We start from the raw sequence: 72,089 nt of genomic DNA, 5'->3' as shown, positions 1-72,089 counted from the left end.
CATACATTATACTTTTCATATATATACTCAGCACTACGAGCTGTGAAATATGATATTTTTCGTTTTCCTGTTGATCCGTAAATTCGCTGTGAGTGTTGGGGCAAGAATCTGGAGACCACTGATCTTGCTATTTTCTCTCATTTCTATTTCTTTCTTTTTATTCTTTTAAACTATTCATTCAGATAGTTTTACGTTCAAATTTCTACCATGTTGTGTTTGTGTTTTGTTTATATTCTTCATACGTATGTTATAGGAGGCTGCATCCTACAAGCTTCGCTTTTTAGCAGCCTCCTCCGTTTCCGACCTGTTATCTTGAGTATTATACATAATAAGTTTCTTTGTTTTATTGATTATAATTATATCAAGATGTATGTAACAAAACTATTGTAAATGTAAATGATTGTTGGAAATGGAAAAAATAAATGAAATGAAATATACTGAGTGCCCCCCCCCCCCCGGGCAAAAACTATCACAATCCTAATTTTAACCCTATGCCCCTCTGGGATGTTACGACCGGAGCAATTGTCGCAGGAGCAAATGTTGTGTCATCGGACGATTCGGGTCCTATGCCTTGTCACTGGCGCTGTTTTGACCTGGTTCTAGCCATGGGTCATCGGCTTCCGTGACCACTCTCCTATAGCAGAACAGGGGATCTTTATCAGCCGAGCAAGTCCAGTTAGATCAGATCTATCGCACCTCTTCATGCCGTACCTGTTAAACAAATTACACCCAAATGGTCCAGGGTTCTGTCGAGCTCTCTTGAGAGATAGAGTCTTCACTGACTGTTGGCCTTGGGTCTGGATCAAAAAGTTCGACCTGGTTCTTTTCTATCGCTATCCAGTCATATCAGCGAAACCGATTCCAAACCGATCGATTGTTTGCTATTCAAAATGACGTCATATCTGTGATCGGTCTTGAATCGGTTTCGTTTGTGTGGCAGTTGGGCCTTACGCTGTTGCTGAAATTTACGGCAATAAAGTTTAAAAAAAAAACGACCCAAACTACCCCCACCCCCTCCAAAAAAAAGGGGGATACGTTTTCGATCAATTGGTATCTTTGTTTGACCGTCGGTCACCATCATCCTAGTTATTTTTTTTCCAAATATAATTATTTTAAAACTTGTAAATGCCTTGTTATTGATTTTCATTTTCCAATTATTTTTATTTCCACAAATCCGCGACATTATAAGACTTTGATTTGATTACGTAACTACGGTAATCTGTAATCAACCTTTGCGTACACAAGATAAATATGAAATATAAAGTGCAACCGCTCTCAATAATTATGTTACATGGATGAAGGACATAAAAACGAAACATGGGGAAATCTCGAGGAAATCTTGAGAATGCTTTAAGATAAGATTCTCTTTAATACAAAACTTGTTTAGTTCATTAATGTGACGAGATACTTGAATAAAATTTCACAAAAGAAAATGACAAAGCTAAATGAACATAGAAGCATAAAGAAATACAACAAAAATATGAAGAAACAAAAGAAAAAAAAAGAATTATTGTGAGTAGCACCCAACCAACAGAAAATATGAAATCCCTGTAAAAAGATACGTGATAGAAAAATTAATTCAAGCATGTACTTGAGTAGAAAACTATAATTCTGTTTAAAAAAAAATTATGAGCTAGTTCATGCAAATTTTATTAGAATATCAGATTTATAACAAATATTCACATTTTTATTTACAAAAAGATATTTATTTTTTGTCAATAGTACCGTTGTTTTCATTACTATTATTATTATTATAATTATTATCATTGATATCATCATCATCATCATCATCATTATTGCTCTTCTTCATATTATTATCATTGTCGTCGTTGTTCTTATTATCGTCATTATTATAATTTATCTTAATATCATCATCACTATTATCATAATTTGCGGGCATAATGTGCGGGCATAGTCATATAATTATGTTTGACCAATCCTGCGAAAGTGGCAAAAAAAAAATTAAAAGCAATTAAAGGAAGAAGAAACTATTGACTTTAACTTCGGACCCTTTCCAGACCAGGTCAAATTCATATCAACAATAATTCCAAGAATTATACAATTAGACTGTAAACAGGTACAGAGGGACAAGTAATTATCACCTTCATAATTACAAAATCAAATCTTTACTAGAGTTTAAAGTGTTCGATTAAAATTGCACAACAAGGAAATGCAAACTTGATAGGATTTAAAAACAAGTAAATAACTAAGCTGAATTTCCCGCCAAAATAGAGATTATTTCACCTCATACCTACTCATCAATGCATAATTATTATTGTGTAATTCTAGAGTGTGCCGTTCGTTATCTGACTTTTTGTTGTGCTGTAAGCCTTGCAAAAAAATGAAATGAGTTTGGACATTTTTTATACGCATGCGATTTCTGTGGGTTAGGATTGGATAGCCAGGGGCGGGGGTTCTGGAAGGGGAGGGGCCAATCATAGATAAATTATACGCAAAGCACGAAGCTGGATGTTGATTGGTCATTCCCATTTTCCTTTGTTTGGCCGTTTGTTTCTTCTTTTGTTGATATATTGGTTTATTTTGTTCTTATGTCTATGACTTTATTTTGGTTTGCGTTTCTGTTTCCTCTTGTTTTCCCCTTTTTTGTTCGTTCATTTCATTTTATTTTCTAGTTTGTTTATTCCTGTCTTTATTTTGTTTTTCATTCTTCTGTTTATTTTATATTTTTCGTTCATTTGGTCATTTTGTTCGTTCGTTTGCTTTTCTATTAATCGAAACAATAATGCATAAATAATGTTCCCCATTTACAAAGATTGATAATGGAAAAGCAGAACCTTTGGAAAAGCCTGATATGGCTTTGCAAACTAAAAGTTCTCACAAAAATATGTATAATTCACATTAATATATTAGAACATAGACAGGCGCGCCGGAACACTTTCAGTTTTGGGGGGGCAAAATCCCGAAGGGGGCACAATATATTTGACAGCGTGAGATACCGAAGCGATCGAGCGGGAGAGGGGGTTGGACCCCCCGTAAGGACTTTGTGTAAAAATGGAGTATAAAAGTTGCGTTTCTAAGAGAATTCAAAAATAAATTTCTTGAGAATTAAATATAGAATTCACTACGAAAGACTATACTCAGAGTTTATGAGAACCTATAAAATCTACGCGCAAAATGTGGTTTTTGTGTCTGATCAATTAAATTACGAAATACGCTTATATTGACTCAAAATACCAGAAATTACATTTTTCATGCATTATCCTTTCAGAAATATTTATTTATGTACAGTTACATACACGGACGACGCGAGAGAGCACAATTATCATAAGTTTCAAGGAGTGTATTAAGCATGAGAAGCGTAACAACAGAAACAACATACATTCTATTGAATGTCTTTTTAAATTCAAAATATCATACAGTTCTGACGTGGCAGACGTCGATAAGCACTTAAATCCCCATTCTATGCAAATCATTTCTGACCTCAGCATTGGAGATAGTCAGTCCTTGATTATCCATGCATAGGCAAAACGTTGGCATATTTTGTAACTGGAGGAAAAAGAATTATGACCTGCTTAATTATTGTCTAACAATTTTAAACTTTTCTGAAAATCTAAAACATTACTCGATTTATGTGTTTCCTTTGGCATGTTTTGTATGGCTGGGAAGCACTTTTGGATGACCCCCTTCAAAATCTTCTTTTTTCTTTACATATTTTCTGGGGGAAATGTGACCATAACTAGAAAATGATGAATATCAAATTCCAGGAAATATTAATTTGTAAATAATCATGAATTAACAAACTACGGCAGTTCATAATGTACATTATGTAACATTATTTAGAAGAAAACAATTACATTCCAATAGCGGATGTGGTTGACGTTACACCATGTGGAGTTTTCGAAAAAGTGGATAGAGGAAGAAGTGAAATTGATAGGAGGAAGTGGACAGTTGATAGTCGAGTATTTTTTTGTTCAAATGAGCGTAGTCCTGATAAAGACAGTAAACCAGAAAAGGTTGGAGACTTGAAGAGGCTTGATTAGTTGATAGATGAGTATCGCCGACTCAAGCTAGCATCTTCTCATTTTTTCCAATAAGCAACTACTCAAACCTCTACAACTCTTTAAACTTTTCGGTTTTACAGCTATTTTCATATTCCATATGTTGCTCGAGTAACTAGCGTTCACGCGCGTTGGTGATATCGGGTCCGGGGAGCATTTCATAAAAGGACTTGTCGGACGTTTTAACCGCCAAGTCCTGTTTTATCCGACAGTTGCTATGGTAACAATGCTTCTCAACCTATCAGAATACAGGAAGTTGTCAGATTTGACAACTTGTCGGACGAAAATATTGATGAAACACCACCCCGGTCCGAGCGTTTTTGTGCGACCGCACGTTTGTTAGCCGACACAGCATTGGTGAACCACTTTCATTCGGTTTTAGTCTGAAATGTATTCATTAAAAGGTTAAACGTTATCACACTGTAATAAGATGGAAAAGGGGCTTGTTGCACCCACAAATGTAATAACGCCCACAAATGTAATAACACTTTACCCACAAATGTAATAATTTTTGATCGCCCACAAATGTAATAATGACTTTACCCACAAATGTAATAAATTTGAAGGGATTTTTGGCGAATCCGTTCTAAACTAAAATCCTATAGTAATGCGTTCATATAGCACAAAAGTGCAAAGTCTTTTTTTCAGACCGGGTTAAGAAAACATCAAAGTACAAGTCCAAAGTCTTTCTTCAAGACCCGGTTGTTTCAAAAATTATGATATAATTCCAAAGTCTTTTTTCCAGACCCGGTTGTTTAAAAAAATATAATAAAAGTCCAGTCTTTTTTTCCAGACCCGGTTGTTTCAAGAATTTTAATAAGTCCAAAGTCTTTTTCCTGACCCAGTTATTAAAAAAAATGATATTCCTGTGGAAAAAATGGGAATCGAGCTTAGTCTTTTCTCCAGACCCACTTAATTAAAACTGGTGGAATTAATATCTTTGTTGTTGTTTCAACTTATACGGTGTATATTGTGAATATATGCACTGAGAGTAAATTGAGAATCAAGCGTAGTCTTTTCTCCAGACCCGGTTACCTGTTATTTAAACATTATGAATAACAGTTTAAAAACAGTATAAAGACCCCATAATCTTATTAATGCTGGATATAGCGTAGTCTTTCAGCCCGACCATTTTTATTCTTAAAAAAAACCGCTAATAGTATAAGAATTTAAAAAAAATCAAAGTCTAAGACCAAACAAACATTCAACCTAAGAACCTGTTTTAAAAGAGGTTTAGAGTGTTGTCTTTATTCCAGACCTAAAACAGTTACGAAAATAAATCTTCTAACATAAGACCTTATATTCTTATTCTCGTGGAATAACACGAGTTTTAAAACGTACTCTTTCCTCCAGACCCGGCTATTAAAAAAGTAACTGAAAAACTTCGAATCTAAGACCAAATTTCCAAAGTTTCACCCAGTAAAAATATGCCTTTTTTAAATAATACTACTACCCCTACAAAACATTGTAATAACGCGTGGGTAAAGCAGACATCCTTTCTCCAGACTTGGTTACTATTTCAAAAATAAAATAGTTTTTACAAATATTGTAAAACGAATACCCAATAATCTAATTACTGTGGAACAACATGAAGACCGATTGTCGAAGATCGACTTTCCTCCAGACACAATTATTTCAGGAATAAAAAATCAATAAAACTCAACCCCCAACAACGAATCTAAGAACAACAATCCTCCAAATTAAGACCATGCATGTAGAAAAGCACATGTTTAGAGCGTTGTCTTTATTCCAGACCCGGTGATTTAAAAATGATTTCAACAATCCTAAAAACAAAAGACTCGTATTCTTATTCTTGTGGAATAACACGAGTATTATGCTTAGTCTTTCGTCTGGACCCGGTTATTTAAAAGATAAAGAAATATTGAAAAAGAATGACAGCTGAGACCAATCTTCAAAATTAAACCCACTTAAAATTCTTGGGCTTAGAGTGTTGTCTTTACCCCTCACCGACGTATATTATAACTTTTGAAACGACCGGGTCTGAAAAAAAGACTTTGGACTTGCATTATAATTTTTGAATTAAATGGGTCTGGAAAAAAGACTTTGGACGTATATTATAATTTTGAAACAACCGGGTCTGGTAAAAAGACTTTGGACGTATATTATGATTTTGAAAAACGGGGTCTGGAAAAAGACTTGGACTTGTACTGTAATATTTCATTAACCGGGTCTGGAAAAAAGACTTTGAACTTTTGTGCTATATGAACGCATTACTATAGGATATTAGTTTAGAACGAATTCGCCAAAAATCACTTCAAATTTAGTACATTTGTAGGTAAAGTCATTATTACATTTGTGGGTAAAGTGCATTATTACATTTGTGGGTAAAGTGTTATTACATTTGTGGGCGTTATTACATTTGTGGGTAAAGTGTTATTACATTTGTGGGCGTTATTACATTTGTGGGTAAAGTGTTATTACATTTGTGGGCGTTATTACATTTGTGGGTAAAGTGTTATTACATTTGTGGGCGTTATTACATTTGTGGGCGATTATTACACTTGTGGGTGTAACAGGGCTTATCAAAGGTATGTTTCACAGAGGGACATATTCGTCAAAAGACGCAAGGCTTACTATGATGTGTAATTTGATTTGATTTGATTTGATTTTATTGTTTACTTCTGCAATTACATCATTCGTATAGAATACATTTTCCATAACATAACAAACATAGTATACTGATAATTTTTTTGGCATGAATCATAACTAAATGTACTAAAATTATCATTACAAACAAAATTGATCTCATACCAAATTAGTTAACATTTACAATTTGCAGGAGAAGGATTGTCATCATAAGCAGATTGCTTGAAAAAATGACAACCCCAGGTTAAAACTCATTGATTAATATAATACATTAATACAGCAGAATCGATATACAGTACATTTTATGAAAAACAGCAGTAATCTAATTTGAGCATTGAAGATGGAGATGATAAGGATGAAGATGACGGTGAAATGGTGAAGATGAAGGTGATGGAGAGGATGATGATGGTGATGATGCTTTAATGACACAACGACACAGAAATTTTACTTCAAATATTCTGATATCAACATGGATTTAACGTTTGCTTTAAATGAGTAAAGGGACGTGGATCTTTTTATAGATTCTGGTAGAGAGTTCCACAAATCAGGACCATGGTGTCTTATGGATCTCTGCGCAATAAGCAATTTGGGGTTGATTAAATGGAAATTAGAAGAGTTCCGCGTAGGGTATGAATGGATAGATGTGTTCATAGTATAAAAATTGTGAAATGAAGGTGGGAGCATGTTATTTACGTATTTGAACATAAGCAGTAAGCTTTGAAATGAATTTATGTCAAAAATAGTAAGAGTCTTTAGTTTATGGAATAATGGATTTGTGTGTGATAAATATTGCGAATTAGTACAAATTCGAATTGCTTTTTTCTGTAATAAATATATTGTATTAATTGCCCCGTCAGGGGCGAAATTTTTTCATTTTTTGACAATGGAAATGACAATTCTTAGGCAGAAAAGTGCCTTCATCGTTTACTTTTGTCCTTAAATAATATAATTTTTCTACTTTTAGGGGGGCACATTGGGGGGGGCAAAATCTCGTTTTGCCCCCCAAAAATTTTCTTTGGGGGGGGGCAAGTGCCCCCCCTGCTCCCCCGCTTCCGGCGCCCTTGAACATAGATCATACATCAACAACAAAACGAGACCAGAAAAAAATACAAAAGAGATAAAAAAGAGGAATATGGGTGGGTGAATCATCATTTATACTGTGAATACAAATGAAATTTTAGCCATTTTTTTTAAAGTTGAATTGAATTTTATTAACCGTAAAGTTAATGGTATCTTGTTCCAAATTATTGGTAGGGTATTTCTTACAGATTTTTTTGATAGGGAGGTTCTTATTTTCCAAAAATGAAATATACTATGAAATAAATTACGTTTTTATTTATTTATGTTTCTGAATTTCTGTAATCATTAAACTGTTGTTAGTTGCTAGTTTGGAATTGATTTTTATATGGATTTCATGCATCTCCGCTTGAATGTATGTAAACATGGTCTGTAACAGTCTGTCCAGACGGACAAAGTGAGTTATGTCCACTTTAATAGAATGCATGCTTATAAGTGGACTGTTTCTGCGATTTGTAAATATTATCAATTTATTATTATTATGTTATAAATTTTGTGCAGATAAACGAAATTTTTAAATGTATTAGCTTTTTACGTCACTTCCGGTTTCGCTCGCAAAATTTAGAGCGTGCTTCATTTTCCCCCGCGGCCCTTGAACTAGGTGCGAAGAGATTTGTTGTCCAATAGCTAACAATAAGACCATAGATACCAGGCTGATCACTGTAAGTGAGAAACCCATCATTAACGATTATTAGATTACTCACCAACTCTTCAAAGAGTCTGCTGTCTGTCATGACAGTCAGACCTGCGAAACCGACTCCAGACCGATCAAAGTTATTACTATTATTTCCAATGACATACCATCGGTCGGTTTGGAGCCGGCTTCCTTGATGTGACTGTAACCATGGTAGCTTTAAAGGACAAGTCCACCCCAACAAAAACTTGGTTTGAATAAAAAGAGAAAAATTCAACAAGCATAACACTGAAATTTTCATCAAAATCGGATGTAAAATAAGAAAGTTATGGCATTTTAAAGTTTCGCTTCATTTCTCAAAACATTTATATGCACATCTCGGTTGGTATATGCAAATGAGGAACTGATGACTTCACTCGATCACTATTTCTTTTGTATTTTATTATATGAAATATGAAATATTTTTATTTTCTCGTCATTGTCATGTGAAAAGAAGTTTCATTCCCCCCTGAACACGTGGAATGCCATTATTTTAACATTTTGTGCTTCAGGAAAGGAGGTCCTAATCGTCAAATTCGTAAAATTGAAATATTGTATAATTCAAACAATAAAAAACAAAAGAAATAGTGATTGAGTGACATCATCGAATCTCTCATTTGGATGTAACTGGCTCGTTCATATAACTATTTTCTTAAAAATAAGCGAAACTTTGAAATGTCATAACTTTCTTATTTTACATCCGCTTTTGATGAAATTTTCAGCATTGTGCTTGTCTGATTTTTCTCTATTGATTCAAATTAACATTTTTCTGAGGTGGACTTGACCTTTAACTTTCGAACTCTTCATCATGAGATCACGGCTACAAAACCTGATTTAAATCGCATGAATCGCATGGTTTCAGATAGTCAAAATCAAGACAAGTTTATGACTGCAAAGAATCCTGTCGTACAATAAGAAGGCGGGTGCGCCAAAGGGGGTAGGTTAGAAAATAAAGAAAGAATACTCAGTCTTAGATGCAGTGGCGGATCAAGAGGGGGGCGCCCCGGGCGCGCGCCCCCCCCCCCCCTATTTTCGCCGGATTTTTTTTTTTTTTGGATGGTTATATTTACTGGATTGGTACAATGTAGTCAATTTCAAGGGCTAGATCTAGTCAAAACTATATTTTAACTTACGCTCATGGCCTTTGTGTTCGCACAAATGCACCTCTGTCATACTGTATTGCAATATGTAAATTCCGGAATTCCAGGGAGCGCAAGTCGATTGGTTGGAAAGTTGCACCACTTGTAATCGGGAGTTGCAGTGACCAGTGTGAAGATGTTGGATTGGATATCATTTTTTCCCGAAATTTTGTTTTTTTTGTAACATGCGTTTGTCCGTCTTTATGGCAAATACATGTAAATTGTAAGTAACAGATCGCGAGAGAAAGTGTCAACGATGCGAATGATAATGTCTATCCCCAAGATTATTCTTCACTCAAAGATGAAGCCCTATATCGGGCGCCACGTGCGCAGCATTATCATTCTGCCTTTATAGGTCAGACATATTTGTATTTAATGTAAACTAACTTTTACACTTTCTGGTAGATTCAGAGGCATATTATCCAGGGCGCCCCAACTAAGTTTCGCCGAAGCAATCATTCCAACGAATTATCAAGGAGCAAATTGTATTAATGATGAGAATCCCCTTAAGAAGCATTTATTACTTTGAGGTTGTGCAGAATGACTGGATTATTGAAGATGATTTGAAAATAATACGAGGGAAAAGGTTGATTACCAGAAGATGATGTCGTTTTTTTTCTGTAGTTTGTAACAATTTGCTGTGCATTTTGGGGAAAAAAGAACCAAATTTTATGCATGTTGCCATACGACTAAACAATTCTCGTTTGAAACACACAATGTAAATACACAAATGACAATAAACAGAATGGATTATTCGGAACTTATCGATTACAAGTCTCAGTTTCGTATCATTTAAATTTGACGTTTCAATCACACGATGCAAGCAAGTGAAGAGCCTTTGCCAAATGTATGTTTTGAATGACCGCTTATACGGTGTGTGACTGGAAACCAGCTCCTAAATGAGTCAGTATGTGTCTTTTATTCATGCTGAAGTTACAGTGATTTAAGTGTGCATTTTTCTTCTAAAGGTGCTCTCAAAATACGACTTTTGGACATGATTTTTTGAAAAAGTCCTTGCCGTGGGAGGGGGGTATCCCCCCTCCCACACCCTCCCCCCGCTCGGTCGCTTCGCTCCCTCGCCGCTGGCGCCCCCCCCCCCTATTTCAAAATCCTGGATCCGCCCCTGAGATGTATTAAGTGAGTGAGCGACGCGACCAAGCTGATCAGAAGGAAGGAATGATAAAAGGATTTCGGTAGCATAACTATGACAACAGACAGTGAAAATCACTGAAAATTTGTTTCATAAATATTGCTCCCCTGATGCGCACTTTGTGTGAGGGATATTACTATAAAATGTTTCTTTTTTTTATACTTGGAAGGGTGCCGCCCCCTGCCCCCTGGGCTCACCAATGTACGACCATATTCAGTTTGTGATGTAGTCAGCTCGCCGTGTTTGGAGCCAACTCCCCCTTTCATCTTTCGGAATTCAGAAAGGTCATGCTCTTCTCTGTTCATGATTTTTTTTCTTGACATAAATGTTCTTCAATCTCCCCCTCTCTTTCTCATTCTTTTTGAACCTAGGAAGGTTAACTGCAGTGTGGTGTCCGGGGAGATATCAACTAAAACGGGAAATGTCACACCAGTCCTGGTGGGTGTTTCATAACTGCTCTTCCTCAGTTGACTACCGACTTTACGGACGACATTGTGATTCTATCTTCTGGTAAATCATATGCACCAAAAATTCATCGGTGTTGATTGTCGTTGGTAAAGTCGCTTGTAACTTACAAACAGTTTTGGCAAGCTAATATAATATTTGGTCCTATTTTCAAATATGAAGTTTTTGACATCAAGTATTGATATTTACTAACAAATCAAAACTATTTCTTCTTATTAAATAATAAATATATTGAATGAAACGACTGTTTCGACTCGGCGTACCACCGCGTCGCCGTAGACCAATGTGACTGCGGTATAATACAAACTATCGGTAAGTTTGAAGTCTGTTTCATTGGTGTAACTGTCTAAAACGTTTTAAGGAGAATTGCAACTTGTTCAGGCTTTCGTGCATGAGTAGATCTCTATTATGAAAGAGGTTCGATCGCTCGAGCTCGTCACAAAAGCATCAGCTCGTCCAGCACGCGTGAAAAAAAAAACAGGGCGCGTAAATGGGCGGAACGTCAGGTGATGACGTCGTCAGTGATCGCAAAAGGGACGTTCCACATACTATCAGAAGTCACGGACAGAATAAGCACAATAACAACAATAAATGTGTATTAACCACTATTTACATGGACTCACAGCAGGCCTTCGGCTCATAAAGAGTATGTTACTGAACGAGTTAACAAGCGTCTTGTCATCTTGCTCGTTGGCGAAGGATTGGTGTAGTTATGGTAATCATTATTTATCAATAGATATTGATTGGATTGAGAATGGACGCGCTAGGAGATAAGATAATCTTCTTCACACTCTTGGCCTTCAAAAGCACTTTGTTATGCAGCTTATTTTTCCAAATCGGTAAGTTTTATCGTTGATTTTTATTCAAGTTTATTTTTCAAGCTCTCTTCCCACGCGATGGTTTATTTTTCTTCTTTGTTTTTAAAACCTTAATGTTAATAGTATATAGTTTAACTATATATATACCTTCAGTCAAGGACGGAGGATTTTTTATGGGGGCAACAGAAAGAAGAAAAAGAAGTTTTCAAGAGTGCGACTGTGTCTTCTAACCACAAATGTGTTTTGATGATGGGGGCCGCGGGGGGGGGGGGTGAAGTCAGTCTCTCGTTGGTTACCTATTAAACCCCTATGAAAATACTTTGAAGCCACCCCTGTTTTCAGTTCTTGTGTACATAGCGTTACAAAATGAGTTAATTCCCAATTCGCTGTCATAGTCAAACGTGAAAATGGACTATTTTACATCGCACCTTTCCACTCAAATAAGTTGTTAAAAGCTCATTGAAATATAAAATACATCGGAGACAACTTTGATCAAGTGGATTATAATCTGCAAAATTATATAATGCTTAATCCAATGTTGTATAAACATTCATAAGCCTTATAGCACTGATTCAATGATTCATAATACCGCTGCATACTATTACATCGGCTTTGTTTCGGCTTCCCTGACCATGCAGATACTCCTCCAAGGAATTCCTTCCTATACGCGGTACCCATTTACTACACCTGGGTGGAGAATAAACCGGGCCATGTTTAAGGGGTTATAATTAAGGAATTCATTCATACATACAGGAAGACACATGATTAGTAGTCGTAGACGAATGCCATGCCAAAGGAGACGAGTACATGCTGCGCGATGGGATTCGAAGACTGAATCTTGATTGTGGCCCGAAATCGGGAGACCACTGAGCTACATTATGATCCACATACCTTATTCACATTTGCTCTTGGGCGGTCGTACGTCGAGTTAAAAACAGCCGTTTTAACGTTTTTTTTTTTGTAATAGCTACATATTTTTATAGGGGGTTTGAATAAAAATGAATATAACGGCTGTTTTCGACTCGCCGTATACGACCGCCGTAGAGCAAATGTGATATGAGGTATAAGACGTCTGTGATCTACATCCCCGGGTTTATACCCTCTGCCTTTTTAACCAGCTGGTTAACAATTTCTGTGGCTTGGAGTATGGGGTCAACGGAAACCGGGTAGAGTCATCTCGTTTTGCCTAGTTATATAGGCCTATTCCATACAACGCACATTTTAGAGGGAGGGGTGCACAGATAGACTATAGGCCAAACACCCCTCCCATCTCCCATTACGCCAGTAAATAATTGATGATGGTGATCAGAGGTTCAAGTAGGCCTAATCATATTTCAATACTCGTTAGAATTTCATGATTGACATCCCATTTCGTGATAACATTTGGAAAATGGCCAAAATAGACCATACGGTATTCGCCAGGGGCCAAGATATGCTTAAATCCGTATCCCTAAATGCAAAAGAGCTAATCTGATCCTTGATCACACTCTTAGAGTCAACCGCGTAGCCAAGAATTTCATTTTGGAGGGGGCGGTGAATGCACGCGAAGCGTGCCAACACTTACAGAGCGCGCGAAGCGCGCTCCCTAGGGGGTTTGTGCAGGGAGGGGGAGTTTCCCCTCCCGCACGAAGCACGAAGCTTTTGGTGTTTCATAAATTAAAATGAAGGGGAGCCATCTCTCTTGTCTCTAGAACCTATATCAGCTCCAATTCATTTGACGATTTTGAACCTTGTTTTCAAAAGTGATTGTGAACGCACAAAAAAATACAATGGAGGAAATCAAAATACTAATAACCACGCGCGAAGCGCGGAAGCTAAAGCGCTTTATCCATGGAAAGGGTCCCGAGAAAAGGGTATTCTCAAAGATATATCTTGGAAAGATCAGAATTGATTACTAGCAATTTAACTCGCAAAACAGAGGAGAAGAAATGTATTTGTCGGGACGAAGATGTATTATATACGAATGATGCAATTGCAGAAGTAAACAATAAAATCAAATAAAAAAAATCAAAGATATTCCTTCCTGCGCAGAGCAATGAAACGCTGAAATTTCAAAGGGCGGACGTTTCATAAAATGCAGATATCTTGTACCCCATCGGCTCTAATTCAATTGATTTTCTAAGATAATTGAACATAATTACAAGGAAAATAGTGCGCAAAAAGTTGAAACTTCTGTTAATTATTGAAAATATATAAAAAAGGATGCCTAATTTCTTTGACTTACCCTGAAGCGCTTCTTTTTTAATCAAAGAAACGTAAGTGTCATTCAAAATTTCAAACTGAGGGCGCAAAACAGGACAGGAGATGAATGTGCAGGGAAATGAATTTGATAAAAAATATTGTACTTTTTTATTCAATACGGCACGAATTTTATACCTTCCTCTTTTAAAATTAGGAACCTGTTTGCCCCAAAATTATAGTTGTTAATACCATGGTCACATTTGTTCTACGGCGGCCGTACGGCGAGTCGAAAACAGCCGTTTTATTCATTTTGACTCAAACCACCTATATGTAGTTAATGTGACAAAAAAATGTTAAAACGACTGTTTTCGACTCGCCGTACGGCCGCCGTAGAACAAATGTGACCATGGTATTAGTAATGAGCTGAAAAGCGGGATAAGTTAACTTCATGGAGGTGACGGCATAAACTGATATAAAGATTTTACCAGCCCGGAACCGACCCGACCAGAAGTTGCGCGATCAATAAAAAGAGGATATCTTCATATACTTCGGCCTAACTTTACTCTAAATCCATGCCCTATATACATTTGAACTTAAGTGACAAGAAACACATACAGCTGAGGTGGAAAAATAGGATTAGAGAAAGGGTGGGGGAAACAATGACGAACTTCAATATTGTCATTTAACCGCTTGCAGCGCGGAAGCAAAATTCATATAAAAATATAGAGCAAGAATGAAGTAGTTTCTCTTTTGAGAAAAAAAAGAATAACAAGGAAAAAAAACACACACAAAGTTACATTTTTTCCCTTTCCTCCCTTCCCTTTTCTCCCTTCCCTTTTCTCCTCTCCTCTCTTTTTTACTTTTTTTCTTTTTTAGGGACTTTTTTGGGGGGCGACCGCCCTCACTGCCCCGCCTGGCTACGCGCCTGCATTTAGAGTGAGACGATCAACTAGTAATTTTGGAGTGACATCTTTTGAGAGTGTATTATAACTTCTTCTGGAGTGAACAGTGTATATATGTATTTTTTTAGACATTTTCACTCCAGAAGGAGTGATAATGCACTTTCAAAGATGTAAATCCCACTCTGAAACAATTGGTTCCTCGTCTCAAATTGAGAGGAATGCGATTAGGGACCTGATTGGCTCTTTTGCGTTTAGAGTTTGAGGCGTATGAACCGGGGGCTTGGGAAAGTTAGCCACTCCCGGTCAAAAATGTGGGGAGTCATTAATGATTTCAAAAAGGGGCTTGCAATATCCCATTTTAAGGTTCGAATGATAAAGAGAATTGCATCTCGCGCTTCAACGCTATGTGAGAAACGTAACCTCTTCATGAATTTTTACGAATAATCCTTGAAATCTCCCCCTTTTTCAGAACGGCATCGATTTACTTTTATAGAAAAATCCTTAGAATATTGTTTTTTTATGGTCACTATATTAATATCGAATATGAGCTCGTGCTACATGATTGCATTATTGTTTGTAAGTTACGTATGGTATCCATGCTTACTATACAAGGTATTAAATGTAGGTTTGCATGGTGGAGTTTATAACGTGGAGAAGGTTTACGGTTCATCATGAGTAATATGAAGAAGGGAAGGAAGTACAGGCAGAAAGATTGAACTGGAAAGACAAGATAAGATGAAAAGAGAAAATTAGAACTATTCTTTTCTTTAAAGTGAGTGAAGTCCTGAAAAGGACTGTAAACCAGATTATAATTATGAGTGAAGAGTGGTCTCTCCTGAAGACGGACAGTCAACCTGCCCGAAACCTCGAGTAACCTCTCTTCACTTCATCCTGCTACTACTCAAACCATCGCTACTCAAGTCATATTCAGCTCAGCTCATCTGGTTTACAGTCCTTTTCAGGACTTCACTCACTTTCAAGAAAAGAATACTTCTAATTTCCTCTTTTCATCCCATCTCGTCTTTCCATTTCAATCTTTTTGCCTGTATTTCCTCCCCTTCTTCATATTACACATGGTGAACCGTAAACCTTCTCCATGTTAATAATATTAAATTTTCTTTTTTCCAGTTAAGTGTAAACACATCATGCACCTCGCGCTTCGCGCTCATGTTCTTTTTGTTTTGGTGAGATATGTGTCATGTTACTGAATTCAAATTATGCTGTATAATTTTCAGGTCAATATAACAAAAAATTTCTGCTCGTTCTTCGGGCTGGCACTATCTGTAAAATGAGACGGAGCTCTGTCCATGCAGTGGTGTATCTGGGACAAACGGCGCCCGGGGCAAGCACTAAGTAAGTTTTCTTTCATTTAGGTGGCTTTCGTTGAGTTACCTTTGACAGGAATCTCACGCGAACATAATATCAAGTCACAAACAAACACCAGTAAACATTGATAAACCCATTATCGATGAAAATCGAGTTGTTGATATTTTAATAAGGAACGTTTAAATCGACCCTTTTGAGGCATTCATACAGATAATATGCATCTCAGTAAATAAATCGACCTAATACGAGGGCGAATTGTGAGTCTTATTTTTTTAGTATGAAGATCTTAAGACTGATTATTCAAGCATTGTTTGTAAACATTAACATGATGTATAAACAATTAATGCGAGCGCGAAGCGCGAGTCTAAAAAAGTATTGACATCTAGACCTGCAATCGGGACTTTTTATGGAGAAGTAACTAAGAAATTAGGTCAAGCGGGAGTGGTGAACTGATTTTTTTTATATATATACTTGAAAGGGGGGAATTTTAAGGACAATTTGTAGGAATTCATGATCAGATACGTATATAATTATGATCGGCGTTAGGCGAGCGGGAACCGCGAGCTGATTATTTTTACATCCTCATCTTAAAAGAGACATTTTCGTGATTGTTCGTAAAGATTGATCAAGAGGATTTGTATCTCCCTTATCAAATAGGCGCGTGATGAAAAACTTTGACAATTAAACCAGAAAAATATGTATGTCAGAACTACAAATACCCAGACGCTTTCTGGAAAGTTGAAAATCTATTGCCAAAAGCCCTTCATGACAAAACAGCATTTGCCGAAAATCGGTGAATCAAAATAGCAGTGTCGTCCCCCAGGGGCCCGTTGCAGAAAGAGTTGCGTTTAAAAGCAAGTCAAAAAATCAAGCGCAAGTTCCAAATGCGCGCTGTTGATTGGTTGAAAATCAAGTTGCGCATGATTAACAAACGACATATTTGCAATTTTTCGTCTGCTCCGAATCTTAGGATGATTTTTCGATCAAGACCTCTAAGCTGTCTATTGGATTTGACTGGCATTTAGAATAGATTTATTATGTCTTATGTCTATTATGTCTTATCGATACCTTACAAAAACTCGCTATCGATATATCACCCAAACTGGAAAACTAATGTGCCGTTTTGGCTTATGTTGGGTAATCTTGATCGCATTTTTTTTTATTTGGGAGAATGCATGCACATTTCAGGGTAGCGCTATTTAAGGTGATTGATTCTTTATTATTTCTATTTCCATCTATCCCAAGTATTTTACCCTAATATTCCAGAGATACATTACAAATAGCGTGTAGAGATATCCTTCAATGTTATTGACGTCATTTATGTGTGTCCGGAATTCTGTGAATCGAGATAAAGACAGTTGACCACACAAAAATCCTCACCTTAAAATTTGTTTACCACTTTAAAGGAAACCAAAACCCAAGAAAAGAAGCAATCTAATTGGAAAGTGAAAAATGAGAGGAACAATTAAAAACAAGTTTCATCAAAATCGGTTATGAAATAAGCAAGTTATGGATGTTTAAAAAGTCTTGTTGAACTTTCTGTGGGGATCCTCAAACGTCGGTAACTTGCTTATTTCATAACCGATTTTGATGAAACTTTTTTTTAATTGTTCCACTTATTTTACTCTTTCTAATAAGATTGTTTCTCTTCTTTGGGTTTGGTTTCCTTTAATCTGAAGCATATTGGAATGCATATTCTGATCAGGGAGTTTTTGTGAAATGATGCTCAAAAATCAACAACTCGGTTTTCATCGAAAATGGGTTTATTAATGTTTACCGATGTGTGTTTTTGACTTGCTATTATGTTCGCGTGAGATTCCTGTCAAAACCAAACCCACCGAAAGGCGCCTAAATGAAAGAGAACTTACTGCCCTATTGTTATGATCGTATACACTGAGTGATTACTGGTTCTCTGCATGAGTTCTTTTTTAAAAACTTTTATATGAATGTTTTGGAATGCGAAATTGATAGAAAAAAAACTGTCATAAAAAATTCCAGCTCATCTCGTTCTATCAATAATAAAAGCAAAAGTGTGAAAAGGCTGTTGAACTCGACATGCTCATTTAATGATGACCCGATTGCAACCACTAACTAAGGTAAAAACCTTGTAAGGTATATATATATGTAAATATATATATATATATATATATATATATATATATATATGTATATATATATATATGTATATATATATATATGTATATATATATATATATATATGTATATATATATATATATATACATATATATATATACAGTGCGTCCCAGAAAAAAACGAAACCGAGATTTAGCGATGATATATCATAACTTAATGGATTTTAAAGACGGCTTGACGATTTAAAATGATTTATTAGCGGGCTAGCAAAATACACATTTTAGTTTGTTTTGATTTTGAAAGGGGGCGTGGTTGCCCGAGAAAGGGCTCGTGACCCGACCCGTAAAGGGCGGGGCAGCGCTTTTTGGCGCCCGCGCCAAAGAATTTGGGCACAATGCCAGACATTTGCCGCGGTTGAGCTATGCGCGGATAAAAGTGCGGGGAATGCTTCATTTTCGTTTTGGCTTTCAATGAAGAGAGATGACGGTGCATGTGTAAAGCGTGCTTACAAAATTTTTTGAAAATTTTCTTTCGGCACTGGCAACTAGGCCTAGGTGGCAGATATTTCGACATTTGTCTAGCTACCTATACCGGATATCTACACAAAGGATTCATACTTTTATTGGATTATACAGACGCTGATTTCAGTTTTTTACTGTCTTCAGACTTCAGCCTCAGGAATTGTTGCCGTAGAACTAAGACTAAGTTAGCTGTGCCGATTTGTGGACCTAAAAGATTCAGTTTGCAACTTCAGGATTGAATTTTTTCTTGGCGGTTCGCTTGATTGAACTTTGGAGGTGATTGCATCCAGGATTCATTGGACTTGGGCTGAGTGACGGAGCTTCGAGTCTAACTCTAGTTTCGCGAGTTGATCATGCCAAAGGTTAAGGCCAAGAAAATAACGACCGCAGGTGCGAGGAAGGGAGATGACACACCGAAGAGGAGGCCGGGTCGGCCGAGAGGTCCACGGGCGACGTCAACCCCCGCAAGTGTGGATCTGGGGCTGGGAGGCGGCAACAACGGGCCAGGAAGGAGCGGTGAGTTAAATCCCTCTCAGTCTCAAGTTGTCGATGTTGATGAAAAAAGTGGTAGGCCTAGGTCTAAAGTTGGTGATAAAATGGCAGAGCTAGATCTAGATCTAGTGGGGCGGGAAGGCCAGGCGCCCGTGGGCAGATCTATTGCTTGGCATGAGATAGTAGCTCAGGAGTCGGATACCGGTAGCTCGGGGCAGGCTCAGCCAGCAGTTTCAGTGCCGGCGCGGTCGGCAGGGGTAGCCGAAGATCTAGGCCTAGATCTAGTGGAGGTCGGTGTTGAGAGATCTGAGCCCCAGGCGCCTAGGCTTTCTGCCGTGTTGGGGGCACCGGAACCATTTATTAGCGCATGCGACCCACTAGGTGTGGAAGTGGCTATCTCACTGAAGGAAAAAATTTGGGCAAGTGAATATATAGATTTGGGAGTGCTCCTTAAGCATAATAATGCACGTGATGAGTTTGGGGCCTTGAGTGTAGGTGACACCACTTTGAGTTTGTGTCAATCGGGATCTGGTCTTGGTTTGCAACTTCAACCTCAATCAAAGGCTAAGAAAATCATGTCGGTAGAGCAGTGGACTTCGGTGTTTCTAGTATTTGCCTCAATTTACGCTGAGAAGCACATTGAAAGGAGCAGGGAGCTCATGAAATATATGGATTTGATAAGGCATGCAGCCCGTGCGTTTGCAGGTTATGGCTGGCGTGACTATGACACTCAGTTTAGGAGCAAGCAGGCGCGTTTACCCGGGCGATCCTGGGCGAGCGTCGACGCCGAGTTGTGGTTGATGCTGGTGGCCTCTAATGGTCCGCGGCAGCGCCACAATTTACCCCATGCCCCTCGCCATCAGTTCTACAGAGGGGAGTACGGCGCGAGAAAATCTTTTCCCTTCGGAGGAAAGGGACCCGGAGCCAATGGCACACCCAGCCGAGGCGTGTGCTTTGCCTTTAATAGAGGCAAGTGCATGCGAGGCAAAGCTTGCATCTATGAGCACAAGTGTTCCCGCTGCCAGGCGACAGGTCATGGGGCTAAGCAGTGTAGCCAAGGGCGGGCCGGTTCCAGTCCCGCTGGCAGTAAATAGGTCTACGGCTAGTGCGGTGTCGTCTATTGCTCCGACCCCTATTAAGTTAGCACGTTTGGTGCCCATGTTAGCTACTTATCCTAATCAGGAGCATGCTCAGTGCTTGTATAATGGTTTTAAGTTTGGTTTTTCATTACATTTTGAAGGGGACAGGGTCCCATTGGTTGTTAAAAACCTGAAATCAGCATTCGAACACATGGATACGTTGAAAAAGAAATTGAGGGATGAAATAGACTTAGGTAGGATAGTTGGGCCTTTTGTTGTTCCTCCCTTCGAGAATATGAGGTGTTCACCAGTGGGGTTGGTGCCCAAAAAGGCCCCAGGGGAGTTCCGTATGATTCAACATTTATCGGCACCCAGGGGAAATTCAGTTAATGATGGCATACCGGAGGGGCAGTGTACAGTAACATATTCGTCCTTTGATTCGGCGGTAGATATTGTGACGCAATTGGGGCGGGGTGCCCTTATGGGAAAGACTGACATTAAGTCAGCTTTCAGGCTCTTGCCTGTTCACCCAAAAGATTTTGAGTTGCTTGGGATGTATATAGATGGTCGTTACTATTTTGATCGTTGTTTGCCGATGGGCTGCGCAGTTTCTTGTTCCACTTTTGAATGTTTTAGTACTTTTTTAGAGTTTTGCGCGAGAAAAGTTGCGAAGTCGCAAAATATTGTCCATTATTTGGATGATTTCTTTTTTGCAGGCGGCCCTGCCTCGGAGGATTGCAGGCGGGCAATGCATTGTTTTGAAGCAATTTGCGAACGATTTGGGGTGCCCATAGCGCGAGAAAAAACGGAAGGCCCGACCACACAGTTGTCATATCTTGGGCTGGTAATAGATAGCGTTTCTCAGCAGGTTCGGGTACCGGAGGACAAAATTGAGAAATTAGTAGGGAAATTAAATTGGGCGGTACAGAAACAAAAAATTTCCCTAAGAGACATTCAGTCGATTGTAGGTAGTCTAAGCTTTGTATGTAAGGCAATTGCTCCAGGGCGAGCATTCATGAGACGGCTCATTGACTTAACTAAGAGCGTTAAGCGTCCTTTTCACATGGTTAGGTTGACGAGAGGGGCTAAGGCTGACTTGCGGGTTTGGTTGGAGTTCTTGGCACATTTTAATGGTCAAGTTTTCTTCCGGGCTCCAGGCTGGTTTGGAAGCGAGGAAATTCAGTTTTTCACTGATGCGGCGGCTGGCATTGGTTTTGGAATTTTCTTTGGAGGCAGGTGGGCTCAATCCAGGTGGCCTGCTGATTTCCAGGCCGGTAGGAGGTCTATAGCTTTTTTAGAGCTATTCCCTATTTGGGTAGGCTTGGAGATTTGGGGCATGGAGCTAAAGGACAAGAATATATTGTTTAATTGTGATAATCAGGCCGTGGTGGCAGTACTTAACAAGCAGTCGGCGCTATGCCCTGATATTATGGTTTTGGTGAGGAAGGTGGTGATTATATGTTTAAGCAATAATATAGTGTTGAGGGCTAGGCATGTACATGGATGTGATAATGGTATAGCTGATGCACTATCTCGATTTCAGATGCCGAGGTTCCATGCGTTAGCACGGGGGCCGCCCGGGAGGGCGTGGAGGTTCCAGTCCGTCTTTGGAAGAGCTGGCTATCGAGAGAAGTCGACTGCTGATGGCTTCTAGGGCAGCTCGAACACACACAACTTACTCTATTGCCTTGGGGGCATACGTGAAATTTTGTAAAGTGTACGGATACGACCCCCAGCTACCCCCTAATGTAGAATGGGTGGCGCAGTTCATTTCTTATTTATCCTTTATGGGATATGCAGGGTCTACTATTCAAACATACATATCTGGGTTGGCATTTTATATGAGTTCATCTGGGCTAAAGGATGTGACCAAGAGTTTTGTGATTACAAGGTTAATTGAAGGGTGTAGGCGAAGTACTTTGAGAAGAGATGCTAGGCATCCAATCACATTGTCTGTGTTAAATAGAATGCTCGCCTACTTGAGGCATGTTTGTGGTAGTCATTACGATGTTTTGATGTACTCTGCTGCTTTTTCAGTGGCATTTTATGGTTTGTTGAGAGTTAGTGAGTTGACAGTAGAGTCCAGGCATAGATGTGAGTCTATTCTGCAGCACACAGATGTTAGGGTCACTGGCGATGCACCGCATCGCAGGGTGGAATTATTCCTAAGGAAGTCAAAGACTGACCAGCGGGGAAATGGGTGCACCATTTCGATACCAGAGTTGGGGACAGTTAGCTGCCCTGTGATGGCGGTTATTCGTTATTTAGAAATCCGCCCAAAGAATGGTGGAGCCTTCTTTTGTTCATATGGTGCTCTCCCGCTAACTAGGCGTGAATTTGGAAACATGATAAAACGATGTTTGACATACGGGGATATGCCGGCGGCAATGTTTTCATCGCATTCCTTTCGTATTGGGGCGGCTACGACCGCTGCCATGGCCGGTTGCTCGGATGAGGAAATCCAACGCATGGGGCGTTGGGTTTCGAGTGCACATCGGAGATATATAAGACTCGACATGGTTAAGTAAAAAAATAAACAAAAAAAAAAAAAAAAAAGAACGAAAATATATATGAAATGATGATTTTAGGTTATTTGACATTTTGACCAAAATCAGGTGTAAGTTATCTTCCAATAATGTCACAACGCGTTTACTTTACACGAGGACATGTGCTTTAATCAAAGCCGTGGCCGATGGGTTGTTGGATATTTGGGTGTATAATTCTCAATATATCTGCTTACATGGTATTGTTTTATTTTATTCAGCCCTATTCAGAAGCAGGGTGGTATGTTCAGTGCCAAGAGGCTTGTTTACAAAGGAGCCCTTGTTACAGTATACATTATACATTATACATTATGCATCATATATTATACATTATACATTATACTTTATTACATTCTTTATACAAAATGAAGAAAGAGATGGTACTATATTGATGGGAATGTGTTTATACGTTATACATTATACATTATACCTTATACATTTTACATTATACATTATACCTTATACATTTTACATTATACATTATACATTATTATAAATTGATTGGAATGTGCTCAGACATTATACATTATACATTATTATATATTGGTTGGAATGTGTTTATACATTATACATTATTACATTATACAAAAGGAAGAAAGGGATAGTACTATATTGATTGGAAGGTGTTTGGAGCATCAGATTGATCATAACGACCCCCCCCCCCCCCCTGTACATGTTGATATCAATATACATGTATCATCAAAATAACTCTGGGCTTAATATTGAATGAGTAAGTGCGGGTTTAATGATATCACACAATTACGAGCATTCTGCTTTTTAGAGAGAATGTTACAACGGTATAATGACGTGTTTAATATCAATGCTTTCAGGATTAAGGGGAGGGGTCAAAAATGTGATTACATACATTGTATCTTGGAGGGGAAAACCCCGTGATGAAGGGGTGGTGAAGGGTAGCAGACCTTTCAGGGGGAAATTTTCATACTTCAAAATTCTGCCCAGCCCTCTTTTCTTGTTTTCTATTACAGGACCTGTGGTGTGGATCATAGGGGACTCGATAGTGTTTTGGGCACATCGCAGGGCGAAGAACACCGGCGAGGCTGACCTTGGACTTGGAACGTCGGTCCGCTGGTTGGGGAAAAGGGGGCTACGAATTGAAGGGGTAAGCGATTGGTTAGATAAGATGGGTCGGAGTGAACCAAAGCCTTCAGTAGTAGTATTGCATGTAGGAACGAATGACATTGAGGCACTGTCCAAGAAGAAGCTGGCTAGTTTGACGTATAGACTTTTTGACGCCAATAAGGACAAATTTCAAATAGTGTGGTCGGACATTTTGGAGAGGGTTTGGTACCCCGCTGGCTGTACAGGAGATCAAGGTAAATTGGACTTAAAGAGAAGGGCGGCCAATAGGTACGCCAAGGCTTTAGCTGCAAGATTTCATGGTAAAGCCATACCGCATCCATCAATATCCCATAATGACATTTCGCTGTACAGAACTGATGGCCTACATCTGGCCGATGAAGGGTTGGGCAGATTTATCAGTGAGTTAAAAGTTGGTCTTTCATATCTTCGTTGAGTATGTATTTATACATTTTACCTTAGTCGCTCCGGCGTGACCGACTCCAGACCGTCCGATCCGATAGTATGAATAAGGGTTTTGGCTGGTCTGGAGCCGGTTTCACCAGTGTGTCTATGCTTTCATAATGTATCATTTGTTGTTATTTAGCTGCTCATGCATTTACGTTCAATGTATGCATGCATTAAATCATGTTGGGGTCAGTTATGGATAACCTAGATATACATTGTAATGGAGGAATGAGCAATGTTCCCTGGTACCCCCCCCCCCCACCTGGTAAAAGCACTAAGGATGATAACGTTGGTGAATACTAGTAGAATGATCCTGTAATGGTTGCTAAGATTTATTGAATATCTTGGTAGATACGAGTAAAATTTTGACGTGTTTGTTGGCGGTCGATCATATATAAATAAATTATATATTCTCGTTTGGCGGTAATTTGGCAATTAGGCCACCTGAAACACGTATTTTCCAAGAATAATTGGGTATTTCTGGTCATGCCAGGGCAGGCATGTGGATTTTAATCAATTATGTTATGTTATTATGTAAGTTGCAGGTCCCCACTCGTTACCTAGGTGAGGGGGACCTATTTGTACATACAAATGTTTGAGAACGCTGTTAAACTGAAATAATTGTGTCATGCTTAAAGTTTAATCTTAGCCTGACCTGATCTTAAAGGCGGGCAGGCTGGTCTATAGTCATGGGCATTCATATATCTCTATATGCTATATTTATGTCATCTGTAATCCACCGATAGCTCATAATTAATAGCTGTGCTGGGATTCCGGTCCGGCTAGCAGGGAACCAGTGGGAAAACAGCCATGAATTTTAAACATTGAAGAACTTACGAGGGGGGCCTTCTAGCCGGGGGTTTAACCCCTCTCCGAGGAGCTTATTAAACAAGGGTATCGGTTGGTTACAGACATTATCGGTATATGTATATGTGATGATATTCATACACTGTACACAAAAAGCAGAATTGGTAAAGATGCACATTCATCTCTATTTTCATTAAAGCCACGACAAATCGCAATTCACTTGTTCTTGTTGTTTTGTTAGCCGTGAATAATGGATTTTAAAGACGGCTTGACGATTTAAAATGATTTATTAGCGGGCTAGCAAAATACACATTTTAGTTTGTTTTGATTTTGAAAGGGGGCGTGGTTGCCCGAGAAAGGGCTCGTGACCCGACCCGTAAAGGGCGGGGCAGCGCTTTTTGGCGCCCGCGCCAAAGAATTTGGGCACAATGCCAGACATTTGCCGCGGTTGAGCTATGCGCGGATAAAAGTGCGGGGAATGCTTCATTTTCGTTTTGGCTTTCAATGAAGAGAGATGACGGTGCATGTGTAAAGCGTGCTTACAAAATTCCCACCTCCTCCCCATTACCATCCTCTAGTTATAATTAAGGGGGATGTTGACATATATATCGTGGGGGGATTCTTGCATATTATGGATATGGTTGTGTATTTATTGTCCTTGTGCATTCTTAATGTTATTTTGTTTATTTAGTTTTTGTTTGCAAGGAAGAAGTCAATTCGAAATTACTATGAAGCAGGTTATGCCTCAAACGTTCATGTGAGTTGTCATAAAAATCCAAGTTATGGATGGTTATAGAAAAAATCTGGGGATTGAAATTATAATTTTCTCAGGTCATTTGAGAAGAAATGTTTATGAATTCATAATTTCTATGTATGTTTTATTTTCCTCTACCATGAGCATTATATATGAAGAAATGTTTGATAAGATTGCATAGGCTTCATTTCAGATAAAGTTATTTCTCGGGTCTGCATCGGACTCCTTAGGAATTAGACGGAAGTATTGTCCCAATTTTTAGGCTTCTTCAAGTTCAGCCGAATGTTCAGGTCTTTAGGCGTAGTATGTTGGTATACTTATGTGAATTTGTATGGTAATTTTGTCATGGTGTATTTATTATTAATACTGCCCACCTTTGGTATAGGAAGCAGCTCACGCATCAGTCAGATTTGAGTTATGGTTTTTAAATATCTGTTGTGTGCTGCCCGTTCAGGCAGAAATTGTGAAGAAATGATCGTTTTGGGGAAAGATATTGAAGAAAATATTATTTAGTTTAATTGCATTGATGTATATGTTAATGACGAACACGCATTGGTCATTTACAACGAGTGATACTTTCGTACCTTGCTTCCCTTTGCCAGAGTATGGCCATATTAGTGAATTTCGTTTGGTGAAACAAATTTCTTTCTGAATTCAATTTCCTTTATTAAAGTTCCTTTAAGGGGCTCAATATTTTCAGTGGGATGAAAATTGGATACCTATAGTTGGCTTGAATACCAGCAGTAGTTGATCTTGGCAAAGTGTGATTAGGGGGGGGGGGGGTACAAGTACTTTTGCATTTATATTTTCCAGGGAAGTTGTATTTGTTGAATCTATATGATACTCTATAATGAATGGTGTATGAAGTAGTTGGAGGGTGATGGTATACTTTTCATGGTTAATTTCAGAATCTAGGCAGAGCCTAGGCTGATAGAAGAGCGTAACACGAATCCAAATTCGAGGGTGTTTGACCTGGTCGCACACCAATCCTAACAACGATCGTCGTGCATAAGTGGGCCGTAAGGGAATTTTATCCTCCTGTCCTATTTTGGCCAGTGGGCAGGCGGGTTTTCGCCCTTACTCGTTTTTGGGAGGAGTGTTGACGCCTTGTGTGTTGTTGAAAAACAAGCAGTTGAAGTTCTGGGGGCATGATTTCAGTAAGAGGCGCATTATTAAAGTACCTCCTTTTTTCCTTTCCATGCCAGGGCAGGCATGTGGATTTTAATCAATTATGTTATGTTATTATGTAAGTTGCAGGTCCCCACTCGTTACCTAGGTGAGGGGGACCTATTTGTACATACAAATGTTTGAGAACGCTGTTAAACTGAAATAATTGTGTCATGCTTAAAGTTTAATCTTAGCCTGACCTGATCTTAAAGGCGGGCAGGCTGGTCTATAGTCATGGGCATTCATATATCTCTATATGCTATATTTATGTCATCTGTAATCCACCGATAGCTCATAATTAATAGCTGTGCTGGGATTCCGGTCCGGCTAGCAGGGAACCAGTGGGAAAACAGCCATGAATTTTAAACATTGAAGAACTTACGAGGGGGGCCTTCTAGCCGGGGGTTTAACCCCTCTCCGAGGAGCTTATTAAACAAGGGTATCGGTTGGTTACAGACATTATCGGTATATGTATATGTGATGATATTCATACACTGTACACAAAAAGCAGAATTGGTAAAGATGCACATTCATCTCTATTTTCATTAAAGCCACGACAAATCGCAATTCACTTGTTCTTGTTGTTTTGTTAGCCGTGAATAATCATAAATAAAATAGACAAATTACCTACCAATGTAAAGCTTAGAATCTCCTTTTTCATCTGGTATTACTTAGATTATTTCTCATTCACGCTTGAGTGAGCAAAAACAATTTGAAAAGGGGATACCAAAAAAGTCACTTGGCGGGCCGTATCTTTGTTTTAAAGAGAAAACCACATTTTTAAATAGTTCAATATCTGCTCTTTAATTTGATACCTCAATTACAGAAAATGGTCAAGAAATAAAGTACTGGTTATTTGAAATAAGGCTTGAATTTTAATAATTTCAGAAAATGAAGAGGTTTTACAGGCTAGCGTTCAAACTCACTCGACACTCCGTTTTGTTGACGATCAGCCATGCATGAAGTCCTTTGTTACCGTGCGATAGCTTCTGTGGGAAACCGGTGAAAACAAGTTTATTTAATGAAATTAGGGAAATACAAGCATTGTTTCGAGGGATCTTAACTTTTTTAATTCTGAACCATTTTCTGTGATTAAGGTATCAAAGAAAAGAGCAGATATTGAACTTTTTAGTCATGTGATTTCTTTTTGAAATTCAGATACTCCCCGCCAAGTGAGTTTTTGGCATCCTCTCTTCGAATTGTTTTTACTCACTCATACGTGAATGAGGAATAATTACGTAATACCAGATGAAAGAGGAGATTCTAAGCTTTACATTGATAGGTCATTTGTCTATTTTATTTATGATTAAGTTATGATAAATCATCGCTAAATCTCGGTTTTGTTTTTTCTGGGACGCACTGTATATATATATATATATATATATATATATATATATATATATATATATATATAGCCTCCTTGTAGGAGCGAAGAAAAATAACGATTCTTAAGTTACTGAAGTTATGTTATTCATTACAAAAGTGAAACGGTCCGAATTTGTAATTAATAATTAAAAATAATACCCACAAACATTGTTAGTCATATATATAAGAAGCTTTAGACACAGTTAAAAATTGATATTTTATGATTTACAACCTGAATACAGATTTTCCTTAATAATTGTCCTAACTTTCAAATTATGAATAGGGATCCGATAGTGGTTTTTGTCGAAAAAGGTCCTTTAAAGTTCCGTTATTCATAAAAAGAAAAAAAAGTCACTCTCAGGATTATAATTTGGAGGTGATATAACTATCAAGATTTTTATTCACAATACAAAATGATAATTGAAAAACGACATAAATAGGGATTCTCATAATAGATAAATACCCTTCGGGTTCCTATGATGTTTCAAATAGATAGGGGAAGGCGGGGTAAGTTGTGACAGTTTTTGCTTTTTCCAAGTTAGAATTGATATGATTAATAATCTTGTCGAAATAAGTACCTTGCCTTGAAATTTAATTCTTCTGAAATATTTTCCACCTATATATAACTTTCTATCCCCACACTGAAAGTCATTGTGACCTTTGAAAAAACCGATGTCAAATGGCTCAACTTTCCCCATATATGGGGCAAGTTTGAGCCACCTTCTGGGGTAAGTTGAGCCACAAAAACTATGTACAAAATGTATGGGGGGAGAACCAGCATGTCAATTTTTTGTTTAAAGTCTTTTCACTTGCTGATTCTCTATAAATACTAACATCCTGTAAAAGGAAAAGAGCAGTCATGTAAATTTGCTCCTTTCAGCCTGCATTTCAATCGATTTTTATGGTTTGTTTGTTTTTTAAGATACATTACCATGGGAATTACCATGGCTCAACTTGCCCCATGCTGTTTGGCTCAACTTACCCCAGTCCGAACTTAGTGTGATAATTTTGTCTCCACACATTTACTATGGATCCATCATATAAAAGACTATGACAAGAATAAAGATTCATACCTGGACTAATAATATTTTTATCATGTCTTTAATATATTTAAAGACGTGTGTGTTTATAAAGCACTTATCTATTTCACACTCTTTTTTACTTTTTTGGCTGAAATTCATATTTTTCCCTCTAAAAACTACTTTTTGTTTCAAAGTTGGAAATAGTGCGGTGGGGTTAGGGGTTATGCTATGGGTCATCAATACATGACACCACCACAATGTCAAACTCATTCATTATTGGCCTGGGGCTGGTGGCTCAACTTGCCCCTATGCTCAACTTACCCCGCCTTCCCCTACCTTAATCCTATATTTCACGACGCCGCAGTTTTAATGGGCAAGTCTATCCCCAACAAAACAATAAAATAAAAATCAGAGGAAAAGTCAAACGAGCCTAACGCCGGAAAATTTCATCAAAATCGAGTGTCACTAATTGTGAGAACCGATAGCGCCACTCTTTCATTTTCCTTTACTTATTGTCAAGTCTAAAAAATAAATTTAAATGAAGTATTTTATATTTGATTCAATACAATACCCCCATAACAAAAGTGAATGAGTTAAACATCGACACTCTCGATGACAAGTCACTGTGTATAATATACACAGTGACTTATATTATATATTATATAACTGATAAAAGCGAAATATTAACATGTCATAACTTTCTTATTTTGCATTCCATTTTGATGAAATTTTCAGAGTTGTGCTTTTTCAAATTGTCTCTTTTTATTCAAATTAACTTTTTGTTGGGAAGGACTTGACCTTTGAAAAAGGACCTGGGACAATGGATGACATAATAATGACAAAGATTACCATGGTAACCGAGTATTTATAACTGTGACTCGTAGTGCGGTTTGGAAATATGGTCACGTTACAATCTTTAAACCAAAACTTAATCATAATTACTTGTGTAAAGATATAGGGGCACCAGGGGGGGGGGGGAGCTGTGTGTGTGTGTGTGTATTTGAGTTTTGTCAGACGTGTATCAATCAGATATGATTATTTACGTCACCATCCGAAAGACGTGATCAGGGCTCGAACCTCTGCATCAATTTGTAACTTCCCCACAGCTTGGATTACAGGCGCACGCCACAACGCCCAGTTGGGGAAGCTATTCCCCTCCCATCCATAGACTAAAGAGGGAGGATGACAAAGGGAAAAGAAAAGGGGTGAAATATGATGCTATTTGTTGAATAATCATTTCAAACTACATGCATGTTGCATATTACAAATATAGTGTCCCAATTAAGTATTCGCTTGTTCCGCTCTTCAATCGCTCACGACTAATTATAAATGTTTACACCATGATACGCGATATTTTGCCCCTCTCCCTCAAAAGTTTTGGGTCATTACACTACTAATAACAACCGACAAACACCTATATTTTCATCTATCTTTGTTGTTTCATCGGAAAGCCTTTAATTCTCGGTAGAACCCCTCCCCCCCCCAAAAAAAAAGTATGTCACTATACCTTATGAATGAGTGTGTCCTATGATGTCGAGAAGGGATGCACCATGGGGCAAGATACATGTAACCTTGAGGTGTGACGTCATCGTTTTTAAGTCAAATCATAGAATTATAATTCAGATACACGACTCAGATCTCTCCTTTGTATATTCTTATTCCTTTAACCTGTTCTCCCTCTTTTGCATATTTTTTTATTTTTGTCTTATCAGTATCCCCCTCTTTTCATTATTTCAAATATAATAGGGGCAGGCCCCTACCCCCGTGGAAAATGTTTTAGAACGGCATATTAGAGGTGTTGTGGCTCAGTGGATAAGTCTCCGGACTGTAAACCATAAGGTCGGAGGTTCAAATCACAGCACTAGCGTCCTTTGGCAAGGCGTTTATCTACATTTGCCACTCTCGACCCAGGTGTAGTAAATGGGTACCCGGTAGGAAGAAATTCCTTGAATGCTCGATGCGCCCGATCAGGGTAGCCGTGCTAAAGCCGGGGTAATAGTATGCAGCGCTTAGAAAGATCTGTATTAAGCGCTATATAAATGTTGCATATTATTATTAGTAGTATTATATTATCTTCAATTTTACCTGGAATTTCATTTATTGGGCGGGATCTCCGTATTTCTTCAGGATTATAAAAGCATTTAGAGGCCATGTATTAGATAATACAAAAAAGTAACCATAATTATACTACTTCTACTAATAATAATGATATTATTATCATAACCCGCCAGTAGAGCAGTTTTATACCCGCAGTGGAAATCCCTTGGTAAATGAAACATTAGTATTGTTATTATCATCTATTAAAATCCTTTTGCATTTTTATTGCAAAATTTATTATGGGAGTTGCAGCTATAAACAAACCTGTTGCCGTTTACATACTCATGCCTCGCAGTGCAATGTCAACTAATTTCTCGATATAGAAATTGTTCCGTTTGTGCAGTTTTACTCTGGTCAATTGATGCATGTAGGTTATGAATTAATCTTACTTTATTACAGAATACTGGTAGTGGAATTCCGTCAAGTCGAACATGATAACAAGTTCGATTATCGAATGCTCACTCTGTATAGGCCTATATATCTGACGTCAACGTGCAATTCATTATCTACTGGTCTTATATTTTTTCCCAATGTTTGAAACTGTTTTTGTTATCTTATTTTTTGTCTTCTTTCTTTCTTTTTTTCTTTCTGCCTTTCTTTTTTTCTTTCTTTCCTTCTCTCTACCTTTCTTTTTTCTTTTTTCTTTCTTTCTTTCTTTCATTCTCTCTTTCTTTTTTATTTCTTTATTTCTTTCTGTCATTATTCAGTTATCTCTTTTTTTCATTTGTCTTTTTTCTTTTTTTTCCTTCTTTCTCTCTCTCTTTCTTCCTTTCACTCTCTCTCCTCTCTCTCCTCCCCTCTCTCTTCTCTTTCTCCGTCTCAATCTCTTTCTTTCTTTCACTCTCTCTCCTCTCTCTCTTCTCTTTCTCCGTCTCAATCTCTCTTTTTTTCTTTCTTTCTTTCTTTCTTTCTTTCATTCATTCTATCTTTCATTATTTCTTTTATTTTTCATTTCTTTCTTTCTTTATCTATTTCTTTCTTTTTGTCTATCTTTCCCTCTCTCTCTCTTCTCTCCGTCTCAATCTCCTTCTATATTTTTTCTTTCTTTCTTTCTTTCTTTCTTTCTTAAATCTACCTATAAATTTGCCAAAATTTCACGATGATTTATTGTCATTGCCCAAAATTAATGTACATGATATCTTCCATATATTTTTTGTTCATCAGATGTGCATAATGACTTTTATCTACTAATACGTGCGCTTCCCTCATGAGTCATGACTAACCATGAATAGTCATAAAAATGTATTGAAAATATGGAATTCTACTTTGTTGAGGTAAATATTTTTTTTGTATTCTACAACATGCATGATATAACTCGACGTCATAGCCGCAAACGATGTCCTTATAATTTTTTTTCAATAAAGCGTTTTAAATAGCTAAACTAAAATCCTTCTTAGTGAATTTACCCAGATCTGTTTCATATTTTGTAAATCATCTTCCAAAGAATTTACAAAAATCAAGAAATATGTATATTTTTTAGATGTTAGGGGAAGTGATAATAATTTTACGGCTTGCATTATTTCATGAGCCCACTCTCACACCCAATGCGCTATACCTAAAACGGTCCTGCACGTTATATATCCAGATTCAGATTTGCTCACTACTGAATTGGAAAATCGTCACATACTGCAGTACGTGTTGCTATGCCAGAATATATGTATTTATCTATTAAATGTCTTAGACTGTGGGATGGTCGCTAAAATTGTGACTTTCCGTGGGGCGGCAAATGCAACCACGGTCCTTGGACATGATAATATGTAAAATATTATGAGTGAATACATGCAACATGTTGCCATCGCTAAATTCTGCTCCTGACCTCAAAATTAAAATAATAATATGCGAAATCGTACCATTGATTCGACTGGAATTCCGCCATTCACCCCATGTGTTAAGGACTCCCGCGAACGCGCGCAAACGTCTACAATGCATGTAACCTCGTTCGCGTTTATTTTTTATTCGTTGTAGAATATACGATGGCGGATAAGATGTCGTCGTCTTCGTCGTGTTTTGACAGCGAAAATGACGATTTACCAATAGCAAATGTATGCTACATGCACGTCTTACCCAAGGAAAGATGGCCAGTAAATTTCTTCAAGTAAAGAGCTAGAACAAATTTAAGCCTTTGCTGGATTCGTTGGTGTAGACTACCTGGGACAAAAATAGCTATTCGTGCAGCAGAGCTGTTTGCGATTGACTTGCATGCAGCTCGACAAGCATTTCAGCAAGATCCGAATGGATCAAAATAAATATAGATGTACCGCGTTACTTTCAAAAGAGGGGGTACACCTCGAGTTGGTTTTTTTTTAAATAAATCACTTTTTCATGACAATCTAACTGTTCTTCTTTCTTTCCTTTTCCAGTTTTCACTTTTTATGTCTTTTCTTAGTTCCCTTCTCCCTTTCCTCTTTTTTCCCTTTCTTTCTCCCCTTTTCTTCTTTTCCCTTTCTTTAATTTCTCGGTGAACTCCGCCAGGGGGCAGCTTGCCCCCCGGCCCCTGTTAAGCCACTGCTCCCTGGGCCGGGCTGCATGAAAGTCAATCGCAAACTTCTCTGCTGCACGAATAACTAGTTTTATTCTGAAGTCCCAGGTAGTCTACACCAACGAATGTAGCAAAGGCTTAAATTTGTTCTAGCTCTTTACTTGAAGAAATTTACTGGCCCTCTTTCCTTGGGTAAGACGTGCATGTAGCATACATTTGCTATTGGTAAATCGTCATTTTCGCTGTCAAAACACGACGAAGACGACGACATCTTATCCGCCATCGTATATTCTACAACGAATAAAAAATAAACGCGAACGAGGTTACATGCATTGTAGACGTTTGCGCGCGTTCGCGGGAGTCCTTAACACATGGGATGAATGGCGGAATTTCCAGTCGAATCAATGGTACGATTTCGCATATTATTATTTTAATTTTGAGGTCAGGAGCAGAATTTAGCGATGGCAACATGTTGCATGTATTCACTCATAATATTTTACATATTATCATGTCCAAGGACCGTGGTTGCATTTGCCGCCCCACGGAAATGAAAAACGAGAGACATTTTCCTTGTCCATCCCACAGTCTATCTGTTGGCATACACCATTTGTGCATGTACAGACTGCATTACATTTGAGAACTCATTTATTGAGGTGCAATTGGAGTGCAGATGCATTTAATAAAGAATATAAAATAAATTTGATGAATGGGATGAACATAATATACAGAGCCGCCGATCCGGGGGTATATAGGGTGGGCAGGGAGCAATCACCCCTGGAAATAATTGGGGCAAACATATCGATTTTTCCGAACCTCAAATAATTTTGACAGCTTGATAACTATTTTAAAAATCAATGCAAATATAATGTTTGAAAAGCATTGGGAAGCACTATAAAACCATCAAACTTGGAATAAAATACGAATTATTTAACACGCAAAATTGTATTTTTCGGCGCACTTCGCACACAAAAAAATACTCGATGAACACAAAAGTAGTTTTGGCCTCGTCGGGTGTCTCTATCATTGAGTCGATTTTTATCAATTCAAGACATAAATTCCTCCTCCCCATTCTCTCTCCCAATAACCATCGAGCAGCAAATTCATATCACGTTTATGTCTACAATAGTACAATAGGCCCTATATAATTTCATTTGTACGTCTATTCAGACTACAGTGTGCCCCCCCAAACAAAATAATAATAATGAATAAAAAACAATGATTCCCATTTTCACTTATTGAATCTTTATTTACACCACCATAATCCCCCTCGAATTAATTTTGATTAATGTGATGCACAATTTTCGTAATAAATGCACGAACGAGTAGAGTCTGATATTTACAATGTCAAAGTCACGTAGCGCAGAATAATGCGAGGATCGTGTGTAAAATAGGTGATGACTCCAAAACCAGTGAGTTCCTGCTTAAACATTTCGTTCATTATTATGATAGTGTTAAAGTGTTTCTTTCAAATGAATACAAATAAGCAAACCGATAATTACAGGCCAGAAATTTTATTGTTCGCTATCTTTACATGCTTCAATGTATGTGATAGTGTGTGTGTGTTTTTTTTTACACAAGTTATAAATCAGATATTATCATATACGTCTGGGACCAACCTTTAACCTCACCATCCGAGGGACGCGAACTAAAGACGTTTCTGGACTTGTCTCGGATGTTTGACCCAACAATATTTGTTTTATCTGAAAGTTTCCATCCTGTAAGCCATACTTCTTAGCCAGTCAAGGAAAGTTGTCAGATCCGACAACTTGTCGGACCAAGTCGTTAAGACACTTTCCAGGACCCTCAAACCTCGAACTTCTGCTTAGATTACATTGATTTAATAATAAACTATTTAATATCAAGTCAAGCCAAATATTTCACTGTACTACTACCTTTAGTTTGAAATAAAAAAAGAATATTGATTTCTTGACCAACATACATTACCACACACAGTGGACAGTATGTTGCCCTACATTTTAAGTGTATATAGTGTATATATATATATATATATATATATATATATATATATATATATATATATATATATATATATATATATATATATATATATATATATATATTTACATATATACTTACCTACATGCCCTATTGCTGTATAATTTGATTTAAAATGATTGATTTACTTGTTTAAAATACAATTTAAAAATTAATTAAGATTGTTAATGGTTTCATGCTAATGGATTAGTAATAAAATATGATGAGACAATTGTTATGTATATTGAACGTGATATTTCTGATGTTAAAATATTAATGAAATTCTTTTGAATTATCAAAAAACAACTTTTTTATCATCACTTTAGATGATACATTATCCTACAACATTCATCGTTCTAATGTAGCTAATAAGATCTCAAAAAATGTTGGATTTAATTTTAAGCTTTGCATTTTTGCCACAGGAGTTATTTATGATATATGATTGTCTTACCCTACCCAATCTTCAATATTGTAATATTACTTGGGCGAATATTGGACAACAAAATTGGAACCCCTTCATAAATTGTAAGACAATTTTAAGAATCTGTACGAACTCCTCTTTTAGAGCTTCTTCGCAACCTTGTTTTTTTTTTAATCTCAATTAACACCATATTATATCTGACAATCATGAATTTCGGATCGCTCCTGTGATTATTCGTACTATTCATAACATAATTCCTTCTTATATATCCCGTATCTTTTTGATAAATAATTCCGTTCATTGTCACAATACTCACTTAAGTAATAATTTTCATTATCCCAAGATTGAAAAAACACAAAGTCTCCTAAATTAATTGTAAAGCATTATGGCCCGCGCATTTGGAATAATCTCCCCGATGAAATTAAGTACGCAACAACAATTACGTAATTTAAATCTAAGTTGAAAAATAATCAATATGCAAAATAATTTGTTTTCTTGCCGGAATCTCATACATTTACCGCCCCACCCTCCCTGTATGTTTGATAGTATTTGTTGGTGCTGTGTGTGCATTTCCATTCAATGTTTTCATTATTATATTCAATCTTATGTAATGTACTGGGAACGACTACTCACAAGTTTTCATAAACTTTTCTGTAGTTTTCAATTCCTCTAATGTTATATATCTTATACCATGGTCACATTTGTTATACGGCGGCCGTACGGCGAGTCGAAAACAGCCGTTTCAACATTTTTTTGTACCAACTACATATAGGTAGTTTGAATTGAAATTAATAAAACGGCTGTTGTCGACTCGCCGTACGGCCGCCGTAGATCAAATGTGACCAAGCTTAAGGTATCATGCTGACAAAATAAAACTAAACAAATTGAATTGAACTGAACTGAATATAAAAACTTCATTCCTAGTGTAAAATATATGTGTTATGCTTAGCATTGTATTCGTTTTTCCAAATTAACTTCATTATGTATGTATTACATGTCTTCATCAAGTTTGGCACTTAACAAAAGCTGTTTGGCGAAGAGGTGAATCCGCTGAAATAAATTATAAATGAAATGGAATTGAGTAAAAGGATATTAAACTGCGCTCTATCGCTGCTTTGAATAAGTAAAGTGAGAAGGATTTTCTAATTGTTACGGGTAGATTATTTCGTAAGTGGTTCATAGGTTCCAATTGACTAATTATGATTTGTGGTCTTTCGAGTGAAAATGTCCTTATGGAGGGGAGCCGTCACACCTAACCGTGTAAGCAATTGTAAACCGACGTTTACAGTGTGACCAGCCGTTTTCTCCTCTTACCCCATTTCTTCTTATCAAGCACTTCATTCTTGATATGAAGAATTACATAATGATAACATCATAAAATATCAAGATTTCAAATCATTTTCTCGAAGAATTCTTTGTATTGTTAACAAAAGGCAATAATTGATTTCAATGAATGGGATTTAAAATCGGTTTGCCATAGCCTACGGATGTCGGCATGCATGTATACGCTGGTTAAAAAAACATTCATATAGGACCGTCCCTTCCCATGCGGGTTATGCATACGCATATAGGCCTCCATGTGTATAATTATACTGACTATAGTACCTAGATAATGAATAGGAGAGGACCTTAAGCCGTCGGTCCTCTGGTTGCTTGCTAACAAACATTCATGCTTTCTTAGCAATCAGGTTTTTTATAAAAATCACTACCAATCACTACCATAAAAGAAGCTGTTATCTTTTTTAATATAAAACATAAATCTACAACCTTACAAAATACAAAATTGGTGACATTCGATGCCGCATTTTTTATTGATGGTTTAAAAAGCAAAACAAAATATGTGAAAATTGCAATCGACTTTAAAGGAGATAATATAAGTCGGTACTGTATTTAACCCCCAAATCTAACCAGTTGACAAGCACAAACACTGCACATTCATTAAGTTGCAATGCCGTGTCTACCAATGTTATTTATTTATTATTTATCACTTATTTCGCAACATAAACGATTTTATAATTTTCCTATATACTAGCTGCAGTCGGTCTGGTTTTTTTAAAAATCAACATGATAATTAACAGTTAAATATTGTCACCTAACTTCCCATCAAAGATTACTTTGGTCTATTTTCAATATATTTTCATCTGTTAACTCCTGGTATTAAAATGTAACTGTAACATAATGTTTACCTGCCTTGCATGAATCAGTAATGTGGTCATGTGCAGTTTCCTCTTTTGTTATGTGTTATTGAATAAATATTATAAAATATATATGTCTTGTTAATTTTCACACTGTTTGTTAATGCCATTCGCTAAAATTTATATATTTCAATTTGATAGTAGATTTTTATAAAAAAATAAGCCCTTATAATCATGGCTGACCTATTATTATTCGCAATAGTCATCTTTCAGCGTGTTCAAAATGACTTTAATATTCCTTAACGTTTAACAAAGGATAATATTGCATATTTTATTGGTGCAAAACTAGCCAACTTAATTAATTGGGTTTTTTTTTTCGATGCAAGAATTTTCACCTCGCATTAAACAATTCTGTTCTAAACAAAGAGTTCGCCTTCGGTCGGCCATGAGGGCAATAGGGCGTGAATAATAATCACTTTGACCACGATCGTTCGATTTATAATTTATTTTTTTCTCCGTTTGTTTTACTCTTTTCGCACTCCTCACCATCATACTCACAGGCCTGGACTGCGGGCCGGAGACGGGGGGGGGGGGTGTTAGCTTTACCTCCAACTTTGTAATAAACATGAACAAAAACGAAATAATTACCTTCTCATGGTGATTTTTTTTTTGGGGGGATAAGGTCACCCCTCACTTAAGACATTGGCATTCAGAGCCAGAGACCCAGGTTCAATATAGGCATTTTTTTCAAACTTTGATTCAGAATTTCACTCGAATGAAGCTACGCATATATTATCCTCTCATTTCCATTTGTTTCATCATATATGTATAATATATATGTATGTATGGTATGTATATATATACATATACTGTATATATAATACCCTTGATGCCACAATACAGTGCGTATAACAAAAAAACGGGACAGCTTTTGAAAAGTCTATAAAATTTTTGTTTCAAATTATGATCTCTATATTTTGGTGTCAATAGGTGCCATTAAAATAATTTAGTTTCATTAATGCTTGAGCGAACACGGAATGTTTTTGTCTGGGGTTAAAAAGGCTTGCGCCAAATGGCATGTGATAAATATGTGATGGTCGGACTTCTTCCTCTTAACTTTTTCATTATCTTTGCCATAATTTCGAATTATGAGGTCAAAATTCATTTTCAAGTCTTCTTATTTGCTTGAATATTTTTGTTGTTGTTCCTTTTTGACATGTTCTCTTTTAGCTTTGAATATTCCTTCTTTAGGCAAGAACAATTCTTTTTTAAACCGAAGTATGAGAGAGAGCGTGTTTTTTTCAAATCCTTTCATATTGTGTGCTACAAAGTTTATGGTGCCTTTGAACAGTGCCATACTGATGGGTGGGGGCTCGGGGTGCCCCCCCCCCTAAATTAAAAAAAATCATGACCAAGAAAAAAATTGGAAAGAAAAATAACATAGAAAGTGAAATATGATATCATTTTCTGAATATTACGTCAAAATCACAAAATTTGATATTTTAATAAAAAAGTGGAATTTTTTGCTTGCTCGCTTCATAACTTTTTAATACATTTTACCCGATCTGCAATATCTTGCTCCTTCAAACTTGGCACAATACGCCATTGCCATTGAAATACATGAATCCTTTCCTGTTTGTCCTGTCAAACACATAATTAAACTTGGTGAAAGATTCAATAACCCCTTGAAAATAGGATTCATGTCTGTTATAAGTACCATTACATGATTTGTTTCACATAATAAAAGGATTTGAATAATTACAAATTCTCCCAATTGATAATGCAAATCTTCTTATTTGGGTTGACAGAAAGTCTTTTTTTCTTACTTATGAAGGAAAATTCAAAGGTAAAAGAAGTTTAAATGAAAACAAAATAATTCAGGTAAATAAATAAATTTGTAAATGAAATTTGACAGCATAATTAGAAAATTATTTCAAAGATGATGAAAAGATTAAGCGAAAGTCTGCTGATTAGCCAAAAGTCTAATCATCAAATTTCTCATTTCTTCCATTTTGGCGCAAGCCTCTTTTTGAACCCCCAACACATACGTCCCGTGTTCGCTCAAGCATGAACAAAATTTTATTTTTTTAAATGACATTTCAAAGATAAGATCTCAGAGCATCTATTGACATCAAAATATAGATATAATATTCTCAAACAAAGTTTTTATATATAGACTTCTCAAAACGGTTTTTTGATACGCACTGTATAGGAGCACTTTCTCTTCGGCTCCATCGTAATTTCAATCCGTTCTGAAGGCCCACCTATTTTCAAATATTGATTTTTTTGGTGTGTTATTCATTTATCTAATATGCCCTGAATATATCGGGTTTTTATGTTTTTCCCCATATTTCTTATTGTTCTACCTGCAGGTAGCTCTGTTCAGTCAAGTCTGGATTGCAACAGTTCTAACGGGACTGTTTTAACATGCCAGTGGTTGCACGATGTATTTAATAACACAGAGGCTCATGTTAAAATTGACAGCATATTTTGGGTTAAATTCACGAATAATAAAGAGTAAGTAAATGATAATTGATATCATGATCATGCATTATTTTTCATCATATTCGTCATCAGATGTTATAAGCTACAAATCTTTTCATCTGATTGGCTATCTTTTAATGAAATGCTCCATTAAGTGCCAGTTTCATGAAGGACCTCGGGGGAAAAAATCCGAACTTTGTATTGTTTTTTATATTGTTCATAATATGGATTTTAAAAATACCCAAGAAAAAAAAAAAGAAATCAAATTCATGCAGATAACCTCAAGGGTGACACGACAGCTCCTGCGACATTTGTTCTGGTTTTCAGAGGACATAGGGTTTGAAAGTTAGGATTGTTATAGTGTTTGGTTCAGAATAACGATGAGGATTTGGGGTTTACACTGATAGAAAATTTATCCTTAAAATCAAAGAAGTTCCTGCAGCAGAGTCTCGAGAACACCTGTAATATTACCGAATTGCGTAATCTTACAGGAAATTGGTATATGGAGTCTTACAAATTTCCTTGAATAAATACAACCTTTCCCCCCTTTTTAAACAGACCTGTTCTTTTAAATTGCATAAAAATTCCTGTTTTATGAATTTACAGAATGATTCTGTTATTGCTTTTTACAAAATCTTCTGTTTCTTTTCTGTAAAATCACCTTTTTAACAGTGTATATAGTTTTGGAGGTTAGGTTTAATGTTTGACTTAACGGGCAGATGATTTTCCATCGGAGCAATTGTCGCCGTAGCAATGGTCATGGAACCACTGTCGGATATCGGTGACTGAAAAGAAAAAAAATCATCATTAAATTTAACTCCTTGGCATCTAATAATCTAATACATGAAGTATAATTATGGAATAGAATTCTGATGGTGTTTCCTGTCAATTTATCTTTAAACTTGTTTTTTTTTTATAAAGAAACTAAATAATGATTTTCGGATAATTTTTTTTTCAGGGCCTCCTTTTTACAACATATCACAGACACATGTGAACAATAGGATCCTGTAGCTTGCATTTTTTTTCAAGTCGAATCCATAATAACCATTCCCGTTAATACTTACTGTAATTCCCGTTATCAAGATTTGCGTCACGATTGGAACGATGTTCTCGTTAAATCGTGGAGTATTAATCGTAGTGATCGCCTCATATCGTATCAGATCAGGGCCCCGTCTTACAAAGAGTTACGATTGATCCAATCAGTCGTAACTCTATGGAAATTCATCAGTGTCATAATTTCTTTCTACAGGAAATGTGCAAATGTTCTTTGTAAACATAGGAGAACACACCGTACTGTCAAGAAATCAATGAACTTATGGATATACTTTCATATCTAGAAAAAAGGAGCAAACATGCATCGTATATGTTGCCTTTGCTGGCTTTTCATAATTGCGATTGATGGGATCAATCGCAACTCTTTGTAAGACGGGCTCCATTAGTGGCAATCGGATCAGTCGTAGAAAGATGTTGAATGTATTTTTAAAAATCACGATCCGTTGCGAAAATCCGATCGTGGGCTTCGTGAAAGATCACGTGACAGAGAGAACGGGGTGTGAGATTAAATGATGAAAGCAATCACAATTAAAGGTCAAGTCCACCTCAGAAAAATATTGATTTGAATCAATAAAAAAAAATCAGACGAGCACAATGCTGAAAATTTTATCAAAATCGGATGTAAAATAATAAAGTTATGACATTTCAAAGTTTCCCTTATTTTTAACAAAATGAACGAGCCAGTCAGTTACATCCAAATGAGAGAGTCGATGATGTCACTCACTCACTATTTCTTTTGTTTTTTTATTGTTTGAATTATATATTATTTCAATTTTTACGAATTTGACGATTGGGACCTCCTTGCCTGAAGCAAATGTTTAAATAATGGAATTCCACATGTTCAGGGAGGAATGAAACTTCATTTCACATGACAATGACGAGAAAATAAAAATATTTCATATTTCATATAATACAATACAAAAGAAATAGTGAGTGAGTGATGTCATCAGTTCCTCATTTGCATACTGACCAGGATGTGCATATAAATGTTTTGTGAAATTAAGTAAACCTTTCAAATGCCATAACTTTCTTATTTTACATCCGATTTTGATGAAATTTTCAGTGTTATGCTTGTTGAATTTTTCTCTTTTTATTCAAATCAAGTTTTTGTTGGGGTGGACTTGTCCTTTAAAAGGGGTAAAAAGAAAATCCAAATGAAGGTTTACGTGCATGGCATTTACCATAGCAGCAAAACTACCAATATAATAAGTCTTTATGACACGGGGCCCAGCAGTAATGTTTCTTTCTGAGGCAAATACACTGTACTAAAAAAAACCTTATTGTTTGAAAACGGCTCCAATAGTATTAAGCTTACAGTCCAAGATGTTATGATAACGCAACTTTATGCTTAAAGGACAAGTCCACCCCCAAAAAGTTGATTTGAATAAAAAGAGAAACATCCAACAAGCACAACAATGAAAATATCATCAAAATCGGATATAAAATAAGAAAGTTATGGCATTTTGAAATTTCGATTAATTTCACAAAACATTGTACATCCAGGTCGGTATGCAAATGACGGAACTAATTATGTCACCATGCACTCACTATTTTTTGTATTTCTTTATATGAAATATTGTATCTTTCTTTTCATTGTCCTGTAAAACATCCGATTTTGATGAAATTTTCAGCATTATGCTCATTTGATTTTTCTCTATTGATTCAAATCAACATAATTAAAAACCACAAACACAACCCTCGTGGAATTTGCCTATTCCTGGAAAGACCCTATAACAGTGTGTAGTTTTAACAGTAAACGATTTGTGCAGTGATGTAATGCCTATGAAAAAAAAGGGATTGTCCACCCCCGATCCATTCCCATTTTTTTTTTTGGGGGGGAGGGGTCAAATTTTTTGGCGACACTTAATCATAATTATCTTGGCTAACGAGAATTGGAAACGAAATTTGTATACCCCCCCCCCTTTTTTTTACTGATGAAATCCTTGAAAACGCCACGGGACCAGTTTGCGGTTGACTCTATTTTGTTCTTTTCTAGACAAGTGAGTGAGTTTTATACAAATTGCTCTACAAATGCTGTGACGAGTTCTGCTTCCTGCACGATCACGGTCCCACGTACTCAGCCCAGATGTCTGAACGGTTTAAAAATCAACTTCTCTGCTGTCTCCCGGGAAGAAAATGTCACCAATATCCTTACGTTTGCACGTTCTCAAGGTAAATCATTTCATAATTGCAAACGCTCCCGGTCATTTTTTTGGGGGGGCGTCTCGCCTGCATAGCAGAGCGAGGCTACTGGCGCCGCTTTTCCGACGGCGGCGTCAACATTAAAATCTTGACCCACTGTAAGGTTAGGTTTTTGAAATGACATCATAAATTTTAAAAATATATGGACATATTAAGGGTAATGAAGTATTACTAAAAATCTTGCCCGTGTTTCAGGTCACATGACCAAGGTCAAAGGTCATTTATGGTCCATTAATTTTGGCCATAATGGGTAATTGTTGAATCACCACCATAACTTTGAAGGTTTATGAATATAGTTCATGAAATGTGGACATATGGATAATCAAGCATGACCAATCCCCCTGCACAAGTCTTAAGTCACACGGTTAAGGTCATGTCATTTCGGGTCAATGAACGTAGTATTATATTATTATGTAAATGGTGTTTTTGTAAATAATTATTTTGTAGTCGTTTTCAAAGTCAGCACTACTGCTGTATTTAATTGCGTAATGCAGGCGAGACTGCCAGAGGCGCTCCACTTGTTAAGAGATGGGGGTACTGTAAAATGAAAACTGCTAGTATTAATATTACGCAATGAGTGCGCCTAATGGCGCGGTAACATTTGCTACGATCATCGTGCGATGTAAAATTCTTTTGTTTTTTTGGTGGCATCGTTAGTTACAGGCTCTTGATTTAGTTTCACATTTATTTACGGCCACCGTTATTTAGTTATGTATTGTAGAGGGTCGAATTCCACGCCGTATACAAGAGGCCAAGGGTATATAGATCGTATGACTCTTACGATGGTACTGCGATGGTTGTACGATTACCGTGCGCTGATCGCCAGATGTCCGTACAACTATCATGTCCTTACGCTGCCACTACATGCTACATTCTAACATTGAGTGATTAAGAACGCGACCCATCGCTAAAGGGGATTGGCTTTTACGTCTGGAAAAGGAATTATCAAAAAGACGTAATCTTCAATGTTTTATCATAACTTCCAAAATATTGTCGAGTAAAGGCGCCGAACGTATAGATAAAATAATCATCGGTTCTTTCCTTATTACGGATATATGTAGATTTCCAATATTTCTTTATTCTTCAACGTTTTATTATTTTCAGTGCTGTGAATGCAACTATGTCGAATTTACTGTGTTTTCCCCCTTTTTCTGCAGCGGTCCTTTCACCTCCGAGTGCGATCAGAGCAGTGGCGATCAATACCCGTGAAATAAAAATTAGTTGGGCGCCACCTTCGGACATTGGTTGTTTTCGCACTTATTTCTGCGTTGAATTGGAGTATATTTCAGGACTGGATAATTGGAGCAAAGATACAGTGAGTTAATTTTATCGTGGTCCTCAACTAACAACCAAAATCATGATTTAAATATATAAAAACTAAAAACAAGCATTTTCATATAGGCGATTTATGATAGAGGGTTTATTCTAGGTCCAAAAGTTCCTCTCCCGTTTTGTAAGACATCATCGGATAGAGGACGTATAACCGAATGAGAATCGCTGACAAAATATAAAAAATATTTGATATTTTATTTTATTTCATTTCATTTTATATATGCCCTAATGATCGAAAAATACAGTTTAACGAGCATTGTAATCGGTATTGCTTATCGACCTAGCCAGGGGCTTTGCCTCCGGAGGCGACTGCCCCCTATGATTTTTCGAAATGTGAAAAAATACTGAAAAATAGGAAAGTTGGGGAGAAACAAGGAAGAAATGTGAATTATATGGACTGTGCAACTCTTTGAAACCCTTGTAATTCAATTGAAAAAAGAAAGAATATGACGTCACATCGAGGTCGTTTTGCCTCCCTTCCCACATCCTTCCCCTCAAAGTTTCCTGGTTACACCCCTTGGGTAATTGTATGCTGAAGATAACATGCAATGTAGAAAACAGAATTTTAATCATTCATGATTTCTCTTTTGAATTCTTCGATACGACTCCTCGGAGGTTCGAACCCACGACCTTGCATTCACGAGGCGGGCCATCTACCAAGTGATGCCTAATCTTGTTTCGTTTGTCCCTTCCTAGGATGCAAGTAGGTGTCATCAGGAGAATCCTTGGCATTTGACGAAGCTTTCCCCTGGCACTCTATATGGGATTCGGATGAGAGCAAAGGTCGACTCTCGTAGGGCGCAGTATGGGCCCTGGTCTCAGAATGTTACGCAACAAACACTGGAAGAAGGTAATTATTATTAATCCTTAACTCCCATTCGAATACATGGGCGTACGTAGAGCGGGGGCACTCTTAACCACCACTCCCTCACGAATGACCCCTAATCTTAATGATTTTTAAGCTATTCTTACACATTGATTACTTTTTTAAAGAGACTTCGGAAATGAGCATTAAAACATATCTAATTTGTACTTAAGTTATGTACTTTGTAATTGAGTTTTCGTAATAATGATATAATGGAATAATGATGATAATGATGATGATGATGATGATGATGATGGGTTCCTGTAAAGCGCCAGTATCAGCTGCGCGCTCATGGCGCTTGCTCAAAAATAGGGAATATCTCACAAATTTCAATGTCTTCAAACAGTGCTTAAGATCATCATTCAGTCCAAGTACTGATAATACTTGATAATTGATTTGTTTTACTAAGGGGTGGCACTGCAAAGCATTTAGAAAAATGGAGGTAGAAGAAATGAGAAGTGAAAATGAGATGATAATGAGAGAGTATAATATAGAAACGAAAAAGCTTTCGTCATGTAACGACCCTCTATCATGTTTATAAAATAAATGAATAAAACTCACCATGAATGAACACTTGATATCAAACAAGAAGAACTGCTTTTGAGTCATCCCCCCACACACACACATATATATATATATATATATATATATATATATATATATATATATATATATATATATATATATATATATATATGCATACATAATATACAACCTCACACAGCTCCTGGATCCGCGCTGACTTCCACCAGGGCTCCACAACACAAATGGCGATCAATCGCTAAGTGGACTGTCCAATCAATATCAATGTCACTCGCGCATTCCGTATAAAACACTGACCAGGAGCCAATCAGAAATGTTCTTTCATATTTACTATCATCGCTAAGCTTTGTGATACGGGGCCCAGGTAAATATTTCTTTCTCCTCTATTTTTACTTTCAAATCCAGCACCAAGCGGACTAGTTGATGATATCATATCGAAAAGCGAGAGGGTGGACAGTGACCCGTACAAAAGGAATGTTCGTTTGAGTTGGAAAGTAAGCAACATTTCTTTCCTGACTTTTTTAAAAATAAATTTCTGGCTTGTAAGATTTTTTTCCTTATCAAATCATTGAATATAATTATGATAAACTGAAGAATCTATTTTATTTTCTTTCTTGTAATGTATTTTATTAAATGTTATGTACATTCATTGTAATTATGATGCATGTATTCACGTTTTATATAAGACCGAATGGAAAAAACAGGGTGATTTTGTGAACACCGCTGATATGGGCCATCTTCCATATTTTTGTGTGATTTATACGATTTGTCAATTTGAACATGTACATATTTTTCTTTTTATATTGAAAAAACAAGCAAGGAAGGATACCATTTCAAAGATTCGATAAGTACAATTTAGGATATCAGAAGCTTATTGTGATCTCTTTGCGTTTTGGTAAGGATTCATGAAACAATGCCATGTCTTTTGATATTGTCGAATGTTCATTCCAGAACAAACTTATTGACATAATTGTTTTTCCCCTGAGAGTGAATCATTCGTTCGTCTGCTTTTCCTTGGGTCTCTGATTTTCTCGAACAGAAAAATGCAGTTCTTTCACGTCATTTCTTTGTAAGACTGTTATGATTCCTAACAGCATGCAATGCGCATCACTGTGTTGAAAAGATTAATCAAGGGGCTTTTTTTCATCAAATGTTCATTTCAAGACGAATATAATTATGGCATGATATTCCCTTTTCTAGGAATAATGGTTGATTCTTAGAAAATGAATATGCTGCCCCTTCCTGCGTATCTGGCATCACCCCTTCCCGAGATTTTCTTATATACGCCATAAATCATGAAAATCACTTGCACTTCCTGTTCGTTTCGTATGCCAGAAGTCATCTGACACTTTCTCTGTAAAATCTTACACACACTGTTCCTCTTGATGGGAGTGTTTATCAAAGATCTGTTATGAAGAACTTTGAACTTATCTTAGTTAGAATCTGATCTGAATAATTGTTTCTGCTCCCATTGATGATCCTATGGATTGAAAATGTATTTTATCACTTCAATTTTAGGCTCTTGGTGTGAATAGCAGTTCCGTTTCATCGCCTTCTTTGAAATACAGTGTTGTCATTCGATCGCTGCAGCGCAACTGGATAACTAATGGTACATCTATAACTATACCAGGTAAAAAATCCGTTCACAGCAACATTGATGGGGTTGCTCGGGACGAAATTGCTTCTTCATGGCTGATTGGCCATCAGGGAGACAATTCACCAAGGCAGTTCAGTCATAGTTGTTTGAAATCAGAGACGATAGCCGATATTCTGGAACGATTAGTATGCTTGTTTAGTAAGGCTTTTAAATTGGTATGCATACTAAATGAATTACCTGTTGCCAAAGGCATGCTAGTTAGTAAGCATACTAAAGTTAACAGCCGATCACTTACTAACGTTTGTTACCCTTCGGGAATACCGGCTAATATCTAGATCTTGGGCCAAAGTTTCATTTATATCATTTCTGTACAACTTAAAACGAATTTATTCTCTTAACAGCACACATATTGTTCTATCAATTTGCCGAACAATAAATGTGTGTCATCTTATCTTTGTTAGATCTGGAAATGTTCTCAAAATATTGCGGATCGATACATGCATTTAACAGTGGTGGCAACGGAGAGAGGGCGACATTTTGCATACCTGATAACAGTTCGGGTAAGTCTAGCCAGCGCTATATTTTGGGGGACAGGGAGGCGAGCGTCCCTACATTTCGATCATCGAGTTATACCTTGAAATAAAAAGAAGAAAATATACAGCGCGTCCCACATAAAATAATTGTTTTCAGACATAGATTTCACAATAATGAAATGTGTTTTGCTATCAATTTGACACTTCTGGTAAAAGTGGAATCTCGTCTTTAATATTGGAGATCAAGTACAGCTTACCAAATCGTGTATGCATGACAGATTACAAACAATAAATATTGAGGTATATCAGAAACAATTTGCGCAGAAACTTACGTGTGAATCTGAATCCACTCCCATTTAAGAGGTCATTGAGAAAGACTTTAAAAGGAATATATCAGACATGCTAATGCGCTAATCGTCGAATAAGCACGGTCGTCATATCACGAAACAATCTTGTCCAAACTTTCTGTACAACCTGATTTGACATTAAAATTTCAAAATCGTCTTGCTCATTATTGCGTGAGGTGTTCGTTTCATATTAGGTATTATAATAGAGGAATAAGATTAGTCAGTTATTTGATGATGTAAGTAAAGTTCATAGCTCATTTGCATTTGAAGAGGAAAGGCATGGAAATTCTGTTTTCTTCTGGGACGCATTGTACAAAAAAGGAGGAATAGAAGAAGAAAAAGGAGTAACGTATCAAAAAGAGAGATTTGATTGTGACCCTATTTTATCCCTGTGTTTCAATTGAACCAAAAGGACGTCACCATTAGTTTGTCTTTACCTTATCAAAATACACTGGCGTCGATCCTGACTGAAAAGATAAAGAGAATAAAGTGCCTGTTAGGGTATAATGCGACGTGAAATTGAATATGTTGCTTAAAGTTTTGTAGTATATGAATAAGGCAAATCGATCGAGATGGGAGATTATCATTACTATGTAGTGTACAAAATATTTCAAATATATTCTGATCACCGAAGTTACCTTTTTTTGAGGCTATAAACCATACCCACCTTCATTATAACCATCAACTCTTGTGACGAACTATAATCGAACTGTACCGGATACTTAGATCATAATAGGTACATTCCCTTTAGATTGGCAACAAATCTACCTTTTCTCCTACATCATAGATACCACAAATAATTTTCCAAAGACAGAAGCAATTTCATTATGCTCCCAAACATGTCCGTTTCTCAGTAAATTATTAGTCGTTTTTATATTTTCAGACTAATTACCCAGTGCGTTAGAGATATGTTTTGAAAACGGTCAATCTTCGAAACGGAAAATTATTTTCTCCCGTATATACTAAAATACCAGTTTCCTTGTATGTCCCTCCATTTGTGAAGGGGTCGTTCATTTTTTAGCTTGTTCTTAAGTGCCATTCTCGACTCGTGGTGACCAATAGAATTTTTTCTCCGTGCTCTTCTATCCTGCGAAAGCATGCTCAGTTATCTCAAATGTTTTCTAGTTTCTTTTGTAATTCCTTCCAGCCATCTCCTCCCCTACCTGTCTCTTATCCTTATGCCTTGTACCTTCCCAAGCATGTTGTCCTGTTCTTTCATACCTTTTGGGGCTGATAGTTTCTTGGCCAAGTTCTCATTACAGACAAAGAATGTTGATTTTTTTCAGTGCCTCGAATTCCATCAGTGAATTTCACATCACATCCCACATCGATACTTGTATCTATATATACGCCTAAACTACCGAATGGTGTCATCCGAAAGTACGAGATCAGATGGAAGGAAGATTGCTCAACCTGTTTGGATTCCTGGTCGAATATCACGTAAGAATTATATATATATATATATATATATTTAAATAAAAATAGTTGCCAAAGCTGTTATACATGAATCATTTTTCAATATCCCACGGCCAATCTCAACAGCAGCATCTTGGGATTAAAAAAAAATACTCAAATAGGTCTTATTTCCTATGAGGCAGTATTTTGATCGTTTGATCGCGTAGCCCCAAGATACTTTGCCCTCTATATGGATGATTTGATGCTACTTCTTTCATACATTTTGCCAAAAATATGTTTATCAATAAAAATCAAATGACCATTATTATTTTCATTAAACAGTATTAATAGCCCCACTCAAACGTTCTTGGTTTTTCATTTTGCAGTTTTAAACTTCATATTATATCATAATCTTTGCTCCCTTTGATTTCAAGTGTAACAAAAACTCATATTTTTGTTCTTCCAGATTGAATGTCACAAGCAAGGATTGGTTAGCCCCTAACTCACTTATTGAGAAAGATATTTCACTCCTCCAGCCAAGTGCGTGGTACATAATCGAGATAGAGGTATTCAACAAAGAAGGAAGTTCCAAATGTTCAAGGAGACTAAAGACTGGCCTTAATGGTTCGTTGAATATCATTATTATAATAAAGAGATTCCGCACCGCAACCCAGAACACTTCTTAGAACATAGAAAATGTATTGCCAAATGTCGTTCATGATAGAGAGTAACCAAGAAGTTTTTGTAGAGAATTGGTGAATTAAAACAGCAATTTCGACCTGGACTATGGACACTTAAAACAAAACTGCTGTTCCGGTTTTCGACAAAGACCTCCCAGCTGTTCTTTGTTATTTAACTGCATTTTCAATACATTCACTGTGTTCTTGAATTCTTTCTCGGCGCGAAAACTCGCTATTTATGTCAATCAATACTAAAGTACCCTTGATGGGTTTGACAGAATTATTTGACATCTGTTTGTTTGTTCAAAAATTATTTTCTCTCCCCCCCCCCAAAAGAGAGAATTTCACATGATTCAAAATTACTCCATGGGATCTTGCATGCTAAATTGAATGATTTTTAATGCTTATTTTTCAAATGAAATCCTATAGCTTGGTTAGAGTTGGTTGTCGCATTATCTTGTATTTGCGGAAGAAACAAGTATAGCCGCCATATTGTCTCGATATACAAATCTAATTTGGTTTGCCGAACTCTCTTGATAAATGGTTGCTTTATAGTCATCGAAGAATGCCGCTGAATTGATTATGTATTGTATCCTAATTCAATAGCACCCTCTGCGCCTCCGCGTAATGTCACGATCACCACGGTCAAAGATGAGCCAGAAGTTGTGGATATTACCTGGACTTCTGATGAAAGTGATGTTATGGTCTCTGGTTATCAAATACTTTATTGTGCTTTGGATGACGCTAACTACGGGCACAACACACATTGCAATGGTAAGAATAGTCAGCGACAACTACACCCTTAGTTCTGAAAGAATTTTTTGAACCAACTACATGGAAAATTATACAATGTAAAGACAAATGTTGCCAGGGTCCCGAGATAAGCATAGCTTGAAACCTTTGTCAGCCGTGACAGTAAATAAATACATACATCATGTACATAAGTACATATAAAATTAAGATAAAGAGGGATTAGCCTTATAGTGATGAAACAAAAAACAAGAGAAATGGGGTAGAGGAGAGGACACTGAGAATAGTGTTTAAAGAGAATGGGAAGAAGTGAGCTATACAAAGACCGTGCATATTCTAAGCATGTCATCTTCAAGATCTGACACTGAAGCTTGTCCAAAATGACTTGCTCAAAGACACAATGTAGGCATGGTGCCGTGTCGGTAATCGAAACCTGGACTATTATGTAGTAACAGTACCTCTACCATTGACTGTTGATCTTGCCTCCCCCGCCGCCCGACTACCATGTCTCCAATTTCTATACTCTACAGATTCTGAGAAGATCATCAGGTTCAACAGGTCAGATGTTGGTGAACAAAATCTAATCCGGATCAGTAGCTTGATCCCATTCACCAGGTATTCGTTCCGACTCCAGCCATTCAACAATGCTGGTCCTGGCCCGATCAGCGCTCCGGTTGTCGTTAGAACGCTTCGAGGAGGTAATTCTTAAAATAAACCTTATGTAATAACGCCATCACGCAGCTGTTATTCTTAACATGCTTAAAGGATGAAGCCATTGGCGCATCCCTGACAACTCCGTTTGCGTGTATTCCTCTATCCTCTGAGGGAGGGCGCTTTCAGTTTGACGTCATATGCGTAAATCTATAAGAATTAATACTAATAAGAATAGCCTTCACAGCATCATTGATAAGCATGATGAGTGATAACTGATGAGAATTCTTCCAAAACATAACAGAAAGAAAAGCCTTTTCGCAAGTATTGGGGAAAATTTAGGTGTATTGACCTTGAAGCAATGACTCCATATTTCAAATTTACGTTTTCCTGATGTTTAAAAAAAAAAAAACAACGCTGTAGTTTGCTGCAGCAAGTAGAGTTTAATATCAAGTAATCGAGAAATTTTATTCTGTCTAACAGCCTGAAAATTTATATCTGATAATTACACATACATTGCAATATAAGAAAATAAAGATATACTTATGGGAAAAATATAATTACAAATACAACTTTTTTGTGTGTTTAACTGAGTGATTAAATTATCGTGTAACATAAAAGATGCAATTAATAATATTGCATAATTGATGAATGCATTTGTAAGTTCGTTCAAATCTTACAGTCGCTTGTAAAATAAAAAAAAATACGTATTTATCATGTTTATGTCAAATGGCCTAGTATACGGTATGACATTAACAAAATAAGGTTGTGTCCTTCTTACCATTGTGTATAGTCCCTTCTCCTCTGGAAGATGTGAACGTTTCACTGACGTCATCCTTCGGGTTTGCTGATTTCACGTGGTCAGAACCTCTACGGCCAAACGGCGTAACCTACTACGAAATCAGCTACAATGGAAACTCGGTCCGAACAAACTCAACTTTCGTTCAGCTTAAGGTCTACGGTGATAGTGTCTATGATGTCGGTGTAAGAGCGTGTAGTACAGAGGGTTTATGTAATGCAGCGATCAAGAAGACATTTAAAACCCCTATTGGTGGTAAGTTACTTAATGATTAGGATATGTGAATTGTATGCCTTCAAACATCGTTTAAATTTTATACATCAGAATAGATATGTTTCAACTTACCATCTTTGGACGAACCTTTATTTTGTTGACCTAAATGATATGTTCTCCGAGAAACTATCCTATGGGTCTTATTTCCAATACTTATTCAAGGTTAGCCTTTGATTAGAAATTCCAAGGATGTCAAATTCTGATAATATCCCCTGCGCCATTATAGAGTCTACTTTAAGCTTTCGGTGATCCCACTTTGTTCTGGATACTATTTTTATTAAGCTACTCGTAAAGGTTAGGCATTACTTAACGATCAACTGGAGCATGTTCTTTTGCTAAATGAGATACTTCCAAGTTTTCCCTCGTGTTTAGCAAAGTTGAATAGAATTTGGTATGACCTTTATCATCTTTTGACAAATTTCTTAAATGATGTTTTGAATTCCTGTTAACAAAAAAATGTAAATCTACAAAGATCATGTTTCATCTTTTAGCTGCTGGGAATAAGAATTATTTAGAGTTTGCTTTAGCACCAAATACATGTTCCAGATAAAGAGTCACTTGCTACGTTATTTCGATCATGGAGTTGCATGTGCCTAGATACTCGAGATATGTAGATAGCCTTCTCGTATCCGCATGAGCTAGTATAGACCGTTTGGAGGAATTTTTTGAACATTTTTTTTTCTACTTTTTACGTTCACCACCTACACAGAAGGCTAGCCATTATGCATCCATTGTGAGGGATGTAGTCCCCATAGGCTATGAATATCACCCCCCCCCCGTGGGGATCTCTAACTGTTCTACATCTAAACCTAAAATTTTGATGATCAGCATCACCGAGATGATTTGAATAGCTTTAAATATTGATATCACACCGGTTCGAATATATAGATCATTTACTATAAACAGAAACGATGGGACTTACATTATACTTCAGGTTTAGCTGTGGTTTAAATTCATGAATCATGCACCTGCACCTGAAACTGCAATGCAATGTGTGCACCAGGGTAAAAAAATAACCTAAATATATAAAAAGTCTTATATTGTAATCAAAATGCCGTTTTGGTTTAAAAAAAAAGATATTAATTTGGTGACACAGACTCCATGTATGCCTACAGAGTGAAAGATATACTTCAGTCTATGGAGGAGGTTTAGTGAAGCAAGACGTATTCCAGCGGAACAACCGAAGAAACAGAGACTGAAGCGTGTTTTGTCAGCTAGAGCAACTAGTACTTCATGTAAGAACTTAGGGTCGCTTTCAAGTATTTCTGGACCCGTAAAATCTCATATAAATTTATCTTTATGATTTATTTTAGCTGTGAGTTCAACCCTCCTTTTATTAACAGGTTCTCCAAACTTTCTTTTCTACATGCAGCACCATCGTCGCCACGTCTCGGGAAGGTCCTGCCAAGTGGACCAACAACGGTCAAGGTCTACTGGGACCCACCGGAGCACCCCAATGGTCCTATCAAAGACTACATCATCAAGACACGTTCGGCATCGATAGCTAACCAGCATAACGTAATTTCCAAAGTCGTAGATGTCGACCGGAGGGAGGACGACGTCCTGGTCGAATGCGGGGATGACGTCGGAGAAGACGAGGAATTTCGAGTCGAAATCTTTGCTCGCACAGTCAATGAACATGGGTTAAAACTGGACGGTGAGAGCGATACTGCGAGAGTTGACATGTGCGGGGCTAAAAAATACGGTGAGTTTTATGTTTTTATTTCAATCAAAGGATTGTGTCAGAAACCATGGTATTTATATACAGTAGTAAGAGGAGTAATAGCTCCATTGGTTGAAGTCCTATATTAGTATTCTGGTTCCACTGGAAATGAAAGAAACTGCATGAAAACCCAATTTGAAATATTGATAGAAGTTGTACCATTCGTTTGTCTCTCTTTTTCACCCTTTTGATGCTACCTTTCCTTCCGCCCTTGCTCTGTATATTTCCTCTCTCTCTCTCTCTCTCCACCCACATTCAAGTTAATTTCTTTTTTTTAACCCCCAGTCATGCCAGTCTCCTTTTAATTTTTGCCTATCCAGTACCAGATATGGTATACGTCCTGCTCATCATTCCAGCACTCATCTTCGTTGTCCTGCTCTTCGCAATCATCTACCGCCAGTGGTTCAAGGAGTCTCGAAAACTGAATATTTACCTCTCAGCCATTGCTAACGTTCGGAAGGTATGCTAATCTCTTAAGTGATTTCTTTCATGAAAAGGCAAAGATTGGTCATTCGTCATTAAATCATTCTTTGTGGGGACTAGCTTTATGCTATTCATCAAAGGCAGGTTGATTTTGTTAAAAATTTTCAAACGTATGAATTAGATTGGATTTGAATACCTTTCAACGTGATGTCTGACTCAGTACTTACTCATCTTGGTTGGTTCAAGAAAGTAAAGTATCCCAGCCAAAATTAATAGTAGATAGAATGATCAGTTCGTAATTCATCGAATAGGGGGAACCTCCAAAATCCTTCATTAATAAAATTATTTCTCATTCGTTTTTTTTTCTCCACAGAGGAGCAGGCGCCTTCAGCAATTACGCATCCCAAAGCCTATGGAGCCCGAACGTGAGACATTCGACGTTATCAACCAATGTCCATCCAATATTTATATCGAAGACAAGCTACACAAAGACAAGGAACTCATTTATCACCTGCTCGTTACAGATGGGACAACCAAGAACGTGCCTTCTTCAGAGGGCTACACATGCATGACAAAGTACAAGTCGTGTTCGGTCTTATCAACACGTCCGGAGTCCCTGCGGCAGGATGTTTGTGACGCCATCAACGGCAAAGGCAGGTCAAGTGACAGTAATGGTTACCTTCCGAATGGAATCGGCGGTAGGATATCGAAGCTCACCGTACCATGTGTCGAATCACTGAGCAAAAAACTACTGTCTGTGCCGGCAAATTCTTACCTGACGCAATCTTTGCCGACGATTGACGTATTGACAAACCCTTCCCCTTATCGAGACAAAAAGGATGTTGGATGGGAACATCAAGGTATGCAGACAATTGACAAACCGAAAGATGTTGCAAAGAATCCCCCAAAACCAATACATAGAACTAAGGATGGGTCCGTGTCTGATTATTGTACTCTTTCAGAGTTGTAAGAAAGACAAATAGCCGTCACAAGTCTATTGACATTCGGTTACTTACAGTACTGTAAGTTACCACTCTGAGTTTATACATGTATGTAGACCATCGTGAAAAATCAGCTGATAAGGTTATCTTTGGAAAGCGGGCTGTGATTCCGAACTTACAAACACAATGAACCAATTATAGATGTGTTACACAAATACGTCAGGAACAATTCTTATGTATGTATTGACTGTATTGACCTGTGACAAGATGCATGATAATGATTCACGACCTTTAAGGAATCCAGTCTTATGTACCAGTCACAATGACAAAAGCATTTTCTTTCTCCAACGATTAAAACCATTACGTTATTTCCAATGACGTACCTTCTGTCGGTATGCTTGGACATGCTTTTGTTGTTGTGACTGCAATACCGAGCTGCAATACTAATAATGATTGGCTACATTTCCATTAATGAAATGAGACCTGTGCTCCAACTGACAAATTTAAAACAATGTCAATAATCATGGAATGGCAGCGATGCCCCGAACTTTGTCACCTAGAACCGACTACGTTCTCACTTTACACAGTCATCGGCAATCGCGCCGCAAGATGCCGCCCTGTTCAGCGCTACACAGTAGCAATATGGGACAGGGACATCCTTGGGACACCTGTCATTCGTTTTTACTAAACTTACATTGTGACCTTTAATTTTTGTAACGCTAAGAAAGATGGCATGGTCGTACCATTCAGCGGACCTTATAATATGGACCTTTCGGGTGAACGTGAGTCCACTAAAGTAACGTAACGCAAGTAGGTGACATAAGTCGACTTTTTGTTCACAGTATACGAATCGATGGAGAGAAGCAACGAGAGACACTGGACAGGCTAAAAATGGCCTCTGGTACCTGACATATCAACTGTTTATGACAACAAAGTGGATTTCCTTCAAACCACATCTTTCGCCAGGATCGTGGACAGGTAGTGTGTGTTTGCGCAGGCTTATAGTGTATCGTTGTGCTTCACTGCGTCTTTGTATGCCGCGTCGTAAACGCATAACAGGCCATTTTACGTACTTTTGGCACATCTATTTTCGACCATTCTCTTTGTTGGCGAAGGCACACTTTGTTCTCGTTCATTACAAATTATGTCATCGCTTGCTTTCCATAGAAATTAATTCAAACCAAAACAGCTGTTTCGACTACAGTTGCAGCGTGTACGAAAAAAAAATAGAGACGAGAATTTGCAGCTAAGACAGGGTACGATATTCAAAGTGCAATATAAATATGAAAATAAAATGTGTACATAATTGAACATTACATTTGTTTACAAGTGATTAATATTCTGGGCAGCGTTTAAGGTGACGTTTTAAAGATTGACCTCTTCGTAGACATTATCAACAATGTCTTGAAAGATGGATTCAAATGCTTCAGTTTTGGATAAGTATATTCTGAGAGACAATTTTTGCATTAATTCAGCAAAGCAAACGAACAAAATATTTGTTTATCTAAAAAAATCAATACTTCCTTTTGTCACAAAGTGGGTAGCTTCTTCTGTATTCATCCGCTTATGATATAAGAACATTGATTATCGGTAGGATATGAAACTGAAAAAAAGGAAGTCCATTCGACCAGCAAAGTACGTGTGTATGATAGTGTAAACAATTTCTATTCAGTGCCTATTAACCTACTGTATCAGTAATTCGTTACTTTCATCTTTTGATAATTATGATGTTAATATCAATAAAAAGTTTTAACGTGCTTTCACACTACCATATGTTTTGTATTATAATTCTAAATCCAATTCTTACCCATTTTTGCTATAGAAGACCCAGACTCTGATTTATATCACTCAGGAATACTTTCACATAAAATTTTGCACCATTTTTTGCCATAATAATAATTTTAAACATTTTATTCATAAATTGTGCGTCTTACATTTTCGTTTTGATTTCTTCAATACCATGTATATATATGTATAATATTCTATTTATATTTTTTGTATGTTACACAATATGCAGTCAAATAAGAAAAAAAAGAACGTATGGGATAAGCTATTAAAGTTAAACTTTTCATCTCATTCTTTGTTTCATGTTGTCTGTAATGATGTACACCTTTTCGCTGAATCAGAATATAATCAGGGGCGATGCCAGTGTATTTGAATAAAGGAAAATTAAAGGTATAATGTGACATTTGTTTATTTCAAAACTTTTTTTTATATTTCACTCTCCGCTTTTCGTAATATTCATAAACAAGTTCTGAGTCCATACAATGTATTGCATTGGTCAGAAAGAACTGTTTTTGTTCTTAAAAAATATATAAAGAAGAGAAGTTTTGCCGAGTGAGCTTTCATTTGATTCATATGTTAGAATTGACATAAAAAATAAAGAGCGCCACCTCGAGACCAAATGACATCAATACCTCCTCATGAATATTCATATCTATCGCCTTCGCTCGAGTCTCGCGTGCCGATCTGTGTGTATAGTTGTATACCGGCTATGTACAGACGGTATACCGATTGAACGGCGGTCTTATGCGACGTTTTCATTCATTTTCCGTAGAAGCATGTACAATCGTGCAGTCCATGAGTCCCTCGAATGCACATACAAATTACTTGGAAACAACCAATTCCAAGGAACTTCTTCAAATGACCATCATGAATATTGGGATGTTATGCACGTTTGTTTTTCAAATCGCGGAGATTGACATCTGGATATCTGGCAGAGTGCCGAAAGACGGCTTTCCTTCCCTTTCCTTGCTTTCATCTTTGCTTCGTTTATCTGTATTTTCTGGAGGGAGGGAGAATTATGGTTGCTTGTGAAAGGGCTATTATTTTTTTCATATTTTCCCCCCTATTTTTGTTTCGTTTCCGATTCACTGAATTGTTATCAATTTCTTCAGGTTCTGTATTTTGATTTGTTCATCATTATCACGTGTTGTGATAAAAATAAGATATAGTACATTTTTTAAAGGAAAGGAAAATCACTTTGTATTGAACTAGCTTGGCCGCCATTTTCTTCATTTTGCTTTCTGCGTACTATACTAGGCCTATAAGATCTATTCCACTAATTATTTGTCAATATACTGCCTCAATGTATTTATCAATAAAAAAGGACAAATACAGCGTGGCCTAGTGTTTTCCCCATTTTTAAACAATATTCTGGGGCGGATCCAGGTTTCATTATAGGGGGGCCGGGGGTGAACAATACTTTCATCCACATTTTCCCCGATCGATCGGCAGCTCAAAGCTAATTTTTGTTGGTATCTATAGTCGTAACAGTACTATAGCCCTACAAAAAATGCAAGCGTGAGGTATTATTTTCGGAAATCGTGTGTTGTGTCCTGAAAATTGATCAGAGAAATATCATTATGATCATTAACAAGATGCACACTGAAGGATCCAGCAGGGACCGGCTGTGCCCCCCCCCTTTCGAGGCACAATCAATATTTTTAATGTAAAAAATACCGTTATAACACGTGTGCCCCCTTTTAAAAGGACCATATTTTCGCTTGTCAAATTTGTCCTAGGAAAAATGTGCCCCCTTGGAAAATCCTAGATCTGCCTCTGAATATATAGAAATGGTAAAACAAAATATTCATAACGGTGTGGCCTACATAGTGCATCGCGAAGCCACTTCAGTTTCGTGTTCCCCAGCGGGCCTTGCTAATATTATTACCCCGGCTTTAGCGTGGCATGTGAATTACATGTAGTAAATGCTTATTTAGTTCCCTTGTTCGTTTTACTGTTAGGGCAAGGCCTTCAACAATATTTCTGTGTTTTCTACTGTTTTGATATGAATTGTACCTTGTTATTGTAACTGTTATATGTTTTTACATACAAGGACCAATTAAGATGAAAAAAGTAATTGATTACTAAAAACTCTGATCTTTTGAACCTGTTTAACTATGACTGAATGAATGAATTAATAAATGAATTGGTATAGATAAATATATATTCCATCGAACAGGCAATGCGAACACAAAGCGCGAGCTAAATTGTTTTTATTATAGTGACATATGATTCCCCCTTCCCAAGTCTGAATTCCCCTCACCTTATTTTATTCATTCTTCCTCCTCTTATATTTGCCCCCCCCCCCTCTGCTTTCGTTTCTATTACTTGTTTCCCTTTCTTTTCCCCTACGTCGCGCCGTCAATATGGGGGTGGGGGGCGTACAATTGGTGTTTATCTTTGTAAGTTTCTCTTTGTAATTTTCTTTTGAACTTGTAATGGTAGTATATAATGAAGAAGTATCATGTGTGACTTTATCCCCCTTTGGGTCATTGCGGGGGTTATTGAAATTGATGATGACGTCTCCTGGGTGCCTCTCCCTCCACCCCACTCCTCCATGGTTCTCTGGGCTTGGAGAATAAAATTACGTACTTATCATGGAGACATATATACTGTAAATACATATTCGAGGACATACAGCAAGTTGGAACTATATGGGGAAGGGTCTTCCATTTCTGTGTGATTCCGAAGTTCCGATGATGGTACAGCGAATGTGCTTCATGCAAAATCTCGTTTTGGCATGACTTCTCAGCGCTGGGCATGTCAACGGACACGCAAACATGTGAGGGAAAGAAATTGTAAAAAATTTGAACCAGTTTGAAGTTAGATAAAATTTGTAACCCTATGTTATATTACAACCAGTGCGGCGAAACCGGGGTTAGATATTTTTTTCCTACTGGGATTTTCTGGGGGGGGGCAAGTGCCCCTGCTCCCCCCAAGGAAATCCTAGTAGGAAAATGTTTTTTTTTATGGAAAGTGCCCTTCTTTCAAAGTGATGTATGTCCCTTTTCAAAATAAAATACTTTTTTGAAGTCAAACAATACATTTTAGGATGGAAATCACAAATTTTTTGGCTCGCGCTTCGCGCTCGCATCATTTATTATTGAGTAAGGCACTCATTCTGTTTTGGTTACATATTGTGCTTACAATGTTCAATATTCAGGTTGGAATGTCACAAATTTTCAGCTCGCATCAAAGGTACACATTATGTTTTTGGTTTCAAACTGCTTAGAAATATCCAGTTTTCAGATTAAAATATCACAAATTCTCGCCCGCCCCCCCCCCCCCAGGTAGGCAAAAGGGGCGCCAAAATAGGGAGAAAAGGAAGGGAAAGAAATAGGGAGGAAAAGGGGGAATGAAGAAAAAGAGAAAGGGGACAAGAAAGAGAGGAGGGGGAAAAAGGAGAGGGAAAGGTAAGCGCCGAATTGATGTTCGACCTAGGGAGGGGGATGGGGAGGGGCCGAATTGATAATCGACCTAGGTTCAACAAAGAAAGGGGAGACGTATAGATGTTCGACATAGGAGGGCGCCGAATCGAAGTTCGACATAGGGGCACCGAGGGGGCGCCGAATCGATATTTTTTCGTAGGGTTGCAAAATTGCTGTTTGACATGGGGGGAGGGAGGTGCGCCAATTTTTTTTTCACCCTAGGGGGTGCTGAAATTATGTTTTGCTTAGGGCGCCGAATCGATGTTCGACCTAGGGGGTGCCAAATTGCTCTTAAATCTAGGGGGAGGGGGCGAATTGATGTTTTACTTCTGGGCGCCGTATGAGGCGCCGAAAAAAATGTTCAACTTAGGGGCTGGGGAGCCGAATCAATGTTTTTCCTCGGGTTGCCGAGTTGATGTTTGACATAGGGGCGCCGAATTGATGTTCAACCTAGGGGTGCCGAATGGATGTTCACCAAGCGCCAATTTGAGTTTTGTCCCGGTGCGCCAAATTCAGGTTCAATTAACCTAGGGAGGGGTGGGGGTGCCAAACTCATGTTTGCTCACATCAATTACCAATCCTGTTCATGATTACCAAAAGTGCCTAGAAAGTCCTAATTTTAGATCAGAATATAAAAAAAAATCATCCTTCTCTTCGCGATTGCATTGTTTAGTAAGGTGGCGATCCTGTTCATGGTCATGCAGATAAGTGCTTATAATGTCTGTCTTTGTATCGAAATTAATATATTTTCAAATGAGCTCGTGCTTCGCGCTCGCATAAATTGTTTTGTTACTGCTCATCCTGTTCATGATAATCGAAAATGCCACTCAAATGTCAGGTAAGAATATGAAAAATTTTCATCTCGCTCTTTGCGGTCGCATCAATGTTGTTTAGTTAGATGACAATCCTGTTCATGATTACCACAATTTTTAAATAGATACCCATCGTTTCCATGGTTACAAAATATGCTTATAAGAATGTCCAGTTTTGGGTCGGAATATCGCGCCTCGCTTTAAATGATTGGTTAGATACACATCCTGTTCATGATTACTAATAATACTTATAATGTGCAAATTTTAGGTCAGAATATCAAAAAATTTGAACTCGCGCTTAGCGGTCGCATTAATTTAATTATTTAGATAAATACTCTATACCCATCCTGTTCATGGTTATAAAAAGTGCTTATGATATCCAGTGTTGGATTAGAAATTCAAAAATTGGTAGCTCGCACTTCGTGATCACATAAAATGTTGATAGGTACCCATTTTGTTCTTGATTACCAAAAGCCAAGTGCTCATAGATTTTTTCCAAATTTGAGGTCAGAATAAAAAAAATGTCAGCTCACGTTTCGCTTTCGCATCAATAATAATTGTTTAAATAATTCATATACATATTATGCTCAGGTTGCAAAAAAATGTAGAATGTTTGATCGGAAAACAGATGCCTGGCTGGGCGGATCGGGGTGTCATTTCCCGAAAAGTTCACAGGGGCGCAAAAATAGTCGCCCCCCCTCCCTCGTAGTGCAAAATCCTGGATACGCGCATGTCTGTTGGGCATCGTTTCCAACATTGTACCTAGCTCTTTATCTATACCGGCGTGACACTATATAAGTGCATGGTTTCCATTTCGTCTGATGCCAAATCGTCAAATTGCCAACTCGCCTACTATCATTTAGTCTATCATTAGTCCATCCATTATCGTCCAGCAACCAGTTGGTCCAATAGCCATTTAGTCCACATACCATTTGGTCTAATTGGACAACGTGCTATTGTGCAAAATGAATGAAAATGAATTGGATACTGGACCAAATAGTTGTTCGAAGAAATATTGATGGACGGAATGGCTATAGACTAAATGAAATTAGACCATGTGGTGAGTGGACGAGTTGGCACTTGGAAGACGACGAATTGGCAATTTACCAATGGAGCTACTAGGCCACTGAATTGAACTTGTCCGAGTGTGCCATAACACCTAACTGCATTCTTCCTCATATCCAATACACCCCCCCCCCCCCATCATCCGCCGCCCCAAGAAAGGGAAGGGGGATCACATGGAGGAGATAAGAAAGGAAGAAAGAACGATCAAACATGTCAAAAGGGAATACGCAATATTATAATACTCTGTTTGAATCGCTTCTCTTTCATGGAATTTATAGTATGAATATCGTTTCAGTCTCTCATTATTTTATTTTCAACCCTCTATTTAACCACATTACTATCAAAAACCTGCGTAGCGAATTACAAACGTCCCATCCTCTTTTCACCACCCATGACATTACGTAAGTATCATTTTATTATTATCATGTAATGAAATTCATGCTGTATTCACACGCTGCATCGTCTGTCAGCGTGACTAAGTATACCTCGTAAATATTTATTTACAAGGTAAAGCTTATTTCCAAGGTAATATCTATTTACAAGTTAAATCCTACAATTCCCATTGGGAATAAGCTTTCGAGCTTTTGTGGGTCATCCTGTGTAAGCCTGTTGTTTTTATGGTGACTTGCCAAAAAATCAATCAATCAATCAATCAATATAATGTTTGACGATATTCAGTTGAAATCAGTGACGTTCAACATAATGGGGAAGGATTGGGGCTATATGGATTCCCAAATTTGTCACGGCCAAGACAAAAAGAAAGCGAGAATTGGGAACTATTATCTGAATATTATGTCAAAATCTATCACCGATAAAAAAAATGATTTGTGTCCGATACGTATATCTAGCCCCTTCATATTTTTACGTTCATTATTTACACCACTGGTTGAAATTATACGTTCATGCATGGTTCCTAACATCTTTCTGCATTTTTCGATGTTTATACAATTCCTAGCCTTGGGTTGCGTGTATTCCTTATGTTCGCGTTTTCAATGTTATTTTTCTCTATATTTCAATATTATTCTCTCAGCTCTCCAACTTTATTATGGTATGACTATTCAAGGAAGTATAATTACTCGTTTGCTTGCATGCCCCATCATGCTATATGGCCGCTTTGCCTTCACTTCAGAATTATAACTGCATCCTCATTGATCCTCCTGGAGTTGTAAAACACCCGTAAAGGCAAAATATTATATTTTTATCGGCAGCATATGTGCATTACATCACCATAAATTAAGTACATCAGAACATAGCGTCCATGACCAGAAAAATCGTATACCAATTAAACCTCTCCAGAATGGGCTTGCCAAAAAATTTCAAAAAAAAAAATTTTGTTTTGTTTCGAAAGTCACATCACCACATAGTTTAACCATTTCAACACTTTCTACGATCAATACGACCGCCTCGACTGATCTGATACGATTAATTATTCCGCGATTATATGGCCCTTGGAACGGGGGGGGGGGGTGCAAAGCACCCCAAGCTCTTACAAGGGGATGCGGCGTGTATTGTTTTCCATATAGGCAGCACCCCTGGAATTCTGGTAGGTGTCGAAATTGATAAATGAAGGAAAATTACCAACATTTGTATTGGAACCATTTTTTTTATATTTTTCTTTTGCTTTCTCAAATTATCTCAGCACCGCCACCAAAAAAAAATCGTGACAGTGTGAACATTGGAACTTCTTTTTCAATCATCAAAAATGATTATTATATCATTTTCCCGCATGAGTTTCGAAATGTTGACACGCCGGGATATCTTTTGTCCCAATATGAAAAATAAATTTCCACTCTATAAAACAACAGTTATCATTCTTTTTTTCCTATAGTTATAAAAGGGAAATGGGAGTTACACTTCCATTGCTAAATAAGTCTAAAATGTTATGGCAATCATGATGCAAGTATAAATGTCTTTGTCCTGCTCATGTACGTCACACGTTCATTCACAGTTTTTCAGTGTGTTCTCTGGAAATGTACACATTTCAATGCAGACGTACTTGAACAATTCCCTTGGACAAGTTGTACATTGCCATGATTGCTGCTTCTCTAAGTTTGCTTAGTCTTCTTTCACATACGTTATTGCACTTTGTCCCACGGTGTGTCTTGTAAAGTTCTGTTGAAAAACTCTTACATGCATGGTCGGCCCTGGAAATCACAACTCTGGATACGTAGAGCGGTTCTAGACCATATAGCACCTCCCCGGGGGGGGGGGGCAATTGACAAGTGGATACCATGCGCGACCAAAAAACACGTAAAAGGATGTCTTTTTTTACGATAGGGCACGTTACGTACGTATCGTTATAAGGGTGTCAAAAACACAAAAATAATGAAAAAAGGGTATCTATTTCGCTAGGAAAATTACGTGTTTAGGGTCGAATTTGCGGGGATGATAAAACAAATTTAAAATGTTTTATAAAGAATGTCCTTTTTGCCCCAACACTTCGTGTGTAGAGTCCGATTTGCGCGAGGTGTAGAAGGTGGGGTCGTACTAAACCAAATAAAGTAAAGCCGACGACCGAAGGACCCGTAACAATGAATATTCTTGTACTTGTTTAGGGTTCATTTCAGGGAATATTTGCCAAGAGTATCGTTTTGTTTCCAATACTTGTTAAGGGTAGGGTTTCACTCGCCAATACTTGTTAAGGGGTGCATTTTCATAATATGGAAATTACGTGTTTAGGGTGCTTTTCGAGACCCCATGGTCGCGCATGGTATCCACTCTGAATGGAAGTGCCCCCCCCCCACCGCGCAATACTCAACTTCTCATTAATTTTACCATATCTCGATGCAAGCTTTCTGTGGCTGCAAAAACAATACTTTTCCAAGAAAACTTGTCCCTGGCGTCATGTCTGCCCCCTCATTTTTTTTTTTTTTGGGGGGGGGCTCATGACGCCTCTACTCTGCTTGCTCGAAATTTGCAACTTGCAATTTGCGTTGGTCACATTCACACTATCACGGTCTACACAATGTAGACTACACGTACGTACTTCGCATCAACAGGTTTCTCAGCTCACCTTTTGACCTCTAAAGTTCAATCTAAACAAACGAAAAGTGGTCAAGTGTTGCATTGGGGTTGCATTTTCGTTTTGTGTTGGTTTTATCATGTAGAGCTTTCTGTAATAGCTCTATGGTTTTACTATAGGCCTCTATGTAACCCCGTGTTAGACAAGCCCTGCTTTATATCGCAGAACCCAACCCGCCCTGAAAATAATCGTTTTTTTCTCTTCGCCCTTTCCCTTTCTTCATGCTTGGCTCTAGACAGAATGGTGGTGGCCGTCTGTTTAGAGTTTTAAAATAGTTTTGTTTTAATTTTTTTTCCAATTTCTCCTCTGTACTTTGTGAGTGGAGACAAATAATATCTGAAACTGACTGAAACATTCAGGAAAGAAAAAAAAACACCAAAATATTATATTAGGAAGCTCCTTGGTTGTGTTCAGATCCCTTTATGATCGCTCTCCTGATTCTCTTTTTACATGGGTGTCGATCGATCGGTATTCTTGGTTGGGGGGGGGGATGATTGACACAAATGTTCTTGTGGATGGGGATCTTTCAACATTGACATTTGGGAGTGGAGATATGCACGGTGTTCTTGGAAATTCCTTCATTGTTGCAGTGTACTGTACTTATTTATTTTTTTGGAAAATTCGATTTGTGTTACAAGTAAGCCTATTTTAAACTCATACGAAAGAAAAATTACAAAAATTGTCTGGGACATTTTGATTGAGCATGATGTATGCAACTCCTATCTGTGAAAAGTTATTTGTACTTTTTCAAGATCTACCCCTCTGGGATTTACGTCCATGGGGTTTTCCTCGTTTATCACCCTTTTACTCCCGTTTATTTTTCACCCTTTTAAATTAATTGATTTATTAAAATTCATTTATTCACCACTAGAGGATGGAACACCTTTTCAACAAAAGTTGTTTTTCGTTGAGGTCCTTTCATGTCATGTGTTAAAATATCATATAGGACCTACATACATTTCATTCTTTTTCATCCTGAACCTCCACCCATCTGTTTAAAAGTCCTGGAAAAGAATGTTTTTATTTAATAACAATACACACAAATTGCGAGAGAAACAAATTGACTGATGGCATACTATAATCATCACTATAATCATCATGATCAAATTTTTCATTTTTTCATCATTATAATTTTTCTACCCTAAATTATTTGGGGGGTGATAATACAGGCCAGTGAGGCCACCCCCTTGAAATATTGGGAAATATATCCCCTCCCGTGATCGACACCCATGCTCTTTTACCAATCCACTTCTTTCTTTCTTCTCTCAGTCTCCTCCTTCCCCTTTCCTTTGGGGAGGGCCAATGAGTCAGTATACAGTAAGCTGCGCTAGCGCCTCGCTCCTAGTTCCCGTATAAAGCACCCCAAGCTATGAAGGGAAAATATGCCTATAAGAGCTACAATCCACATGAATAAAAATCAAACTCGGCCCTAATTGCCCTTCTCTGGGATTCTCGTATCTCTTTTAGTCCTGGAGTACTTTCAGATCCATGACATTATAGATTCCGAAAGTAAGCAGTATTGAGCAATCCTTTGCTTCCTCATTCACGTCAGATAGTCAACGTGTCTGAATCCTTATGATCACGTATACGATACAATCATAGCTCAATGTAATATTCTCGTCCTGTGTGTGCTATCGCTAACAGTGGATTATGTGTGAAACCAAGGCAGAGAGCATGCATATCGCTAGCCGGCTAGCATCGGCTCATTGAGCTTGCACGCACCGTTCGATGTTTGCGTTCTACTCAGCTTCACATACAGTACTGCACTTAGTTGATACGGGGATTTCTTGATACTGCGCATGCGCCATGACGTATTTCATCAATATGCATGAGGTGTTCTTATCTCAATTTATTTTGTAACTCGAGAGGGCGTCAACAATTAAGCTAGGTTAACCGAGACGAGGTATAATTATGTTTCACCCCTCAATATCATGAAAATAGAAAAGTTATGCAAGTTTCTTTTCCGTGATAAAATAGAGTAATAACATAGGTATTTAATGAATGCAATAATTTCAAAATTGATTCATTGCCCTTGTCTGAGATCAACCAATCATACACTATACCTTTAAGACCTAAAAAGTATTTTTCTCAGTTATATAACAGGTTAGTATGACCCATCTCGTTTCAACCCTTTCTTCCAACTTTTCCTCTTTACACTCTCATTTTCTTCCTCATTTCGCTTTTTTATCATTTTAAAATTTGTATCACAATTTTTGATAAAATCGCATGGTCGCCCCTGGTTTCCATGACGATATTGATTATAAAGGTGTTCATTGTGTCAGTTATCCTGGGTCGAAGGGCAAAATTCACTGTTTAGCACGAAAGAGTTGATTTTTTGATACAATTAACACATGTTACCGATTCGCCCACAAATTCATAAATGTCATAGCAGATAATAAAAAAGATATGTTAAACACACACACACACAAATCCAAGATGTCCGTGAATCATACTTTTCATCATTTTTTAAAGAAATGAATTATGAACATATGGCGAATGATAATAATAATAATAGAATGGACAGATATTTTTGTCTATGATTTATTGCTTCTCGCTCATTAAATCTTGATCACAGTGAAGAGATGCTCAAAAGCTTTAAGATTTAATTGTCTTAAATTCTGACCATGCGTCACCGTCATCCTCCTTATTATCATTATTATTCCACGAGTTCACCGGTTCCTTAGCGTTTCCTGAAAGGACTTGCCGGATATTTTATCCGACAAGCAGCGGCGTACCCAGGATTTTCCAAAAGGGGGCGAATTTTTTGGAGGATATTTCGTCCGCGGAAAAAATTGACAAGCAAAAAAAAGGTCTTCAACCGCAAATAAAGTATATTTCGTACCACAAAAAAATGACAAGCAATAAAACAAAGGCCTTCAAGTTAAAAAGATGGGGCACACGTCTGTTTTCATTGCATTTTTTACATTACAAATGATTAATTTTGCTTCTCAAGGGGGGGGCACGTCCCCTGGATCAGCTGTGACTCGGGGGGGGGGGGCAGTCCGACCCCCCTGCCCCCCTTAAGTACGCTAGTGCCGACAAGTCTCGTTTAATCAGATAGTTTCCTTAGTAACAGTGCTCATCATCCAATCAAAATCAAGTAAAGTTGTCAGATCTTGACCCATCATGCAAAGAGTTGCGATTGATCCGCCTCAACCATAAGTATGGAAAGCCAGCAACGTCAACACCTAAAATCCATGTTTGCTCGAAATATTTTCTGGACATGGTGTATTTTCATACATTCATTGATTTCTTGAAAATTCATAGTGTTTCTCTTTGCTTACAAAGGACGGGGTCCTACGCCAGTGGTATACATGAATTTGGTTTGGATCAGATTATATCGCCAGTAAAAACAGTAATTCTAAGCAGCGTTGGATCCCAAGATTGTAAATAGTAGCCCGCAGGCTAGTAAGAACATATCTGAAAATGTTTTAAAAATCTCAAGGTTGTTATGAATAATGCATATTTAATGAAAGTATAATTCTATAGAGCGCCACATATTTAAACACAAAAATCAATTTATCGACTCAATTTTTTCATATCTACTTGAGATGGAAATCGACACTGGCCATCAGTGTATTCATATTTTGAAGGTTCGATATCTCAATTTCACTTTTAAATGTTGCTGTAACGTTAGAGCTGTCACCAAGCAACATTTTGATACATGAAAGTGGAGATATGGCAAGTTACATTTCAGCTTCCCCTTAAAAGTTATTATTATTTTTTTTTTTGCTATTTTACATTGCTCTCTAAATTCAACGGTAGTAAAAAAAAGTGATACCACAATTTGAGACTACCTACCTGGCAGTAAGCTAGAGGGTACGATATAATATTATTATATTCTTTGTTTTATTGTATGAGAGTTTTAATTTACAAGTTAGAAATATAGGTAGGTGGTCCGAAACTTCAGAACATAAAATCCCTTCTTTGGCTTTGTTGGCTCTATTAGTAGATGAGCAATTCATTAACTCTTAAGTCATATATATATACAGTGCGTATCAAAAAAAAGTTTACACTTTGAAAAAGCCCTGGGAATTAAAAAATATACAACATGCGGGTAATTTTTTCACATATAATCTTGGGTTTGGGTCTCATCTATCCAATGAAAGTAAAAGTTTTGTCAGAATGTTACACTTGAGTGAGCACTGTCCATTTCTGTAAAGCTCGCAGAAATCTGTTTGCGCAGAAATGCTCGTTTTCATGCTGTGTCAAGGGGAAAGGGCGAAACCAAACTTACACTACGAAAGATTTATCATACTTTTCCCTTGCACTTTTAGTCAATTGGAATAAAAACGGATAAATTCAAGCATTTTGTGACAATTTTGCCACCCAAATTGAAATTTCAACACTTAATAATCACAACCTTTTCCCTATTTCTGCCAGCTGGATCTGAGGACATAACTGACTCTGAACAAAAGTTTATATCAGACATCTCCAGCATTTTTTTACTCAATTTTTATCATTGAAAGTTGGTTTACATTTCATTCTTCATTTAATACTTGTTTCTCCACA

General features: G+C 37.3%; 1 protein-coding gene across 1 annotated transcript; it reads left to right on the top strand.

The window, feature by feature from the left end:
* The first annotated feature begins 11,670 nt into the window (after positions 1–11,670).
* Positions 11,671–59,602, top strand: LOC121424957 (netrin receptor unc-40-like). The gene is made up of 16 exons (XM_041620856.1): positions 11,671–11,969; positions 41,247–41,391; positions 44,408–44,583; positions 45,771–45,928; positions 46,642–46,795; positions 47,759–47,847; positions 48,872–48,983; positions 49,412–49,510; positions 51,117–51,270; positions 51,692–51,849; positions 52,512–52,679; positions 53,186–53,353; positions 54,100–54,360; positions 55,751–56,083; positions 56,422–56,561; positions 56,898–59,602. The coding sequence occupies exons 1-16, from the start codon at positions 11,885–11,887 to the stop codon at positions 57,492–57,494; spliced, it is 2,997 nt and encodes a 998-aa protein (XP_041476790.1). The 5' UTR covers positions 11,671–11,884; the 3' UTR covers positions 57,495–59,602.
* The last annotated feature ends 12,487 nt before the right edge of the window (positions 59,603–72,089 follow it).

This window comes from Lytechinus variegatus, chromosome 12 (assembly GCF_018143015.1).
Source record: "Lytechinus variegatus isolate NC3 chromosome 12, Lvar_3.0, whole genome shotgun sequence".
NCBI classification, from domain to species: Eukaryota; Metazoa; Echinodermata; class Echinoidea; order Temnopleuroida; family Toxopneustidae; genus Lytechinus; species Lytechinus variegatus.
Note: the sequence above shows the minus strand (reverse complement) of the source record. Positions and strands in the feature narration are given on the sequence as shown.

Coding starts and splice junctions, on each gene's coding strand:
- LOC121424957 (XM_041620856.1), top strand. CDS start 11,885: ATGGACGCGCTAGGAGATAAGATAATCTTCTTCACACTCTTGGCCTTC. Junction 52,680..53,185: donor GCACAACACACATTGCAATG/GTAAGAATAGTC, acceptor TATACTCTACAG/ATTCTGAGAAGATCATCAGG. Junction 56,084..56,421: donor GTGCGGGGCTAAAAAATACG/GTGAGTTTTATG, acceptor TTGCCTATCCAG/TACCAGATATGGTATACGTC.